Genomic DNA, 72,089 nt, shown 5'->3' with positions numbered 1-72,089 from the left:
AACACAAATTCAGGAAGAAGAAGAACAGAGTCGGGAAAAAGCATGTTATTAAAATCCTCTGCAATTCCATACTCTTTATCCAACTTGATCGGAAGAAGTCTGATCTTTGATGAAACCTATACTCAGGCCAAGTTCTTCATAATTGAATCCTTGGAGAGGAGCATAAGGAGGGGAATCATCGAGATAATGCATGATATCTGGATCCGGGGGCGGAGGATCAATCTTATCCTTGATCCAATCAGGAAAAGGAAGACCTAGCTTGGCAAACACTTCAGGATGACAAAGAACGCTGTAGGGAGTCGTATCGAAATGAGGATCTTTCCTTAATATCGATTCCCATACTTCGTTTTCGCCATCGCGGTAGGCCTGCAAGTTATAAGCATTCAGCATGTCAACAAAGGGCATATTGTGCAAATACTTGAAGATGAAAGCTCTGCGAACGTCAGTTGGAAGGGATTCGGGCAAGGGAATGTTAGCTTGCCTTTGGGGTAACGCTTCAGATCCTTTCGCCCCTGACTTTCCTACTTCTCGTTCTAGCCGCCGGATATTCTCCCTGGCATCATCCAAATCTGAATGGAGATGCTCAATCACATAGTTCTTCTCTCCTGCAACCTCCCAAGCTAATTTCCTAAGGCGAGCAATTTCAACGTCCTTAGCTTTGGAGTCTTCCCAAAGCCTAGAAACTTCATTACTCAGTTTACTGAGTCTAGAGGCTGCTTCCACTTGGTTGTGGAAGTTGCCAGTGAGACTCCTGCAAACAACTTTCGAGTTAGACAGGAGTAAAAGAATAATCTTTAGCATCCAAAGATAATGAAGAAAAACTTACATCACCAGTGACTTCATAAAGTCATCGTCTGGAAGTTTGGAAAGAACTCTGCTCTGGCTAGGCATTTGAGTAGCAGTGCACCACTCCAGCGCTTTGTCAAACTCGTTTGACACTAATTCAGACTTCCTCAGGGGAGGAGAAGGATGAGCTACATCAAGAGAAGGATGAGCTGCATCATCCACCAACCGATGACGCTTCCTAGTGGCAAAATCCTCCGGCTCCAAAGAAGGAGAGGAAGAGGATGCCAAACAAGCACTAAAGTTGGAAATAGAAGCGGCACCTTCTGGGACAACGCCTTCGTCAGATGCCAACATAGTTGCCTCGGATGTCTGAAGGGTCTCCTTCGAAGAATCCCCAATGGTTTCTCCAATAGTGACATCAACAGCACAGGCAGCGACGAAAGGATCAAGATCTTCCTGGGAAGATCGAACAGTCTCTTCAGGCGGAGGGAGCGTAGGAGAAACATCAGTCTCCTCACGTTTAGAAGATTCACCAGATGCAATCACCTCACTGGCAGCAACCTGTGTCGGTACTGGGACAGTCTTCTTGCACGAATTCACCCTAATAAAGCTCAAATCGATTCTGGGAGGCACTGCAAGTACAGAAAAGGCAGTATCAGTACGAAAATCCAACAACATTCAGAAAAAGGGAAAACCCTAATTCTCAAATACCCATTAAGTGAACCCCAAGTATTACTACTGTGAAGTTCACTCAGGGGGAAGGAGAAGAGATTCGTGACATGGGCAAAGTAAAAGCTTACTTGTTCAGATGTTGATCAAAAATATTGTTGGAATATGAAGAGTACAAACGCGGCAAAGGAAGACGGAATGTCGTTTTGTTTTGCAAATCTAACTTGCAGATAGCAGGATAAATGAAAAGTACCCTTGAGGAACTTAAATAGCCTCAGGGAGTGAGGCAAGGGTTGAGAGCCAAAGGCAACCAAAGGACCGGATCGAAGAAACGCTTTGAGTTCTTCAAAAAGTAAGATCGACGGTCAAAGGAAAGCCACGTGGAAATATGCACCTGGTACAAGAATACCTCCAACCGTCGCGCCACCACTTAAATGATATTTATATTTCCGACTCGTTGGGAGAAGTGAGTGGTACACAAAGGTAGGGAAACGTTTGGACTTCGTAATAAATGAAGGAGCAGTTGAGAATATGTAAAAGCTGGAAGCTGAAACATCTCTCCCGAATGCCTCTTCATGATATCCCAAGGGTCATCCCTCGTCAAGATACAAGGAGTTAAGTGATAAGTGATAATATATATCATTTATATTTTATTTCCAAGACAAGCTTTTGGATATAGGATGAGGAAATATTCAGGCAATCATTGGAAAAATTCTATTTTCATTGACTATGGAGGGTCAAGCTTTACAAAAAAAAAAAACCTTGGCTCCCTAAGACTCTTCCTCATTATCAACTGAGGAGTCTTTCTCAGGATCGTCTTCATCATTCTTCTTTTCAGTGACAGGCTGTGAAGTTTCTTCTTGAAGGGGCGGGGAATCAGCAAGATATTCCTCATAATTTTTGGTCAGCTGGAAAAGGATCATCCTCTCCCAAAGCCCAGTTTGGGAGGGCCAACTTAAGCTTCCCAAAGATTTCTTTGTGACACACCTCACGAAATGGAGTTGTGTCAAAGGAAGGGTCGGACACGAGGATCTTTTCCCAAAAATCATTTTGCCCCACGTGGTAAGCTTGAAGGTTGAAGGCGCCCAACAGTTTAGAGAAAGGAACAATGTTCAGATATTTTCGAACACAATCCTTTCGAAGCTCTTGTTTAACATGTTCGGTCTTGCTAGGAACTGCCATCTGCAGTATACGTTCGTTCTCTATGGCTTTAAACTCAAGACTATCACCGAATAATGTAGCAGCTTTCTTCTGTTTCCTAGCCTCACGCTCGGCAACAACAGCGCGGGCATTTGAGGAATCAAGGGCCTTTTTCAAGGAATTCATTTCCTCATCGTGCTTCACCTTCAGCTCTTCGGCTGCTGCCTTCAGCCGGTCTATTTCAGAATTGGCCTTCGCCAAATTCTCTTCACAGGTCTGCAGCAAGGAGCCATTGCGACCAACTAGGCTCAATGCCTCCATGTGTTGGTAAAAGCTCAACACAACATTCCTGGGGACGAGGAGATTATCAAAAGAACTCATAAGAAATTATGAAAAGCAATTAATGAAAGATCAGGAGGGACGGTACCTTGTGGATTGACTTACAAGGGCATCATCGTCCAGGGCTTCAAAGGCCTGACGATCAGCAGGCAGAAGACCGAGAGAACTCCATTCTGCAGCTTTCTCAGGGTCTTGTGTTGCCCTATCAGTCTGGTTCAGTGTCCACTAAGGCATGAAGATCTCCTCGCAATCTTCTTTCTTTTTGGATTTTTTCTGGGAGGAAGCATCAACCGAATCGTGCTTCCTTTTAGTTCAAGCGGCGGAGGGGATACCAGACTCTTCCACCATTGGTTTTTTCCCTTTTCCTGAAGCATCAACCACGAGCTTCAAGTTCCTAATACCCTTGTAGGAAGGGTCGGGAGAGGGAACATAAACTACTTGTTCAGCAGTCAAGGCTCGAGGCGACCGTTGCTCAGCTGTCACAATAGCCCTGGCAGCCTTTACCTGAAGATTTTCAGGGTTCATCCTTGGTGGCACTGCAAAGAAGGACAAAAATCAGGATTGCAAAAAGACATATTATTCTTAGAAAATTGAAGGATGATGGTTAAGAAGCTCACGATGAGCTAGTCCCCAGTACTGGAGGATGGAGTTGTATTCCATCTCATATCCATGTATCTCTTGATACCATGGAATTGATTTGATCTTCCTGACGGCCGTTTTGTCTTCTTTGGATAGGGGAAGGACCCGGTTACCCTCAGAGTATAAAGTATATTGTTTCCAGACGGTCGGGAAGTTGAGATCTGATTGAGGCGCTCGACAGAAAAAATATCGATGACGCCATCCTTTGTGATTGGAAGGGCAAGTTCCTTTAGCAAGAATGTTGCCCCTCCAGTTAAACTCAGTTTATTGCGCTTGGAAAGCACCACCCAATCGGGAGGATGGGAGATAGAAAGAAGATGAAAATGCACAAAAAGAGCAAGAGAAGGCGTAATGCCAAGTTCAGAACATAAACCCAAGAAGCCGACGATGAGACGCCAACTATTGGGAATGAGCATTCCATGACAAATATCCCAGTGATTCAGGATGGCTGCGAACAAAGGATTGAAGAAGGGAAAGTGAACCCCGCTTTCCAGTGCATCTATATATAGGGAAAATTCGCCTAGAAGGGTCGAATCAACCCTCTCATCAGGTTTGGAGCCCTAAGGTGGTAAGAGGAAAGAAAATCAAAAACCTGAATGGCTGAAAGAAGAGTTTCCTCCTTATACGAGGAGGAGGCAACAGAATCGGGTCTACCACTAGGTTTGGAAGTTTGTTTTGACCGCCCAGAAGACTCCGCGGTCACCCTAGGAGTCATGGATGGTCCAGACTCATGAAGGGCAGAGGAAGTTTCAGCTTTTCCTTCTAATCTCTTCTGGTTAACTTCTGTGAAGTCATGCTAGAGAGCAGTTAGGGTTTTATTATCACTATCCGACTGCTCAGAGGGAAGGGAAACAAAAGCCTCGTTACCATTATCACTATTACTGGCGTTGGGCACAAGGGAAGCTTTGGAAGAAACCGTACTGTCCTCCATTACTAAAATCTCAGTACGGTACAAAAAGAAAAAGAAAAACCTGGAGACAGGAAGTTAACTTTGCAAAGGGATCAGTAAACTTACTGATTCAATGAGGCAAAAATCTTGAGAACGAGAAGGCGCGAAGAAGACGATGAGGTTTCAAAATTCCAAGACAAGAATGAAACCTACGAAGACAACGAACCGCTTTTAAGCACCCGCACGAGTGTTCGAGGACATCAACGATCGAGATTTATTCAGCTTCGACGATCGAGATTTGAAGACGGTTTGAAAGTTTGAACTCACGAATCCAAAACAAGAGTTCAGAAACCGTCGCTTGGGTTACGTGAGCCACTATCGTTCCACTGCAAAAGGACGCGTGGCATTGCCCTCACAATGCTCGAGGAAAAAGTGACCACCGCATTAAATGTGATATGACATTTAGTGGGGTATGCAAAGACTATTGCTTGACGAAGAACCCAGTTAAAAACCAAGCCCTCGGGATCGACCGAACACTTGGTCTGGGGGGCTCGTGATGTGGAGAAAATATGATCGAACTTGGTTCATACTTGGTTTGACCTTCGACTCCGGTCGGACGAAAAGGAATTGACTCGCTTCCGAGTGAGTCGGGTCCAAGAGGTAGCTTGTTGAGGAAGAAAACTAAATCAGCAACAAGCACGCCCTAAACCAACTTATGGATTAGGTTAATTACCCTAATGATGGCAGACACAACTTGACGGCTGTCACTTATCACTGTTGAAGGGATAATCATCAGATAACCATGAGGTTATCTCAGGAGTCCTTTACTAGTTCAAACTAGTAGAAGTCTATCGCTCAACGGATCTTACTGTTAGAATCCAACGACTATCCGAAGAAGGCTCAAATACATCCAACGAAGAAGATTCAAAGGTACACTCTATATAAACATCACTTACCTACAAGGTAAAAGGAGGAGGAGGGATCTAGATCCATACACACACATTTGGACGTAAACACTCAGATGCTTATGATCTAAATCATATTCCAGTTATTCATTCCTTAGCTTTGCACTTCTAGCAGAGCCGTTTGTGATTAAGTTAATCGACTGACTTAGCCTTCGGAGGTGGACTCCCGACCCCAGTGGTCGGGCCACATCTGACGCTTTCGTTTTGCATGTCATTCTAAGGAGATCTAAGGGCTGAGCCGATTTTGGACGAATCACAACCTAACCCAAAACAACACATGGGGGAGGTTTTACCTTCATTCCGGACATCTCCAAACACCACTTGCCTTCTACCAGAGATCCAACTTTCCAGTAAGGCAGATTCTTCATCAAGAGAATTCAGATCCATGGGTTCTGGATATGGATCATGGACTTCCATCTGAACACTCCACAAAATTAATCCGATTAGACCTTCGGGTTCTCGGACCTGCAATACGGATTCCGGGTTAGAAATACGGGGGTTGTTACAAGGGCGTAGTCTTCATTTTTATTTTTTATTTTTATTTTAATGACCCTCACCAGTCACCAAAACCCGTAGATGTGGGGAGCCAGAGTAGGGTATGCCTTTTATTTCATACAAAGGTTTCTGAATTTCGTTGGAAACTTAATTTAGGAGAACTGGAGTAAAGAATCCCAAATTGGGAACGCTTTTAATATTTCAAACAACATACAATATATGTTGAACTTTCACCACACTTTAATAATAGTTTGAAGCTATTCTAGTGGTTGAAACCAACAACTCTTGAAGAGGTTGTGGTTCGACTCTCGCCGAGGCATATTAGTATCTCATCCACTACTTAATAAAGCCCCTTTGTAAAAAAAAGGGGGGGGGGGGTGGAGCACGTCTACCCTGGACCAGCTAAGTTGGTAATATCCTCATGCCATTATTTGCCTTTGATTGGGTGTCTGATTTGTGGCTTAAACAGTTGCTGCGGTTGCGGATGGGCTAAAGGCTTGGGATGTCCTGAAGGAGAAACACTACAATTTTGACCTTGTCTTAACTGAAGTGTAGATGCCTTCTCTCTCTGAGATTGGCCTCCTCTCCAAGATAATGAGTAACGAAATATGCAAAAATATTCCTGTAATCATTAAGTAAAACAATTCAAAGTAGAAATTTCTGACCCTTTCCTTGGCCGCCTTCTTGGTTTCGTAACTATTTGAGTTAATATTCATGTCTCAACAGTGATGTCTTCAAACGATTTCATTGGCGTAGTGTTTAAATGCATGCTCAAGGGTGCTGCAGACTTTCTGGTGAAGCCGGTTCGAAAAAATGAACTAAGAATCTTATGGCAGCATGTTTGGAGAAAGTATTGTGTGTATGTTCTGACACCCTCTCCCTTTACAGTGGGTGGGGCCCTGTATCCCCATGCATCTCAGACACAAAAACACAAATTAGCATCTCTTTTTGGCCGTTCAGTCATCTCTGTTCCTAGAAGCTTTTGCCCAATCAATGGATCCTGCTACTTGTCCATTGCTGCTTCTTTTAGTTGATTCTGTCCCCTACATGTCCAGCTGGGCTTGATTCCCTTGGCGGTAGGAATTGATTCACCGTGCCCCCTTCTATTCTTGCGAGTTTACATCCAACAAACTAGGGATCTATGACCATCATTCTACAATCTAATGTTTTTTTTTTTTTTTTTTTTTTTTTTTTTTTTTTTTGTTTTTTTTTTTTTTTTTCCAGTAGAGGATTTGGTTTTTTGGTTCCAGGGGCGGGTGCGGGGTTCTGTGTTTGTTTTTTCTCTCCCCACCACTTCCACACCACACACCCCTCTTTGTTTTTTTTTTTTTTTTTGTAAAAACACAACTAGTTTTTCTTCTTTTTTTTTTTTTTTTTTTTTTTTTTTCCTTCCCCTTTTTTTTTTTTTTTTTTTTTTTTTTTTTTTTTTTTTTTGCCCCACCGCGGGGGGGTATAAATTTTTTTTCCCCCTCCCCCCCCCCCCCGTTTTTTTTTTTTGGGGGTTTGCGGGGGCAGTATGGTCTTTTTATATGTAATAGGATAGCTTGTCTTATTATTATGTTTTGAGGGCAATAGGGTAATTGCATACCTTATTAGAGGATATGTATTTGGGGTTTTGTGGATCTCATCTCATTCGCACGATATCACTCTCTCTCCTCTCTATTTTGCTCTCTGGTTATTGCTCTCGGTCTCTGCTGGTTCTTCATCTGCTGTTGAGGGTTTCGGTTAGCCCTGATGTGTTCTTGGTGATGGTTCTTTGCTCTTGTACAAGGCTGAAGCAGTGTATACTGTTTGGTGCGTGTAAAGGCTTCGGTATTTGATGCTCTTGGATTCACGCAGGAGATACTTGAAGCTCTAGTTGCATCTTGATTCAGGTGTGGTTGTTCCATTGTTTCGGTTGTTATCTCTAGTCTTTGTATAGAGTTTTGTCACTGTCTAGGGCTGTAACCTTCCTCTGTTATTTGAAGATTGCATATGCTTGGTGAGAGCATATCTCATCCTTGGATGTAGGTCTCTGACCGAACCAAGTAAACCTTGTGTTGTGTGTGTGTGATTCCTTCTTCTCTTCTATTGTGATTGATTATTCCGCTGCGTTAGGTTAGTTTCCTTAACAGTTTTGGCATCAGAGCTTGTTTCGATTCTTGCCTGAGTTTGTTAACTTTTGGTTAACCTAGATTATATTGTTGATTAGTGTTTCTGTATCGTGTATGCTAATTATTTGATTGATTCTTGTATCTCTATTGCTTCAATTTTTTTTCCTGTTAAACCCTAATTCCTGACCGAAACCCTAATCTAGGGTTTTACTCAAATTAGGTTGGGGCTTTTGTTGTAATTGATTAATTGAAGTTGTTTGTGTGTAATCTCTCTTCTCAATTCATTGAAATCAATTTCTGATTTGGCAATTTGACCTGTGAAGTGGTTCGGCCATGGGGGTTTCTTGAAATTGAGTTAGGGCTTTGCATCTATTATCTGTTTGGATCAGTCTGTATATCATATCTCAAGTTTATTATTTGAAATAAGAATCTAATTTTGCTGATTGACTTGATAAGTGGTTCGGCTGCCTTGGTTCTTTGAAAATAAATTGGGACTTTATGCGAAATAGATTGCATATATGAAATTACTGTTTGAGTTTAGTTTATAATCTAAAATTCAATTTGATTTGTTATTCTGATTATAGTTGTATATAAATTCTGAAATCTGATTTTCTGTTAACTTGTTACAATTAACATTTCTTAGTAATTATTATTGAACTCTTGATTTAGATAAAACATTAGAACTCTATCCCTTGTTCTCTTGGTCTAAACCTAATATTATTATATATCATTATTTCAGTTTTTTGGATTATTTAAATTCTGAAACTTGATAGAATTAATAATATCTTGTGTTACTGTTTTAAGATATAATCTGATTGTATATTCTTCATTTGTTTGTCATGGCTCCTACCCGGTATGAGTTGGAGAAATTTGATGGTAAGGGGGACTATATGGTGTGGAAGAATAGGATGCATGCTATTCTTGTACAAAACAAATGTCATAAGGCATTGAAGACTGATAAAGAACTTCCCTTGTCCATGACTGATGAAGAGAAGGAAGATATGCAAGATATGTGCTATAGCACTATCATTTTGCATCTGAGTAACATCGTAATGAGAAGGGTAAGAGAGTGTAAGACGGCTGCCCAAGTTTGGCTTAAACTTGAACAACTATATATGGCTGCTTCTATACCTAGTGTTACATTATTAAAAGAACAATTGTTTAGTTTCAAGATGGATGCTTCTAAGTCTTTAACTGATAATGTAGAAGACTTTTATAAATTGTCATGTGATTTGGCTGATTTGGATGAAGAGTTATCTGATAATACCCTTGCTGTCCTATTGTTGAAATCTTTGCCTGATTCTCATGTTGGTGTCAAGAATGCTATTAAGTATGGTAGACAATCTATAACTCTTGATGATGTGATGGAAGCATTGAAAATTAGGGATATAGAATTGAAAACTGAGAGGAAGGTAAAGCATGTTAGTGATGGCTTGTATGTTAACTCTAATAATAAAACCATGCATGAAACTAAGAAGAAGTTCAATAATAATAATAAGAAAAAGAAGAAGTTTGTTACAAAGAACACTAATGTTAATACAAATCAGAATTTTAATGGAAAGTCTTATAATAACAAGAGGGTTTGTTATTATTGTAAGAAGGAAGGTCACATAAGAAAGTATTGTAGAGAGAGACTTCAAAAGTTGCAAAGTGAAAATGGAAATGAGAGAATAGAGGCCACACATGTGGCTGATGTTACTAGTGATGCACTAGTGGTTTCATCTTGTAGTGATCATGATGCTTGGATCTTAGATTCAGGCTGTACCTTTCATATGACTCCTAGAAGGGAGTGGTTTATCACTTTTGAGTCTATTAGAGGTGGTAAAGTATTAATGGGTAATGATCATGCTTGTGATGTTATGGGGATTGGATCAATAAGACTTAAATTGAATGATGGAACTGTTAGAGACTTAAAGGAGGTGAGACATGTACCTGGACTTAGGAGAAACCTGTTGTCCCTGAGTCAGCTTGATACTAGGGGATTTCATTATACCTCTAGGGATGGTTCTTTTAGGGTTATGAGGGGTAGTAGTGTAATTCTAACTGCTGATTTGAAGAATGGTTTATACTTCTTAAATGGAAGTGTGGTTTTAGGGGCTGCATCAGTCTCTAGTGGGGTTCTTAGTGAGGTGGAGCTATGGCATAAGAGATTGGGTCATATAAGTAGTAAGGGGCTTGGACACTTGTACAAAAGTGGCCAGATAAGTCTTAAGAAATTTAGCCCTTTGACTTTTTGTGATGTGTGTGCCATGGGTAAGCTCCATAAGACTAAATTCCCTCATTCTTCATATAAAACCTCTCATGTACTTGAATATATACATTCTGATTTGTGGGGAAGTCCACATGTACCTTTATCTCTTTCTGGTGCCCAATATTTCTTGTCTATTATTGATGATTACTCTAGAAAGACATGGCTGTATTTTCTTAGGGATAAATCAGCTGTCTTTGACAAGTTCCTAGAGTGGAAAGTATTGGTTGAAAATCAAACTGAAAAGAAAATCAAGAAACTTAGAACTGATAATGGTCTTGAATTTGTGAATGAAAAGTTTCTGATTTTTTGTAAGGAACATGGTATTACTAGACATAGAACATGCACCTATACTCCTCAGCAGAATGGAGTGGCTGAGAGGATAAATAGGACAATCATGGATAGGGTTAGATGCATGTTGATAGAATCTGGCCTAAGTAAGAAATTCTGGGCTGAAGCTACTAGTACAGCTTGTTATGTCATTAATAAATCTCCTTGTTCCTCTATTGATTTTGAAACACCTGATTTTAGGTGGAGTAAAGTGCATACTGATTACAATTTGTTGAAACCTTTTGGTTGTGTTTGTTTTGTTCATCAAAACAAGGGTAAACTTGAGCCTAGGGGTAGGAAGTGTATCTTCCTAGGGTATCCTTTAGGAGTTAAAGGATATAGGCTTTGGTGTTTACAAGATAAGAAAATTGTAATTAGTAGAGATGTTAAATTCAATGAACTTGAATTTCTGAAAATTGATTCATCAAGTGTTAGACCTAACTCCAATGATCTAGACAAGGCTATATTTGAGGTGGAGTTAGGGGATAAGTCTAAAACTGTTGTTGATGAATCTGATCCTATGATTGAGGATGATGATTTGGAAGTTGGAAGTGATTCTTTTGATGTTAAAGAAGAGCTTAAAGATGAGGATCCTTTAGATGGTTATTTGTTGGCAAGAGATAGGTCTAGAAGAGAGATAAAGAGACCTTCTAGATATGCTAATATGTGTGAATCTAATGGTGGTCCAAATCTGATTTCTTATGCTTTAAATGTAGCTGACCAACTTGAGGGAAGTGAGCCTAGAACCTATAAAGAGTCTCTTGGATGTGGGGACAACAAGCTTTGGCTTGTTGCCATGAAAGATGAGATGGAATCTTTAATGAAAAATCAGACTTGGACTCTTGTAGATAGACCCAAAGGAAAGAAACTAATTGGTTGTAAGTGGGTTTATAAATTTAAGGCTGGTATTCCTGGTGTTGAGCAACCTAGATATAAGGCAAGACTAGTAGCTAAGGGGTATTCCCAAGTTGAGGGAATTGATTATAATGAAGTGTTTTCACCTGTTGTGAAACATACTTCTATTAGAGTTCTTCTTGCCCTAGCTGCTCTCTTTGATCTTGAACTTGAACAATTAGATGTGAAAACTGCATTCTTGAATGGTAAGTTAGATGAGCATATTTATATGGTTCAGCCTGAGGGCTTTGTTATGAAGGGGAGTGAGACAAAGGTCTGTTTATTGTTAAGGTCATTGTATGGCTTGAAACAATCTCCTAGGCAATGGTATAAAAGGTTTGATGAATTCATGCTTAAGAATGGTTACAAGAGAAGCTCCTATGATAGTTGTATTTATTATTGTGAGTTTAGCACTAATTCTTTCATTTATCTTTTACTTTATGTTGATGACATGCTTATTGCATCAAAGGATAAATCTCAGATTTGTAAGCTTAAGTCTATGTTGAAATCTGAGTTTGAAATGAAAGATTTAGGGGCTGCTAAAAGGATTCTTGGCATTGATATTCATAGAGATAGGCCTAGTGGTGTTTTGACCTTGTCTCAGGTTGGATATATTCATAAACTTGTTAACAAGTTTGGACATGATAATATTAGGACTGTTAATACTCCTCTTGGTGCTCATTTTAAGCTTAGAATGGATTCTATTGCTGCTGTAACTAATAGACCATATCAAGAATGTGTTGGTAGTCTCATGTATTCTATGGTTTGTTGTAGGCCTGATATTGCTTATGCAGTTGGTCTTGTTTGTAGATACATGAGTAGGCCATGTGATTCACATTGGGATGCAGTTATGTGGTTGTTGAGATATCTGAAAAATTCTGCATCTTATAAAATTGTTCATGATAACTCTTGTGTTGATAAGTTAGACATTGTTGGATATTGTGACTCAGATTTTGCCTCTGATTTGGATAAGAGAAGGTCCATTACTGGATACTTGTTTACTCTTGGTGGGAATCTAGTGAGTTGGAAGTCCACCCTTCAACATGTGGTGGCTCTTTCAACCACTGAGGCTGAGTACATTGTTTTGTCTGAGGCTGTGAAGGAATGCATGTGGCTTAAGGGGCTTCTAGGGGAGCTTGGTTTTCATGACTTGCATTCTCTTGTTTATTGTGATTCTCAGAGTGCTTTGTGTCTTGCTAGGAACAGTGTGTTTCATGAAAGAACAAAGCATGTTGATGTAAAGTTACATTTTATTAGGGATATTATTGCTAAGGGTTTAGTTGATGTGTGTAAGATAGATACTTCCATTAACCCTGCAGATATCATGACTAAGGTTGTACTTGTTAATAAGTTTAAATCTGCCTTAAACTCATTGAAATTGTTATCCCTATAAATTGTTTTTTACATTGTTTTATATATTTTATTTGATGGGTTGTGTTCTCTCAGGTATATGCATCGGCAAAATGACATAGTCAAGGTGGAGAATGTAATATGTAACAGGGGTTAGCAGGGGCAGTATGGTCTTTTTATATGTAATAGGATAGCTTGTCTTATTATTATGTTTTGAGGGCAATAGGGTAATTGCATACCTTATTAGAGGATATGTATTTGGGGTTTTGTGGATCTCATCTCATTCGCACGATATCACTCTCTCTCCTCTCTATTTTGCTCTCTGGTTATTGCTCTCGGTCTCTGCTGATTCTTCATCTGCTGCTGAGGGTTTCGGTTAGCCCTGATGTGTTCTTGGTGATGGTTCTTTGCTCTTGTACAAGGCTGAAGCAGTGTATACTGTTTGGTGCGTGTAAAGGCTTCGGTATTTGATGCTCTTGGATTCACGCAGGAGATACTTGAAGCTTTGGTTGCATCTTGATTCAGGTGTGGTTGTTCCATTGTTTCGGTTGTTATCTCTAGTCTTTGTATAGAGTTTTGTCACTGTCTAGGGCTGTAACCTTCCTCTGTTATTTGAAGATTGCATATGCTTGGTGAGAGCATATCTCATCCTTGGATGTAGGTCTCTGACCGAACCAAGTAAACCTTGTGTTGTGTGTGTGTGATTCCTTCTTCTCTTCTATTGTGATTGATTATTCCGCTGCGTTAGGTTAGTTTCCTTAACAGGAGCTTCAACCAAAAGTGTATTTGAGGCCAATGGTTTCTATAATGGTTCTCCATGTAGAGAGGAAGACCTGGTTTCAGCCAGAAGTAAGGAGGGTGCCATTTTTGATTTCGAGCATCTCAATCAAATTGAGAGAAATATCAAACAGGCAAAAGAAATATTTGATTTCATTGGTGCAGCAAGTACTGAACAAAGCAAATTTCCCATTTCAGAGGACAAAGATCGGGCAGAAGATAAGTCACGTAAAAACAGCGAGATCCCAGATGTAAAGAGAAACACAAATTATGTTTCCACACAATTGTGGGAGCTTTCTTTGAGGGGACCACAACATAAATTTGAGGGTCATGACGTTTTCCAGGAGGAGCATGTGCTGAATCATTCTCACCCATCAGCATTTTCAAGGTGAGTGTCCTATTGTTGAATCTGTCTTTTGAGCTATTCTGTTTTGTTGATCTGAGTGACTAATGTGATTTTAGGACATCTTATTCTTGAATATTGATTGTAATTGTTATATGTATTTGAACTACTCGCTAAGTTATTTTGAGCTCACCCTTTGGGAACAATGTTTGCTTTAGATTTTGTTGCAGGTGTTGATGATATCGAGATCCACGAGTACGAGACCATGATGAGTGATTCGTACGGTATACAAAGTATTGACCATCACAAACATCACAATGAAGAATGTCCGTATGACAACTGCACAAAACAGGATTAGTCCAATTCTGGAGCTGAAGTATCTCGTACTGGATATTGTCACTATTCAACACTTTGATCATCAATACCAAGTAAGTCATGTTCAAACTCCCAAATGGCTATTGCTAAAGAATTTGCCACGGGAATGTCAACCTAAGGAACCTGACCGTTGGTCTTCATATGAATCCACAATATTAAATACCAATGGAGCAAAATCTCCTCGATTTGTTACTTCACTGAGTCTAGAACACTCAAAAACCTTAAGACCACTTAACCTTGTACAAAATACCTTCACACAAAATCCTGTGGAAACAACTTATACGGTACCAATTCTGTAATAAAAAACAACAAAATATCTTCTTCTTTTGTTTGTCTCTTCCTCCACCGATTCCTTCTTTCTTTTTTTTGTTGTTGTTTTTTTTTAACGGTTCTTCTTCTAACGTTCCACCCACTCAAATTCTTCAACTTGGCAAAAACTTTTTTTTTCAATCTACAATGTAACCATGCATGAAACAAAAAATTTCTAAAAAGCTTAAACGCTCTCCCGAACTTCCACGACAAAAAAAGAACCTAGATTTTTTTTTTCGATCAAATCCTTTTTTTCTTTTCTTCACCGATCCAATCCGATCAAAACACAAGAAAAAAAAAGCTTCACGATTCTAGATCTAGAATCGTACATTCAATTAAATAGTCAAAGTCTTCCCTGTTCTCTTGGCTCCTCATCTTCGCACACCTTCGACGATGATCCGCCAAACCTTGTTTTGATACCATGTTAAATTTATCATAAACATTCACACACAAGAACCCAATAATTAACGTGGTTCGACATTCATTGTGAAGCCTACATTTATGGCAAAAAAGACCCAATCAGCTTATTTCTGGGGTGAGGTTTTATTATTTGTAAATAGAAAATAGTAAGAGTTCTACAAGAATTTAAATTGTAATATGACTCCCCCTCTCTGCTAGTCTCCTTATAGAGTTGGGAGACTAGCAAGCTATATTCATAACACATGTAATACTAATTTTCAAATATTAGAGAGCCCTTTACATGAACAACCAGATTTACTAAAGTTAGGGTTTGATAACCAAAATGAAAAACAAAAAAAGGCGTAGCTCACACATTATCAATCTTCAAATCTGTAGATAGGATAGCAGAGGAAGAGGAGTTGAAGATGTCTTTCAAATTGGTAAATCCACAACAACCTTAATGCCTAGCAAGAGCCTTAAGCGTGGCAAGATCAATATCATAGACCTTAACCTTATCCAATCCCTGAGACTTCAAGAGCTGAACCACCTTCCCCGGTGGTGGAAGATCATTTGCTATTCGCCTGTAGTTTACTCCAAATGGAACCCACATCTGCAAATCATCAAATCGTTAAAAACCACAAAAGATAACATTGCATAGATAAACATAGTGACTGGTGAATAAACTAGGGACCATACTACTTGTTGCAAATGAGAAGATGTAGAGAAATAGGAACAAGAGGAAAGCAAAGACGTTCCATGATCTGATCTGTAAAGAATAAAGAGAAGAACTAATTATGGAGCACAGAAGCATTCGTTCCTCTGTAAAATCAGGGAGGTGGGGTAGTGGTTGCCTATAGGGGAAGGGGTGGTGGAATTTTTGGCGAGATGTAGGAAGAAGATGGCCCACCCAGGGGTTGGATATATAATGAGTGAGAGGGGCATTTTGGTCATTCACATGGGTGACTGGTATTTATGTCTTAACACATGAAAACTTAAGAGTCAAAGTTAAAAAACTAACTATTGATGGGGATGTAGCTCAGATGGTAGAGCACTTGCTTAGCATGCGAGAGGTACGGGGATCTATACCCCGCATCTCCATATGAAAATAATTAACCTTTTCTTTAGCGAAAGTATCCACAGGTGCATCGGAGCCTCCCATTGGGAGAGGATACGTCCTACATTTCATTTCTGATGAACTTAGGTACTAATTGCTGTATTTCTTTTCTTTTTTTTATTTTCGTTATAAAATGACCCTTTTAGCGAAAAAAAGGTTAAAAAACTAACGTTGGGTGTTTTGTAATACTTCAAGTTCACCAAAAATATTGACCACTAAAGTTTTAGCGAAAAAAAGGTTAAAAAACTAACGTTGGGTGTTTTGTAATATTTCAAGTTCACCAAAAATATTAACCACTAAAGTGGAAAAATGAAAAAAACTCAAAAGTTTACATTAGGTCAGAATTTTGTAATGCTAGTGTTATAATAATAACAAAAAGTCAAGGCAGAAATTTTCTTTGATGGTTTCTAGATATTCGGCTAGAGTGAAACTACCCAATATCTCGCCCAAGGCTGAGCCTAGTTCCTTTGATCTATTTTTTTTAGGGTAATTTTTATCTGGACCCCTGAGGTTTGGTCCAGGTCACTTTTAGTCCAGTTTAAGTTTTTTTTTTTTTTTTGCATATGGCTCCCCTGTGGTTTCAAAAATTATTAAATAAGGACAAGCTTAACAGAAACTGTTAGTTTAATAATTTTTGTGACAAAAATACTCTTGTGTCATTTGAATTTTTTATTATTTTAGTTTTAATTTATTAAAATAGATATTATAAAATAAATAATAATAAATAGTCGTTGGATTTGCCTTCAACAATTATCAGTCTGTCGGAATACGTTCGCTGTCGACGAGAAGGATTTGAGAGTGTGGGACATATGAAGATCAAAATCTTGCGTCGGAGGAGCATTAAGACTGGATTTCTCGTTCCACCTCCACTCTACACTTGCTAAATTGTTGCGCAGAGGCCAAAAACCCTTGTCAATATTCCCACTCTCCACTCACAAAAACTCTTTGCTTCACCGTCTCACTGTCCCCCAAGGCTGCAATTCAGTCTAGATCTGTTGACGTAACTTATAAACCCTATTTTTTCTTGGTGACTATATTGATTTCTCTACTGGTTTTCTCTGCTCCTCTTCTTCTTGTCATAGCAGACACGTTTCTTCCTTCTGCAATTCTCTCCACTTCACTTCCTCTTTCATTTGGGACTCTCTCTTCTATCTAACTATGATTTCAGATACTCTTTGATCGATATACCTCTCATCTCCATAGTTAGATCAGCCCTGATCATATGTAAGAACTAAATTAAGAAGCGGAAACTTCAATTTCTACTTATATTCTGCTTTGTGTGGGTATCATTTTTTAAAAAGTCGGGGATTTTGATTGTTGTTGGATGTTGCTGTAGGTGCTTATTATTTGTGTGATGGACCGATGCTATCTCGAGGGCCATGGGGGTTACAGGCCTGTGTTCGCTGCTTTCTTTGGTATTTGTTTTGTTCAAGGCCTCATATATACTCTTCGACGGATCAGGATCATCAAGCGCCAGCGCCGGCGAAGGTGAAAGCAGAGGAGGGAAAGGGTATAACAGAGTGATGGAATTGGAGTTGTTCATTTGTTTTTGGGTTTTGGCCGTCGCTCACACTGTTGTCGCCTACCAGATCAGTCTCCGTCAATGACAAAAACTCTTTGTTTACAACGTTGACATTGAAGCAGTAAGTTTTTTTTTTTTTTTAATTATTATTATTTTTTTATTTTTTATCTTAGACATTTTTCTGAGTTTCAGAATATGTTAAAATATTAGGGATATTCATGATGAACTGCATCCTATAAAACCGTCTTCTTGAATTTTGAGTTTCCTCTGACGCAACTTCTTACACTCTACTGAATGGAATGTCAGTCTTGTTTTGGGTTTGATCAGCAGTGAAGGAGGTGGAGGCGGTGGTGGCGCCGGCGCCTGGTGGCTGTCTTGGAGATGGTGGCAATGATGAAGAAGAAGCCTTCGTGGGAGGAAGCAAAAAAGTATCAACATTTATGGTTTTGATCTCTAAAATTAAAAAATAAAAAATCCAAGGGGCACAAGGGTAGTTTTGTCACAAAATTTATTAAACTAACATTTTCTATTACGTTTGTCCTTATTTAATCATTTCTTGAAACCACAGGGAGCCATATGCTAAAAAAGCTTAAATTGGACTAAAAGTGACCTGGACCAAACCTCAGGGTCCAGATGAAAATTACCCTTTTTTTTATCTAGTCAAATGGAAGATTAGATTAGTCCCTCTAGGAAAATGCAAGAAGAAAGCAAAAAGAAGTTTACAAATCATACTCAAGGAGACTGCTCCAGAGACACGATTAAGCTGAAATTTCTTGGAGCCATAGGTTAAGAAGTCAATGTGGATATTTCATCTAATGACTCTTTGGCCATCTTCCACTCTTTGGTTGCAGGATTTTAGTGCTGCTTCTTCAGTTTTGCGGCTTGAATAAATTTGATTTTATAAAAACAAAATAATCAGGCTGTCATGATCATGCTGAAAAAACTGTTGGACTTCTTTGCAGGGTGTTCAGCTACTTTGGTGGTTCTTAACATTTTTGCTGGTGTGGCCCCGCATGGCACCTAAACCGTGGCAAGGAGGAGGTTCTCTCTCCTGGACTTCTTTGCAATGTCTTCAGCTACTTTGGTGGCTCTTGACATTTTGGCTGGTGTGGTCCCGCATGGCAAAGTTGGACTTAAACCGTGGCAAGGAGGGAGCTTCTCTCTTTGGCCTCTCTGTTTCTCTCCCCCCCCCTCTCTCTCTCTCTCTTTCTCTTTTGCTAGTTTGCTTGCTTAAAATTTGTCCAAGGCCCTAAATGGATCGGATCGAGCACAAGTACGTTGATGTAAGAGGGTTAAAGCTTCATATCGCGGAGATTGGAACTGGTTGGTATTCAATGCTTTTGATTTCATTTTTCTCGATCCAAATTCTAATTTCTGGTGTGGAGATGGTTCACACTGAGCTAGAACTATACTGACTGAAAACTGAAACTTACAGGGCCGGCGGTGGTGGTGTTCTTACATGGGTTCCCAGAGATTTGGTATTCTTGGCGGCACCAGATGATAACCGTTGCTAATGCTGGATTCAGGGCACTAGCACCCGATTGGAGAGGCTATGGCCTCTCCCAGCAACCCCAGGAACCTGAGAAGGGCTCATTCAAGGATCTTATTGAAGATCTCCTTGCCATTCTCAACAGCCTCTCTATACCCAAGGTATCTCGTTTCAGTTGTGAACTAAAAATTCAATTCTGTTCAGTTTTCTTTTGGTATAATTTGGTTTCTACTGTAACCCTAATCCCAAATTATTTTGTCTTTCATGTTACATATCGTATCCTTCAAGTCCTTTTGTATTTTCAGCCTTCCAAATATACTCTGCTTGCCCTGTAATGAACTCGATTCCATATTTAATGTGGTTCGGCTAAGCTAAGTTCCAACTCTATTAAATGCTATTATGTGTCTAGAGCCACTGGCAGCTCATCATCTTATTGGTAACGTCAAGAGAAGTTTGAACCGAAGAAATAGTGCTAATCTGATTCTCACTAAAAAACAGGCTTAAGTAAATCAGTCTTTGTAGTGACTCATCTTGTAGAAGACAAGACCTAATCCAAGAACCGGATGATTAAACAAATCACCCAAATGAACAAAATAAACCAAGAATCTTGTGCAATATAAATTGAAAGACAATCACAAAGCAAACAAACAGCAAACCACCACAAGAATGAAAAAGGGAAATGCAAACAACACACAAGAATTTTACGTGGTTCACTAACCCGAAATATTCGAGATTAGCTACATCCACGGGTAGGGATTTCACTATTTTAATCTTCAAAATAGTACAAGATTTGAGTGTGATACAATGTTACCTCAACCGGTCACATAACCTCTCAAACCTCCTTGAAAATATCCTTCCACCTCAAGCTTTTGAAGAAAACCCTTCAATCCAAGCTCAATTTTCAATGGAGTTGCAATGGAGAGAATACAAGAGAGAAGAGAACCCTTTTCTTGCAAAACCACAAGAAGGAGAAGACTACTAAAGCTCAATCCCGTTTTTGGACAAAACCCCTTTAGAAGTCACTAGAAACTCTCTTTTTCTCACTCCATTTACCTCTCCCAAGGCCCTCTTAATGATACCAAACACTTACCCATGTTTAACACTAAGTAGGACCCACCAAATTCAAATTTGAATTCAAACAAAAAGATAAAGTGATTTTCATCACTAAACCCAACACATCTGATCCATTTGTGGTTTCTGAGATATATGATCAAAATAGACTTGAGGGCTTGACAAAGAAAAGTAGATGAATACAATTTTGGCTCTGCTATGAGATACACAAGTTGTGAGTTAATTACTGGATTGACATCCAGAGAATAATTGACAGTAAATGGTCTGGATCTTTTTTATTTGCTATCATTCATCAACGGTAACTGCTTGGCTTATGCAACTCTTCCATAATGATGACCTTTAGCTAATGTAGAGATAATGGTTATTGTAGGTTCTCTATCTAACATATGAGAGCATGATATTTCAGATCTATAATTCTACAGAAAGAAAGGATAGAAACTTACCTAGATACGCTAATCCCAAATAAAAAATGCAGCGGAAGAAAAAGAAAGGATCCACGTAGTCGTTCCTCCATGCAATCCATCACTAGTAAATCCTCAAATCTCGTGGAAAGATAATACAGTTTACAACCCAAATACCTTTGTGAATGGATGGTCAAAGATATGAGATCAAACAAGATCAAGAAGAGGATCCAAGTCTGTGTCTCTTCCCTTCAGTTTCTTTCTTGTGTTTTTTGGAGAGAAAGTGAGAGTCCAACAAATCCAGAAACTCACTTGTGAGAATGGGACGGCTGTTACCAATATACCCTCATATATTGTAACCGTCGAATTATGCAATTCCATAATTGCCCTTGAGCATAATTAAAATTCTTAATATCTCCCACTTGCACAAGGGCAAGTATTGATCTCTCTATCACAGTGTGTCATAGACACATGTATATCCCAGATATACATTTCGATATCTTTATTGAGTATCCTAGATACATGGACCACTTGTGTCCTGGACACCAACATCCACACGTCATACTGTAAATGGGTCATGTGACCAGTGATATACCTGCACTCTTGAGCCCAAACTAGAAACCTTCCTAGAAGGTCAAATGGCAACATCACTTAAGAAATACATCAAATAAGCATTAGTATACTACGAAGTCTTAGGTTTATTCAAACTTACCGAACAAAAAGTATCTCGACCCCTCTTAGAGATCACCTTCTTGTCCGTAAAATGTGTGCTACTATAACTAATATGGTTAACGCTAACAAACACTCTTAAGGTATAGTTAAATCAAACCTTTCTTTTTTCCCTTGACCATGACTACAGTTGGGATTGACTCCTTTCTCAGTAATGCTCCTTTAGGTCAAATAAATCATGACCATAGGTAACACCCCTAAAGACACTAATGGATTATAAAGTCTAGGACTCGCACAATGAATGGAGCAAGGGATCCATCCTCTCATTTCCAATGGTTGCTAAGCACACGTAATATGATATACATGCTATGGCGGAGCATTCTATACACAATAAAACGTACGTCTCTCCCAACACCATACAAGTCTTAGTCTAGTCGCACCAATTGTGCCTAACCCGAGTTTCTTTATCGTCTCTATCTTAGCGCCACATGAAGTTCTCACACTTGGCTTCTATAGACACCATGAATAGTGAGAACATTCATGTCGATTCTCTTCACCATAGAGAATCCTATCTTGGTTTCAAAATCAAGGCGACAATGATTATGAATCAACCTAGACAAGGTCATTCACAATCCATCTTATCTCCACTTGCTACCAAAGCACCAGAGGCGAATGCTCATGTGAGTGAGCCATTCTTATGCCTATTGACATATCCCATTTTATGTTAGAAGAACACAATTACACAGAAAGTAAAACGAAAGGCTGGAATGTACTCATATTACTAAATAATAAAAAAGTTATAGTACATAAATTAGTCACAATCTATGCATGCCCAAGGACTTTACATGAGAAATAAAAACATCCTTAGCTATAGGTTTGGTAAGAAGGTCAATTACCATCTGAATAGTAGATATGTGCTTGGGTACAACTTTTTCCTTGTTACAATGTCTAACAAAATGATATTTCACTTGTATATGTTTGGTCTCTTGACAAAACTAAGAGTTGTTGTACTATCATAGAAGACAAGGGCAGGCTCTTTGGATGTCAACCAACATCCAGTAAGTCGTAGGAACCTCCTCAAACAAATAACCTCCTGCATTGCAGGTTGAGCATGCCATGTAAAATCCCTCACAACCCTAACCTGAAAATCTATATTGTAGGTTTGAAGATCCCAAGCGAAGGAAGAAGACAGTTGTGGGCCATCCCATTTAAACCTATTAGATTTGTCTTGGAACTAATTGAAGTAGATGGTGATGATGCCCGTTAGAAACCTTGTTTGATTTTGGAAGAAGATGCAACTTAAATGATGACGGACTTGGTAGATGGGCTATGAGTACGGTGATGACATAATTAGAAGGTCCCATAAAACCAGGTAAGAGCAACCAAGGTAGGCTACAAACCTGTCTAGGGATAGATTTGGTACTTTTTGGAAATTAGGTTTCCAAAGCCCTGTATATTCAAACTTCGATCTAATTTGAGTCACTTTGTCATTAAGCTATTGGAGAATGTCAGAGGCACTCTAGAAGACTCTCTCCTAGACCAAGGAAGATCCCCAAGCATCCGTGAGATTTTCCACTCAACGAATCTTCTTCTTCAAGGTTAGTAAACACTCTTATTCTTTCTAGATCTATATTCTCCATTGAATCTACCCATTAATGAGATTATGAGGAAGGCCTTATGATACTGTTATGGCCTACCCCTTCAGTCTCATAGTCTTTGAGTGAATCCACATTCACTCTATTCTTTCGGTGAACATCACGGTGTGATTTCGGTAAAAGCCTAGCATGAATCGCCATAATTGTTTTCTCTTTAATTGTTTGATTTCTTCTAAGTTATTTTCAGACCTTGATCAATTGTTTTCTTAGTCCTAGAGTGAATCCTCATTCACTTTAGTCTATCCGTGAAATCTGCGGATTGATTTTGGATGAAGCCTATTATGTGATTCGTTAGATTTTTATTCCGTTGACCATGATTGAGGCCTAAATCATGCTAGATAGTTTCCTAATATTATTTTCGAGTTTTCCTATTAATTATGGAGTGTTTGAACTCAAACGATGAGTTTTCGATCAAATTTAGGTTTTAGTGTCCGTACACAGTAGGCTTGGTTGATTGCCTTGGTTGCCCTAAGCGACCAGGCCAAGTGACCAAAGGGTATAATGACAACAAGTTGCCTTGTTTTGACCCCGTTTCATCTTTGATCCTTTAGGGTTTACTCCAAAGGTTAAATCCTTATATGATTAGGGTTTCTTTGGTAACTTTAAACCTATCTTTCGATCTATTCTTCGGAGATTTCAAATCAAGTATAAGGTGAGTACGCTCACTTACAGTTAACATAGATTTCATTCTTAATTATATTAGAACTTGTATGCATGATCTAAGTACTGTTTTAGGACTTAATCATTATTGATATATCTCTGTGATTTCAGAATGTGATTAATTATGTTGTTATGCGTACTTATAAGTATGCCATTGTTTGTAATATGAATGGATTATGACATGATGTAATTTCGGAATCATATTGTAATGTGATTGCTTAAGTTGTGATTGTGGAATGGAGAATGCCCTTTTGGTATTTCTATCTCAGGACATCAGTGGAGATAGTTTGTGACGCTTTCCTATGGTGCCCGTTAGCACTTTCTATAAATGCTAGATGACATACCTAGGACTTGTCTAAAAGTGTTTGGCTAGGAAAACCTCGTAATATCTCACCCTATCAGCATGTGTATTGATGCCGAGTGACTCGTGGCGGTAATGGGGATTATGGATGCTCAAAATTGATACCCAATACTTGAGAGGACATAATCACAGTGTGGGGCCATTCATTGGTAGGGTCGCACATATTAAGCCCGGGCTTATGGGCGCTCAAGATCGATAGACAACCCATGAGAGGACATGTGAGCTTCCTGTTTATTATATGTGGATGACCAATAGGGTTAAAAGTCTGTAGTCCGAGTTGGTTGGAGCTATAGGATATGATGCCTCTAGGGGAAAGATACTGGAACGGACTGCTAGGGGCACGGAAGGGAAGTTTTTAACTTTGGGATTGATATGACTCTGTAGATGACGTGCATTGGGCTAGGTATAACCCTAACACGCACCAATACTCATACCAATGGTGGAGTGAGAGAGTGGTGACCGAAACCCTAGCCATGGTGAATGTCTGAGATGGATGCCTTGACCCAACTACTGTGGAGAACCCAAAACACGTGCTTAAGGGGCTATGGGAGAGTGACTGAGACTGCCCAGAGGAGTATGATGTTCTATTTTAATGTGTGTCTGCCATTAGAGAGTAGTATATGTTAGAGTTAGAAGCATACTTGCAACTGTCTCATATTATATTGCATCATGCTTTGTTCTGAATCGTTTGTAATTGTTATTTGTATTTGAACTACTTGCTGAGTTCTTTTGAGCTCACCCTTCGGGGACAACGTTTTAGACTTTGTTGTAGGTGTAGATGATGGCAAGATCCAAGACTATGAGACTACGATGAGTGATCCGTACATTCTGTAGAGTATTGGCGATCACGAACATCACTGTGAAGAATGTGTGTGTGATGACTGTGCGTACCAAGATTAGTCCTATTCTGGAGCTAAAGTACCCTGTATTGGACACATAAGTCTTTGAGTTTAAAAATATTCTTTTTGAGTTGGAGATGTTTTACAAATAGACTTAGATTAATTCTTAGACTTCTTTGATATATTCGGCTGTAATACTTTAGATTTTGATCTACCTTTCTGCATTTGATTTTATAGTTTATTTCCGCTATACTCTATACTCTAATTATGATGGTATCATTTTTTCTACACTCTGATATTCTTTTGAGTTCCTTCTGAGATCCATCATTGATTTTTGTGTAATTACATTTATACAGTGATTTATCCTTACTCTTGATTATACTATTGTGCTATATGGGAGGATGATTGTTAAGAATTGATCTTTGGGACTGTGGATCACAACTCCGGGTATTGAAGTTAAGGTATCAGTTGGGGGGATGTGAAATGCCACATACTCTGCTTCTATTGTTGAGAGTGCTATACAAGTCTGCTTCTTGTTACACCACGAAATGACCCCGCCATTCTACAGAAATCATATCCCAGAGGTTGATTTGTGCTCATCTGTCTCCAACGCAGTTGGCATCACTATAGCCAACCAATTGCAAATTTGATCCTTGGCAACACAACATATAATTACTCATTCCTTCGAGATATCTCAATATCCTCTTGACTGCTTTCCAGTACTCTATGCCTGGGTTTGATTGGTACCGACTAACCAAACCCATTGCATAACAAATTATCTGGCCTAGTACACATCATAGCGTACATAAGGCTACCACAACACTGGAATGGAACTTTACATTTTGGTTTTCTCCTATAGAGTCTGAAAACTAGTGTCAAGGCTCAAATGCAGACCCTTCTCCACTAGAGTATCTATTCATTTGTAGTTGTGCATATGGTATCTCTTCAGGACATTGTCAATATAGGTCTTTTGAGATAAACCCAGTAATCTTTTTTGCTTATTTTTGACAATCTTAACACCAAACACATAGCCTGGGTTTGGCTATTCGAAACCATTAAGAAATGGTTGTCCTCTATAGCTTCAGCCATTCTTTTAAGCTCGTTCCCACAAGAGCTTCCTGTACACTCTTCGGCTCTTGCACATCGACCAAAGTCATCTCAGTTGCCTCACAGCTAGTCTCTTTATGAGCTACCATGAAGGCTTCATCCTCTATGTCGAAATGTCGACGATGAACTAGCCTGCGCTTACTACGGCGCAAGTGCATGTTAGATTGCTCACCCTCTGAGGCAGCTATCGCATTTACACTCCAACTCCCACTAGGATCTTCAAGATGAACCTTAGGTTCACTATCCAGAATCTGAGTTCCTAGAGTGATAAGATCATATCTTGCATTTCAAAGAATTCCAATGACTTTTTGTTAACTCCTGCAAGAGATGGAAAATCATTTTCCAAGAATGTCACATCCCTAAACTCATGTTCTGTTCTCTCACTCCAATAGAGACATGGTCCTTTGAGTGTTCAGTATATATCTCCCAAGATATAATTTTTTCCTCTGGGTCTAAGCTTTCCATATTGGTGAGAGGTTAAGTGAACATATGTTGCACAAGCCTATATGCGCATGTGACTTAAATCCAGCTTCCTTCCAGTCCACAACTCATATGGTGTGGAAGGAACCGATTTAGTTGGAACTCTGTTGAGGATATAGGTTGCAACCAGCAAAACATCTATCCAAAAATAGATGGGTAGGTTTGCTTGCTCCATCATGGATCTAACCATGTTTAGCAACGGTTTATTTGTCCTCTCAGCAACTTCATTTTGTTGTGGAGTCCCTGGAATAGTAAGTTGCTTAGATATCCCCTTTTCATTACTCAACTCTTTGAACATATCGGAGAGATACTCTTGACCTTTATCCGTTCTAAAATTTTTAATTTTTTTATCTAACTAATTCTCAACTAAGCTTATGAATTTCTTAAAGCATTCTAGAGCTTCTGACTTGTGAGAAATTAGATGAATATGACCATACCGCATATAGTCATCTATTAATGTGATGAAATAGGTATGTCATTTCCTAGTACGCACATTTATGGGTCTATAAACATCTGAATGGATAAGTTCTAGAGGAAGAGAGGCTCTCAAAGCCTTTTTGAACATTTTCAAGTTGCTTTTCCTGCTAGATATGATTCATAGGTCAGCAATTCAGATAAGGAACCTTGGCCCAAAAGGCCTTCCCTTGTCAACCTGTTCATCCTATCAAGGCCAATATGCCCTAGTCTAGCATACCGCACAATAGAACCAATACACATTGTATTTTGGCATATAGAAACACTATTAAAATTAGATAAATTATCAATTGTATCAAATACAATAAAACCATTATGGAGAAAATCACTACGATAAACTGTATCACCTAGATACAAAAAATATAGAATTGTTCTCAAATACAACTTTAAAACCATGTTTCATAAGCAAAACAATAGAAACAAGACTCTGCTGAATATCCAAAGCATACTACACATCATGGAGTCAAAGCGTCCAACCACCTTGTAAAACTAATTTGCACGTGCCAATGCCATGGACCTCCACACTCTAGTTGTTACCCATTGTTATTCTTCTGCTTCCTCTTGGAATACAACAATATTCCACGAAGCTTGAATGTTCCCTTGTTATGTGTTCTATCACACCTAAATCAACAATTCATAAATGAATTAATTCAACAAGCATCGAAGTGCTTGTTACATGACATGATGATGTATAACACAAAGTACATATCTCTTGCTCAATGCAATCATGAACAAAGTGACTAGGCTTTTGGAAATTAAAGAAAGTCACAGGCGATTTCTTTTTTCCACCTCTAGTCCCCCTGGAACGCTTGGGGCCATTCTTCTTTCCATTCCCACCCTTATAGCCTTGCTACAATGTTGAGGTTGAGTTTTATCCTTCTTGCGCTTAAAGCATACACCCTTATTGGTGCTCACTTCAGCAGCACAAACCTCAGTGGGAAAGGCATCAGCCATCATCCGATCCTCCTCCAGCTCAAGGTGTTTGGCAGCTTGATCGAATGTCTTGACATCATCAGCATGTGTCAAGAAAATCTTCATGTGCTCCCAATACTTGAGTGATATCTGGGCATTAAGAGCCTAAGAGGGCTAAGTGGGAACTATTGGGGTAGAAACGTTCTGTGTGAACCACTTCATATTGAAGCATGACTTTGTGTTTTACTTTTTTAAGCAGTAAAGAAATTTTAATTTGGGTCATTTATTTAATGAATCATGTTTTTATCGTAGAATGAAACTAGTATATAAATTCTATGTGGATTTGCATGAGGATTTGATTGGATGTTTATTAGCATTTTTTTTGTTCAAATGCTTATCTCATAGGTTGACCATGCTAGTGCGAATTTGTTGTTGCTTGTGTTTTATACTAGAAATTTTTAACTCATCATTGCTTGTATTATCTCTACTTGATATGGCTGCAACTAAGAACATCGTTGTTGGCCTCACCAAGGGAGATAAGCTGAATAAGAGGAACTATAACCTCTGAAATTGAAAGGTACAATATCTCCTTGAAGAGCAGGACATGTTGGAAACCATAAACTAGACCAAGACCCCACCTAAAGAAGGTACCACTGCAGAACAACGCATGGACCTTGAGATGTACAATGCCTAGAAAAGGAAGGACAGGGTAGCTAGGATTACTATCTTGAGCTCCATGAGGGATGACCTGATGCTTCGATTTGAGAAGCACGGCTTAAAAGGCCCATATATGGCTTAAAGCAGACATCTAGATAGTGGAATGTGCACTTCCACCAAGTTATGATGGAAAATGGTTTTTCCATGCTTGAGGAAGACCACTATGTTTACACCAAGAGATCTGATGGTAATTTTCTCATTCTGACATTGTATGTAGATGACATACTCATGGCTAGCAATAGCAATTAGCTATTTGAAACCATTAAGAAATGGTTGCCCTCCATCTTTAATATGAAGGACATGGGTGAAGCAAGCTATGTTCTTGGTGTCAAGATTGTCAGAAATAAGCAAAAGAGATTACTGGGTTTATCTTAAGAGACCTATATTGACAATGTCTTGAAGAGATACCAAATGCATGACTGCAAACCATCAGATACTCTACTGGAGAAGGGTCTGCATTTGAGCCTTAACATGGTTCCTAAGACTCCAGAGGAGAAAACCAAAATGGAAAGAGTTCCATATTCCGATGTTGTGGGTAGCCTTATGTACTCTATAATGTGTACTAGGCAGGATATTTTTGTTTTGCAGTGGATTTGGTTGGTCGGTACTAATCAAATCCGGGCATAGAGAATTGGAAAGCAGTCAAGAGGATATTGAGATATCTCAGAGGAATGAATAACTACATGTTGTGTTACAAAGGATCGGATTTGCGATTGTTTGGCTATAGTGCTGCCAACTAGGTTTGAGACATTAATGAGAGCAAATCAACCTCTGGTTATGCTTTCTTGTTGAATGGCGGGGCCATTTAGTAGTGTAGTAAGAAGCAGAATTGTATAGCACTCTCGACCACGGAAGCAGAGCATGTGGCATGCTCAGCTACAGTGTAGGAGGTTGTTTGGTTAAGGAGGTTCCTACAACATACTAGATTTGTGTTAACATCTGAAGAGCTTGCCCTTGTCTTCTGTGATAGTACAATTCCTCTTAGTTATGTCAAGGACCCCAAGTATCATGGGAAGACCAAACATATACAAACGAGATGTCATTTTGTTAGAGAAACGATAGCAAAGAAGAAAGTTGTACTTAAAGCGCATATCTATTAGTCAGATGTTAGATGGCCCTCTTACCAAATCTATAGCCAATGATGTTTATATATCTCATGTAAACTCCTTGGGCTGGCGTAGATTAACTTATTTATGTAGAGAAACTTTCTTATTATTGAGTACTATGAGTTCATTCCAGCTTTTCGTTTCACTTTCTGTGTGATTGTGCTTTTCTAGCATAAAACGAGATATGTCAATAGGCATAAGAATGGCTCACTCATATGAGCATTCACCTCTGGTGCTTTGGTAGCAAGCGGAGATGAGATAGATTGTGAATGACCTTGTGTAGGTCGATTCATAATCATGTTGTCGCTTTGATTTTAAAATCAATATGAGATTCTTTATGGTGAAGAGAGTCAACATGAATGTTCCCATTATTTATGTTGCGTATAGAAGCCAACTGCAAGAACTTTATATGGCACTGAGGTTGCGACAATAAAGAAACTAGGTTTAGGTGCAAGTGGCGCAACTAGACTAAGACTTGTATGGTGTTGGGAGAGAGATGCATTCTATTGTGTATATAATGCTCCACCATAGCACGTATATTATACTACCCTGTACTTAGCGACCATTGGAAATGAGAGGATGGATCCTTGCTCCTTTCATTGTGTGAGTCCTGGACTTTAAGGTCCATTAGTGTCCTTATTGATTTTTGACGATGTCGTGAAACGAGGGTTGATGTGACTACTTTGGGGTGTTACCTATGGTCATGATTGAAGGGGCATTACTGGGAAAGAAGTCAATACCAAGTGTAGTGATGGTCGGGGGCAAAAGGAAATGTTTGATTCAACTGCACCTTAAGAGTGTTTGTTGGTGCCAGCTGTGTTAGTTATAGAAGCAAGCGTTTTAAGGACAAGAAGGTGATCTCTTAAAGGGATCGAGATACTTTTTGTCTGGTGAGTTTTAATAAACCTAGGACACTGGTATATTGATTATTATTTGATGTGTTTTTTTGAGTGATGGTGTCATTCTGGCCTTCTGGGAGGGTTTGTAGTTTGGGGCTCACGAGTGCAAGTATATCACTTGTCGCACGACCCATTTACTAATATGACTTGTGAATGTTGGTGTTTAGGACACAAGTGGTCCATTTATCTAGGATACATAGTAGAGAGATCGAAATTTGTATATCTGGTACACACTGTGATAGAGAGATCGATACTTTTCCTTGTGCAAGTGGTAGATGTTGAGAATTTTAATTATGCCCAAGGGAAATTATGGACTTGCATAATTGGGCAGCTACAATATATGAGGATATATTGGTAACCGCTGTCCCACTCTCACAAGTGAGTTACTGGATTCGTTGGATTCTCACTTCCTCTCCAAGAAATGCAAGAAGGAAACCAAAGGGAAGAGACGCAGATTTGGCTCCTCTTCTTGATCTTGCTTGATTTCATACTCTTGACCATCCATCCACAAAGGTATTTGGGTTAGGGACTGTATGTGACCAGATAAAAATTACCGTCTGGACAGAAAAAAAAAATCCATCCCTTAAAAAACTAATCCAAACGCCCACACAGGACTAGATTCCTGGATCTTATCATTCAATTCATCAAAAAATGCTTGAAAAATCCAAGAAAAAAAAAAAATCATGGATTAACATATTTATGCATATTAACACATGATTTTTCACTTGGATCAATCAAAATCAAATTATCTAGTTTTCCATCTAAGGTTCCAAATAAACCCTGGATCTTCCCTCTTGGATCCAATCCAAGATATCAACAATAAAATTCAAAAGGAAAACAGATCAACCATCCAAGGATTCGGAAGGAAACAAAAAACGTGGGAACTTGGCTTTGATGCCAATGTAGGTTCTTTGTCTAACATGGGAGAACATGATTTTCCATATTTATATTCTACAGAAGGAGAGGATAGAAACTTACTTGGATACGTTAATCCCAAATAAAAAATGCATCGGAAGAAAATAAAGGGATCCACGTAGTCGTTCCTCCATGCAATCCTTCGCCGGTAAATCCTCAATCTCGTGGAAAGAGAATACAGTCCACAACCCACATACCTTTGTGGATGGATGGTCAAAGATATGAGATCAAGCAAGATCAAGAAGAGGATCCATGTCTACGTCTCTTCCCTTACAGTTTCCTTCTTGCGTTTCTTGAAGAGAAAGTGAGAGTCCAATGAATCAAGTAACTCACTTGTGAGAGTGGGATGGCGGTTACCAATATATTCTCATATATTATAAGTTGTAACTGCCCAATTATGCAATTCCATAATTGCCCTTTGGCATAATTAATATTCCCAACAATTGTTGAAATACCCAGATCAAAGGTGAAATTTATGCTGCTTGGCAGGTATCCTCAATATGAAACTGGCCTTCTAAGCATATGAATAGATGTACTATATGCATAAGTTCTGGTAAAGCATGATCTTTTAATGGCATGGACTGTTGTATTTACTCTCTGTTAATGTTCTATTCTTTTTTCATTCATTTCTTGAGATCCCCCCCCCCCCGGGGGAAAAAATAAAATAAAATCTAATTAGTATGTAATTTATATCAAACATGATGCCAGGCTTTCCTCATTGGTAAAGATTTTGGAGTCTTTCCTGCCTATTTGTTTGCTGTTCTCTTTCCGGACAGGGTCTCAGGAGTATTGACAATGGGAATTCCTTATGTTCCGTCTTCACTGCCTTCAATATTTAACCAGCTTCCTGAAGGGTTCTATATTTTGAGATGGAAGGTAAGAAACCAGTTGTCATTCTCATTTGCTTTCTCTATGGATAATCAGTTCCAATTAAGTTTATCCAGAACAAACAGAGGGTAATGTGGTGAGGTCAGGACTCATGATTCAGGAAGAAAAAAAAAAGATTCTGATATCTTCTGGTTCAATAGCTAATTATGTATGAACAATTGGCATCTTATTGACTAAGCATTCAGAAGTACACCATCACCGTAAGTTCTTGACTTTAGCAAATTAGTTTCTTTCCTCAGTGATCCCCTTAAACCACTGAGAATGGTTGTCAAAATTTCGACTAGGCCTATCTTATATTACAAGCTTTCATCTCTAAGCCAAGTTTCAATGCACCTTTTGCAAATGTGCCTCAGTGGAACACTTCCAACAACCATTGTCTGCTTATCGTCAGACATCAAGACTACCTTAGCCTATTTAGTTTAGAAAAAGAAGAGGAACAAAAAGCAGGGGAAAAAAAATACTAATTCTTGTGTCTTACATTTTAGGAACCTGGAAGGGCCGAAGCAGATTTTGGTCGCTTCAGTGTTAAGACAGTGGTGCGAAACATTTACATTCTTTTCTCAGGAAGTGAACTACCAATAGCGGGTCAGAATCAAGAGGTCATGGACTTGGTGGATCCGTCTTCTCCCCTGCCTCCCTGGTTCACCGAGCAAGATCTTGAAGAGTATGCAACACTCTATGAAAAATCTGGATTCCGTTTTCCACTGCAAGTACCATATAGGTATTCTATTCTTCTTCTGTATTATCCTTTCATCCCCACATAAAAGTTGAGACCATGCTTATTCTTTTCTGACCTCTTTCATTGGATAAAGTTAGGTTTCTTATTAGAACACCACTTAAAAATAGAGTTCATTAAATTACAAATTTATGTGTTAAAAGAATCATAGTGAATCAGACTGTTAATGGGAGTATTATTTGTTCCAAGAAGAAATCTCTCTGAACCTAAGGCATCGTTTCCTAAGCCTATTCACATAAGCACTTTTTATTCTTTCTTTCAAGAAAATAAAAGAACAATGAAACAAAATATTATGTGTCACCTGAAAATTAGATTTAGAAAACCCTTTCCAGCTATTTGTATAATGAGCTGAACATTTCTGTAGGATCTCGCATGAGGACATGAGTTTGACTGATCCAAGAGTTAAAGTACCATCACTGCTGATCATGGGTGAAAAGGACTATTTCCTACAAGTACCTGGAATGGAGGAATACGTAAGGAGTGGAAAGGTGAAAGATTTTGTCCCTGATCTGGAGATCACATTCGTGCCCGAAGGAACACATTTCGTTCAGGAGCAATTTCCAGACAAGGTGAACCAGCTTATCACAAATTTTCTCAGCAAGCATTCTCACTGAATTTCTAGGTGATATTTGTCTTAAGAATATCCCACATTTCATGGGCTGCCTTAGGTAAATAATTCATCACATACAATTCAGTGAATGGTCTTTGAAGTTCCAGTATCTGTAGCACTTTTAAGTTACTTAAGCCGCTTGTCTGATTTGTATCTATATGCCTATTATAGGTTATGGGCAAAACTATCCTATCTTTAGCAAAACTATTAGTTGCAATTGAGTTGTATGATTTGGAGATCAAAAATGGAAATTGACTATGGAATAGGTAAGTCAACGTGCTTCTAGTATAGTGGTGGCAATTATAACAGGTTTAAAGGGGTTTTTTTTTTTTTTGGTAAACGGTTTAAAGGGTTTGGGTACTTATAATGGTTAGGTCCATTCGGCTTGGACTAACGGGCCACTAATAGATTAGACAGAACCAACTCGAAACCAATCGATTTTAAACCGTGAGTCCATACCTCGTCCAATAAGCCTTGGTTTGATTTGTTTGGGCCTTAACAAGGTGGTACTGCTTCTACCAAAAAAAAAAAAAAAAAAAAAAAAAAAAAAAAAGGTGGTACTGCTGGGTTCCAAAATTGACACCCTCCCCCTGTTGTCTTCCTATAACTTCAAATTTGTTTCATTATGACTTTCAAGGAAGAGAAGAAAATCCAAAAAGAGAAAAACCGTTCTGTCATCTATTGGTGGACTCAATGATTCACTTTTGGGGTTTTTTTTTTGTTTTTTTGTTTTTTTAATTATTTAATTGTTTATTTATTTATTTTAAATTTTATAAAAAGATTCAGCAGAAACAAATATGTCTCTTCTAATTTAAAACTAACTATGTTAGGCATAGAAGTGCCCACGTAATGTGAAAATTTTCAAGAGATATAAATGTAACAATTTGCAGATTTAGGTAATATGTATGTAATTTGCTATAAAATTAAAGGTCACCATAGGATTGTAGTAAGGTCTGCTAAGCTATATAAGGAAGCTTATTGGATTTCTATTTTTTGACTTCCCTTTTGTTTTGGGTAATCAGCATTTCATTGGGAAAAAGGGGAAGAACACAAGGCATTGGACTCACGTAAGTCCACCAACGAAGGAGTAGAAGTAGGTCAAATCGTGTTGCCTGATATTGCGTCTCAGATCTGACCCTGGTCCCGACTAAGGTGGTGTGACTCCTGAGTGAAGTCTTGAGCAAAAATATGAAACCTGCAAGAGAAGTTAGACGTGGGCTGGCTTGGATGCCGAGCAACTGCCTCCGACGGCTAAGTCAATCGGGGATCAAATTAAGGTCCCGAGCGAGTGCTAGTTAGGGATTAAGAAAATGTTCGTGTATTTACCTAAGGATCAAGTCCTTTTTAAATAGTGTATGGGTTACCTTATTCAGAACCGACAAGATCCTGATCACTAGCCCGCCCAACTATTTCTGGGGTAGACCTTCCGTTTATGTTGACGTTACCTTCTTTGCCTTGGCATGAATAGAGTCTTCCATATTAGTCAGACATGACCGGGGCATGTCCCGACCATACATGAACTGATCAATCAACCACGTGTGCGCACGTGTGTATCTTGTCTGTAACACTAGCCCCCTGGCCCGGGTGACGATAGTTGTCATTGGGTAGGGCAAAGTTTGTCGGGAAGTCGATCGTTCTCGATTTACTTACTGATCCTTCTTGGTGAATATATGACCGTTGAGCTTCCCAGGTGCCAACCCCAGTCTTGTGCTCACACGTCACCTGACAAGGCAATTGGTCATAATGACCCTTCCGGATATCTCAAACATCTTGCAATTTGAGCTGTTAATTGTGTTAATTCTTGACCGTTCGATTGAGATCGTTTCCACTTTGTCTGGAGGTATAAATACCCCCTTTTATTTTCATTTTCATTTGTAAAGGTACTTCGCTTTCACTGCTCTCGACCAAGCTCCCGACCAATCTTTGCTTTCAGTCGTCTTCGTACTTTCCAGATCAATAAGTTCAGTGAATGTCTGGTTCTGGTTTTTACAAAAGAAAAAATTGAGACAACAAGTAAAGGGTACAAAGGAGTCAGTGAACTTACTGATTCACCAAAGCAGAGAGACTAAAAGCGAGAAGAGTATTAAGCGCGAGGAAGACGACGAAGTTTCAAATTCCAAACAGAGAGAATGAAATATGTGAAGACAACGAATCGCTTTTAAGCATACAAATAATCGAGGACGTGTATGGTCAAGATGAATTCAGCATCAATGTTCACGATCGGAAGACGTTTCAAAAAAGTTTGAATCAGAACGGGCGTTTTGAGAAACTGTCGCTTCGATTTCGTGGGCAATGATAATTTCGGCTGCAGAGGATGCATGGCATCACCCCCGTAGAAAATGAAGAACGAAACTCGAGGAAAAAGAGATGCAGCCGCATTAAATGCGATACGACGTTTAATGAACAAAGGATTATGCAGAAACCTCGTTCGACAAACGGGTCTAGTTCAAACCAAGCCCTCGAAATTGCCCGAAGGCTTGGTCTGGGGGGCTCGTGATACGGGAGAAATCACAATCGAACCGGGTCCACCCATGGTTCGACCCTCGACCCCGGTCAGGAAGAAGTGAACCGACCTGCATCCATGTGGGCTGGGTTTACTTGATAACTTGCTGAGGAAGTAAACTGCTCAGTCAACAAGCACACTCGAATCCATGATACTCGGAGTGGACGAATCGTCAAGCAGACGGTTAGCGAAACTTGCGGGAGTAAAGGATCGTGTTTATTCAGATAACTGCCACGCTACGATCGTGTAGTTATCCATTATCCTACCACGAACGGATCTATTAACAACGGATCTAATCGTTAATATTGGACGGCCACCCGAAGAAGGCTCGAGTAAATCCAACGAAGGAGATTCGACGATAAACACTATATAAGACACAACCTACTTTCGAGAGAGGTATCTGGATCGTATTCCATCTATTTGTATTCATACTTTTGCTCTGTACTCAAGCAGAGGTTTTTTGTGATTAGTTCATTAGCTGACTTAGCCTTCGAAAGTGGACTCCCGACCCCCACGATTGGGCCACATTTGACGATTGTTTTTGCAGGTCATCCATCGGAGATCTAAGGGCTGAGCAAATTTTGGACGCATCACAAAGCGATTGGATGCAATTGGGTGTTTAAGAAAAAAGTTGGTGCAAATGGAGAGATAGAATGCTACAAAGTCGATTGGTTGCAAAGGGATACTCTCAGATAGAAGGGGTTGATTATGGTGATGTATTTTCACCTATTGCAAAATTAAATTCCATAAGACTTGTTCTATTTGTAGCAACTGCATATAATATGGAGGTGGAGCAACTAGATGTAAAGACTATGTTCCTCCATGGTGATTAGGATATTTACATGAAGCAGCTAAAGGAGTTTGTGGTAAGAGGATATGAAGACTTAGTGTGCAAGTTGAATAAGTCTTTGTATGGCTTGAAATAGTCTCCTAGGATGTGGTTCCATAAATTCAACTCATATGTCTTTAAGCTTGGGTTTGATCATTGTGATGCTAATCATTGTATCTATGTAAAAAGGTTAGAAGGTAACTTTGTTATTTTAACTTGTATGTAAATGATATGTTGCTTGTTGGGAACAGTATGAAGATGATCTCTATAGTTAAAGGACTGCTAGTAGAGCAGTTTGGAATGAAAGATTTAGGCCCAGCAAATCTAATCTCGGGGATGCAGATTAAGAGGGGCCATGAAAAAAGAAGGTTGAGGTTGAGTCAAAAGAAATATATTGGAAATGTTTTGAAGAAATTCGATATGTTAGATTGCAAGCCAATGAAGACTCCCATGCCTACAGTTGCAAGTTATCAACTCTCTAGTGCCCCAAGATTGAAGAGGAGGACGAAGACATGACATCAATTCCCCTATGCAAGTGCTACTGGGAGTTTGATGTACGCCATGATTTGTACTCGTCAAGATATTGCCCAAGCAGTGGAAGTATTGAGCATATATATCTCCAAGAAAGGGAAAGAACATTGGATGGCAGTGAAGCATGTGTTTCGCTATCTTCACAATACATCTGATTTTGAGTTGTGCTTTGAAGGCATGAAGAGCTCAAACGGACAACCACCATGATGAAGTCACAATTGCAAACGGTCAAGAGCATTAAATGCTCTTGATCGTTCAACCCCCCCTTCTCTCAACGGGTCTCTCTCTCTCTCTCCTCTAATATATTGGTAGTCTTCATGGAAAGGGATGATTTTGAGAACATAGACTTTGCTTGTACACACTTGTGTTAAAGAGTTGAGTGAATCCTCTAGGGTTTGAGTGAGTCCCCGCCTTGGGTTGAGAGAGTCCTCAAGTTTTTCTATTTCTTTGTATTATCATTCAAGATGAATAGTGAAGATCATCATTTGCATTAATTTCAATATTGGGTCCATTGGATACATCAATTAGCATCAGAGCAAGGTTCAATTCGGAAGCATCATGCTAAGAAGGGTGAATATTTGTATGTCAACAATACAAGAAATTGCAGTATGAGATGAGGTGAATCAATTGAAGGAAGAAAATCAAAACCTCCAACAAGTGATGCAAGAGGTTTTGCACCGACTTCCTACAATGGCTTCTAACACTCATCAAACAACTTCTACAATAGATTTGGACCAAACTTTTCACATTCTAAAGGAGCACCGAAATGAGGATCGTGATGGCTCTTCAAGTTCTACATCCACTCAATCACAACAAGCACATCCACAAACACTTTGGGCAATTGAGCGGCTAGCACAAGCCTTGGAGCAATCTGATAAAAGCATATGGGTAGACGTGAATGACTTTGATTGTAAACTGAAACCCGAATTTTATGTTGATTGGATTGCTTCTATTGAAACTATTTTTAAATGGAAAGAATTATTGGAAGAGAGAAAAGTTGATTTTGTAGCCACAAAACTTAAGGTTCATGCCTTGATTTGGTGGTGACAATTTCAACAAAGTCGAGAAAGGAGAGGACTCCGCCCAATTAACAATTGGGAGGATATGAAAGAAAGGTTAGATGAAAACTCTCTCCCTCTTGATTTCTCTCAAACATTATATAAAGAATTTCACCATCTTCGGCAAGAAAATGATCAAAGTGCGAATGATTACACCGAAGAATTTTTTAAATATTTATGTAGTTTTGATTTACAAGAAACAACAACAACAACAACAATAAGCCTTGTCCCAACTAAATGGGGTCGGCTACATGGATTCCTGCCCTCCAATCAGTTCTGTTAGAGGCCATGCTAGATACAAGGCCTAAACTATACATATCCTTTCTCACCACTTCTCCTAAGGTTATCTTAGGTCTACCCCTAGCTCTTTTAGTTCTTTCAATATGGATTATATCACTTCTCCGTGCAGGAGCATTTATAGGTCTCCGTTGAACGTGGCCGTGTCACCTCAAACGACTTTCTCTAAGTTTATCACTTATGGGAGCAACTCCCATACCAACTCTAATATGATCGTTTATTATCTTATCCATCCTAGTTTTGCCACTCATCCATCTTAGCATCCTCATTTCTGCTACACTGAGTTTATCTATATGATTCTTTTTAACAGCTCAACACTCTGCACCGTACATCATAGTTGGTCGAACAACGGTCCTATAAAATTTTCCTTTAAGCTTTAATGGAATACGCCAATCACATAAGACCCTAGACGCACCTCTCCACTTCATCCACCCTATTTTAATTCTTTGGGAAACCTCATCTTCTAAATCACCTCTTTTACTTATGATTGAACCTAGGTACATAAAACAATCACTCTGAGGAATCTCTTTATTGTCAAGTATCACCACCTCATCATCTGCCCGATCATGACTAAAGTTACAACCTAAATATTCTGTCTTCGATCTACTAAGTTTAAAGCTTTTTGATTCCAAAGCTACTCTCCGATTCTAATTTGGTATTAATCCCCACTTGGGTCTCATCAATCAACACAATATCATCCGCAAAAAGCATACACCAGGGGACCTCATCTTGAATGTCTTTGGTTAATTCATCCATTACCAATGCAAATAGATATGGGCTTAAAGTTGACCCTTGATGTAGCCCAACTGTTATTGAGAATTCATTACTTTGTCCCCCATTGTTCTAACACTAGTCACCGAATCATACATATCCTTAACTATATCTATATATTTACTTGCAACACTTCTTTTCTCTAATACTTGCCAAATTAACGCTCTAGGGACTCTATCATAAGCTTTTTCTAAGTCAATAAATACCATATGAAGATCTTTCCTACATTCTTTATACCTTTTCATAAGTCTCCTAATTAAGTAAATAGCCTCCGTTGTAGATCTTCCCGGCATAAACCCAAATTGGTTCTTCGTAACTGTAGTTAAGTGTCTCAAACGGGTTTCAATTATTCTCTCCCATAATTTCATCATATGGCTCATCAATTTAATGCCCCTATAATTATTACAACTTTGAATATCTCATTTATTTTTGTAAATTGAAACCACAACACTTCTCCTCCAATCATCTGGCATTTTCCCCATGCTCATAATCTTATTAAACAACTTAGTCAACCAATCTAGTCCATGGGTTCCTAAGCTCTTCCATACTTCAATTGGGATTTCTTCAGGACCTTGTGTCTTGCCAAGTTCCTAAGCTCTTGATTTACAAGAAAATGATGATCAATTGGTGGCTAGATATGTTAGTCTAAAGCTTTCTATTCAAGATGAGATTGCTTTACACCATTTGAATACCCTTGATGAAGCTCACCAATTATCCATCAAAGCCGAAGAAAAATTAAAGTAGGTGGTTTGAGAGGATCCCAATACAATTATGAGAGATAAAATTATTGCAAAGGACCATTCAAGGCCTAGAAGTGATGAAAAACCAAGACCCATGACCAAAGACCAAAGTAAGGGTAAAGAAAATTCTAATGTGTGTTATCGATGTGGGGATGTAGGTCATTTGTTATTTTCTTGTCTTACTAAAAAGAAAGAAAATCAAATCAATTTGATTGGGTGTGATGGTGATGAAATTACCTATGAAAATGACCAAGAAGACACAATCCCTCAAGAGTATTGTGATCCCAATAGTGAGGTTGAAAGCCTTATCATTAGACGTGTTTTGACCATACCTAAGTGTTTTGAAGATGACCAATGGCAAAGAAACAATATTTTTCACACTTATTGTACCGCTTATGTAATGAATTGTTTAGTATTAATTGATTCCGGGAGTTGTGAAAATATGGTTTCTAAAGAAATGGTTGAGAAATTAAATTTGATTTGTGATAAACATCCCAACCCTTATCGCATCTCTTGGTTTAAAAGGGGAGGTGAAGTCCCCGTTAGAGAAAGGTGTTTAATTAAATTCTCTATTGGTATTTATTTTGATGAAATTTGGTATGATGTATTGCCTATGGATGCTTGTCATGTTTTACTTGGTAGATCTTGGCAAATTGATAGGAAATTTAATCATAATGGGGAGAATAATACATATTCATTTGTCTTGAATGGTAAGAAATATTTGTTGATTTCATTGAAGAATGTTCCTCCTCGTGGTACCTCAAAAGATGAAAAACAAATTTTTTTTAATCTTTGAAATTCCTTGAACAAGCTTGAAAAGAAAGTAGTTTTATAACATATGCTTTTGTTGGACGACAAACATGTGAGATAAAGAAAAAAATAGACATTCCTATGTGTATAGAAGGGCTCTTAAATAAGTTCTCCGATGTAGCACCGGAAGAACTTCCGAACAAATTGCCACCAATGCGTGACATCCAACTCCGAATTAATTTGGTGTCAGGTGCTACCTTACCAAATTTGTCACATTATAGGATGAATCCAATCGAGTATGCTGAGTTACAAAGGCAAGTTGAAGAGCTATTAAAAAAAGGGTTTATTCAAGAAAGTTTAAGCCCATGTGTTGTTCCCGCTCTTCTTACTCTAGAGAAAGATGGATCTTGGAGGATGTGTGTTGATAGTCTAGCAATAAATAAAATTACAGTTAAGTATAGGTTTCCCATTCCCCAATTAGATGACATGCTTGATATAGTGCATGGTGCAAAAATATTTTCTAAACTTGATCTTAAAAGTGGTTTCATCAAATTCGCATCCTACCGGATGATGAATGGAAAACCGCTTTCAAGACTCGGGAAGGACTTTATGAATGGTTTGTGATGCCATTTGGCTTATCCAATTCCCCAAGTACCTTTATGAAATTGATGACTCAAGTGCTTAGACCTTTTATTGGAAAATTATTGGTTGTTTATTTTGATAACATTTTCATATTTAATTCTTCTTGTGATGAATATATTAGTGATGTGCGTCAAGAAAAATTATATTTAAACTTCAGTAAATGTTCTTTTGTAGTTGAAAGTGTTTATTTTTTAGGTTTTATTATCACTTTACCAGGGGTTAAAGTGGATGAAGCAAAGATTAAGACAATTATGGATTGGCCAATTCCTCAGTCTTTAACCAAAGTGAGGAACTTTCATGGTTTGGCTACATTCTACCGATGGTTTGCAAAAAAATTTAGTACCATTATTGCTCTGGTAACCGATTGTCTCAAATATAAACCTTTTATTTGAACCCAAGATGCTAATAAGAGTTTTGAATTGATTAAGCAAAAATTAACTGAGGCTCCAATTCTTGATTTGCCTAACTTTGGTGAAGTATTTGAAGTTGAATGTGATGCTTCACATATAGGCATTGGAGCCGTTTTAAGCCAAAAGGGTCACCCAAAAGCTTACTTTAGTGAAAAACTTAATAATGCCGAAAGACACTACTCTACTTATGACCTTGAATTTTATGCAATTGTGCAAGTTTTGTGTTTTGGCATCATTATTTGATTCACAAAGAATTTGTCTTGTATACCAACCATGAGGCTCTAAAGTTCTTGAATTCTCAAAAGAAATTGAATTCAAGGCATGTAAAATGGGTCTCATACATTTAAGAATTTAATTTCATAATTCACCATAAATCTGGTTGTAAGAATAAGGTTGTTGATGCTCTTAATTGAAAACATTGTCTTCTCAAGATATTGCCTTATGAAATCATTGGATTTGATATTGTACCGGAAAGTTACAAAAGTGATCCATATTTTGCAAAGGTTTGGGAAGAATGTGAAAATAATATGAGTGATAATTTTAACATTTTTTATGGATACTTGTTCAAGGTAAATCAACTTTGTCTACCAAATGGGTATTTGGAAGAGATAAAACTTAAGCATTAGTTAAAGACTGTTATTCTTTGCCCAAATTAAAGCATGATGTGGAAAAATATTTAAGCAATGTATAGTTTGTCAAAGTGCTAAAGGAAATGTTCAAAATCATGGGCTTTATAAACCATTACCTATACCGAATCACTATTTGGAAGACTTGAGCATGGACTTCATTGTAGGACTCCCAAGAACTCAAAGAGGTTTTGATTCTATTTTTGTCATGGTTGATAGGCTTTCAAAATGTCTCATTTTATTCCTTGCAAGAATATCTCCGGTGCCTCAAATGTAGCAAGACTATTTTTCAAAGAAATAATGAGGTTACATGGTATTCCTAAGACAATTACCTTGGATCGTGACACTCGGTTTGTGAGCCACTTTTGAATTACTTTGTGGAGACTTATGGGCACTAAACTACAATTTTCAAATGTTTATCATCCACAAACCGATGCTCAAACCAAGGTTGTGAATAGATCACTTGGTGATTTTCTTCGTTGTCTTGTAGGTGACCATCCTCGTCAACGGGACTTGATTCTACTGCAAGAGGAGTTTGCCTAAAATAGTTCGAAGTGTCAATCCACTCAAAAATGTAATAGTGTATGGAAGAAGCCCAAGTCACATCTTAGATTGTGTTCCGATTCCAAATCCTAAGAAGATAAATCTAGAAGCGGAAGTGCTTGCAAATCATATTCATGAAATTCAAGCACAAGGTCGAGCACCACTTCAAAGGGCCAATGAACGATACAAAGAAGATGCCGATATTCATCGACGCCGTGTGGAATTTGAAGAGGATGACTTGGTGATGGCATATTTGTCACATCCCCCCAGCCGGTACCCTAACTGGCATACCCGGGTGTGTGATCCACAGCCCAAAGATCAAGTATCGATGAAATCATCCTCCCACATATGCAATAACATAATCATGAACAGAAAATAATCAACGTTTTAATATTATAAACAAAAGATCTAAATCAGGAAATGAATCAGTATAATCAGAGTGCGGAAAAAGATACCAAATGTAAGCACATCAAAGAGAAGTAGAGTGAGGTGGAATCTCACTCCACAGTTACAGTGGAATGTAGCACGTAAGTCTATAAAAAATTACAATTGTTTCTAAAGGAAAGTAAGGGAAGAAAGTCAAACTGAACTACGAGTTTTATATTCTATAGATAACATCTTCAAAATAATGGACTTCATCAATCCAACACAGATGTTCTCATTCTACATTATGTCTAATCATAGTACGCAACTTGATCGCTTGAGGGATCATCAGTGTGATCTTCATTGTTGCCAGCACCTTGCGTGTAGTACGCTTCATTGGCTTGCGCTTCATCGTATTGTCCTTCATAGTGGTCAATACCTGTAGAATAATCTAACAAAAAGATTGCACAAAAAAGAGTGAGTTCGAATGAACTCAGCAAGGCAAGTTAACTCATAACAACATAAATAACATGCAGCAGAACATAACAAGATGCAATGCAATATGAAACAGATAATGTATGTATGCATCTAAACTCTATGTATGCTGGTCTCTATTGGCAGACATGCTTTAAGTCATAGCGCCATACTTATTTGGGAAGGTCTCAAATCACTCATCATCGGTTGGTAATGGGTCCGTCATCCCTCAGGACATTCCATGGCTGGGGGTTAGGTCACCGCTCTCTCACATCACCATTGGTCTAAGTATTGGCGCATGTCAGGGTTAAGCCTAGCCAAATGCAAGTCATCTACTCAGTCATATCAACTCAGTTCCAGATACGTCCATTCCTTGCCCCTGGAGATCCTTTTCGGTATCCTTCACACTAGAGTCCTCATAGTCCCTGACTACGGACTCATCAACCCTATTGGTTATCCACATATGGTAAATGAGAAGCTCTCATGTCCCCTCACGGGTTGGTTACCGGTCTTAAGCGCCCATGAGCCCAAGTTTAGCCATATGCAACCCTCCTCCCAATAAATGGCACCCACAATGTGATTCATGTCTTCTCACGGGTTTGTTACCGGTCTTGAGCGCCCATGAATCCCATTGCTACCACGGGTCTTTCGGTCTCAATACCCTTCCGACTAGGGTCTGATATAACGGAGACATCCTAGCCAAACACTACTAGACAACCCTAAGTATGACAACCAATGGTTCAGGAAGGTGTCAATGAGCAACCCCGAAAACATCCCATACTATTTTCGTTGATGTCCAAGGACATAAGTGTCAAAATGACACCTCTCAATCCCAAACCATACTTAATCAAACACATTCTCAGATCAGTCATGACATACAAAATTAACACCTCATCATACAAAAGAGAATGTAAAAGCATAATCCAATCATTAAACAATATGCAATAATAAGCATTTCATAAAAGCTTGAATAATGAAAAAGAAAACATAAGTGAAGTGCTACTGTACTTACAGTAGTACATCATAAGTATAAAATACAATAACAGTAGTTAAACTCATAGTTTCTTAAATTAGAAACCAAAGTATACGCGAAATATGTTATTATGAAATAATTGTCCTTAACCTTAATTATCGTCGAAGATAATCCAAATATCAAAGAGAGAGGTTCCAAACTTAGCAATTAAACCCCTAACAATCATAGATACAACATTAGGAAAAAAGCCTAAAAGATTAGAGAGCAAACGAATCCAACAGAGCGAAAGCAGAGCTTCTGACTTCATTGGTCGATTGATTGGTCTACTGACCCAGTCGACCAATAGAGTCAGTACGAAGCAAATACGGGAAATTTGATTTGAAACTCAATCTACAGGGTTCGGAACTTCACGAAACTTGGAGGAAAACCTTAGGATAGTATTCTAACACTAAGGGAGCAAAGATTGGGCACTAATAATGATTAAAAACGCTACCTTCCAATTTGAAATCATGGTTTCCTCAATTGGGTGAAAACCCTAGAATTTGATGAAAAATATACTATGAAATCACGGAAAAGACTAGGGATGATTTACTCATCCAAGAAAAAGGTAATCAGAATCAAATACAAGTATATCATGAAAATTAGATTTAGTCGGCTAAGAAATTAGATCCATAAGAAGGATTAGGGTTTTAAAAGAATTTTCAGGGTTAGGGTTGAGATCACTATGATGATCATAGACCCTAAAGAAAAGAATGAGATAATGAAAGAGATGGTTGCAAGAATGCAGCATCTTCTTCCCAATCTCAAACAAGAACAAGATTGAAGAAGGATAATTCACAACACTAAAGAGATTACTAACCTTATATTGGCAAATCCGAGATGAGAGACTTCAGATCTAGCGGAGAATTCTTTGAAATCATCGAAGAGAGTTTCAAACGAGTCTTCCCACATTTTCAGAGTGTTTTGGATGCAGAGGACACTAAGAAACACGAAATGTGTTGAAATAGAGAGTGAAAAACCCTAAAATTGGATTTTTTCGGATTTAACACACAGTTGGTCGACTGGCCCGGTCGACCAATCAATCGACCAATCAGGTCAGCAAAGTCCAAACAGGGAAATGGAGGATCAAATGAACACCAAACCTAAAAGGCTTTTACACACACATCAAGTGACATACATAGGGTGTAGAAATGCCTTTGAACCAAGTCAGATAATACTCCAAGTCTTTCAACTAATCTCATCTTTAGTCAAGTGTAGTTTCCTTTCTAGTTTAGAGCAAGTTTCCATAATTGGAACACCAACATCAACATCCATGGGTTCAGGGTCAAACTTCATATCTTCCACTGAGATGACCCATAATTGACTTCTTCCTTTACTCAGGGTCATCAGACCTACAAACAACAGGATTTTCGGGTCAAGGTTAGGGCTAGGTTTCACAATATTTGCAAAAAGAGGGGTTTCCAAGTGGAACATACAACAAACTCAAGAAAAAGAAGATTGGTCATTGTCGCATCCTTAAGAAAATAAGACATAATGCCTATTACATTGAGCCACATGAAGGCATGAATATTAGCCCTATTTTTAACGTCTCAGATCTCTACCCATATTATGACGATCCAAACTCAAGGACGAGTTCTTCTTAAGCAGGGGAGGATGATGAAGTCACAATTGCAAACGGTCAACCGTTCAACCTTCCCCCCCCCCTCTAACCCTCTCTCTCTCTCTCTCCTATATATATATATATATATATATATATATATATATATATATATATATATATATATATATATATATATATATATATATATATATATATATATATATATATATATATAGACTTTGGTTGAACACACTTGTGTTAAAGAGTTGAGCGAGTCCCCACCTTGGGTTGAGAGAGTCCTCAAGTTTTTCTAATTCTTTGTATTATCATTCAAGATTAATAGTGAAGATCATCATTTTCATTCTATTTCAATATTTGATCCATTAGCTATATCACAACACTAGAGCTACAGTGCTCTATATATGGATGCTGAATGGGGAGGTGACATTGATAGTAGAAGATCTACTAGTGGATATATTGTTTCCTTATTTGGCAGAACTGTTAGTTGAATGAGAAAGAGGGAAAGCACAATTACCTTATCAACTATAGAGGCAGAGTATATGGCATTGACACAAGCTATCAATGAAGCGATTTGGCTGCATAGCTTGTGTAAAGAGGTTGGTTTTACACTAGGTGGAGTGACAGTTGAGTGTGATAGCCAGAGTGCGATATTCTTGATAAAAAACCCAGGTTTTCATGCAACGACCAAGCACATCAGCATACAATACCATTTTATCAGAGAGAATATAGAATAAGAGGTTGTGATGTTGGAGAAAATTGACAAAAAAAATAAATAGTGCTAATTTTCTTACCAAGGCAGTGAGTTTAGAAAAGTTTGAATGGTGTACAACTGCTTTGGGTTTGAGGAAGCATGTGGAGCATTCACCATATGGGAGAATGTTGAGTATGGCTCATGCTTCACATTATGTTGCCGACGGAAACGGGGGTGGGGGGCAGAGCCCCAAAGCCTGTAGAGGACCCATGTCTCTTTGGGCCTTGGAGTTTCTTTACAGTTTGGGTTTAGGCCCATAAATAGCTATGGTTTAGGGTTTCTAAGCACACATATATATTTTCTTGTAACAGAACATCTGTAATAGTTGTTTGAGAAAATACCTAATGTTCGATATAGCATCACATTGAGGTGAACTAGGATAAAATCCGTGTCTCTTTCTTTCTTGTTTTCTAATCGATTTTGTGTGACTGATCACTCTAACCCTAACATCTTTTGATATTACTATCCACTTGAAGATCATGATTTAAATTTAAGTCCTTTCGAGGGACTAATCCAGATTGGCTGGCTTTGTAAATTACCATCTCCATAAGCATAACAACTCACCAAATTTTCGGAATACATCTGTGAGTATCTGTACAAACCCACAGAATTGAAAAATGAAGAATGGAAGAAAACATAAACTGAGAGAAATTTAAACGTAACCATGTACTACTATTAGAAGAACTCAGAAGCTGAAATCGTCTTGGTTTGGTTTTGGTGATGTCAACATAGCTGTATAGAGTCGAAGCCTGTCTTCCCCCAACGAAGAAGAACGTGATAAAGGCCTTCTGGGACGTATAAAAGACAAGGACGTGAGTGTCAACCGGTGCCTGTACCTTCTCCAGGCTAATTGAATAGCCACAGCTGCCCAGGTTCTCCATCCAGGTGAATAGTACCTGGCGCTTCTCCTCACTTTCTCATTAACAAAAGTGTATCTGAAATGCTGTGTCACGTATTTCACATCTTCTGCGTCCAGTCCAAATGCTTCTGTGGTTTCGAGTGTAACTAATGTGGATGACGAAGGAGGTAAACGTTCCACAAATGGTCTTCTGAGGCACCATGAAAGAAGCTCATCTCCACTGAAGTTTCCAGGTCCTAGCATGCAACAACTCTTCACACCATCTCTTAGAACTTGGCTGCTTTGTAGATGTCCCCTTACAACAAATATCATTCTTCGAACTGGGTCACCTTCTCTTGTTATCTGTATATATTCAGTTTGTGTTAATATAATTCAATTCAATTCATGTCAAAATCAGATGCCAACAATACTCACTGTTTCTCCCTTGGGGAAGATGAGAGACTTCACGCGATCACATATGTTCTCCAATACCAACTCATCCATGTGTTGAAATAATGGTACCTGATATTAGAACAAAAAGTTTACATGAATAGGTAATGGTTAACTGCTATGAGCATGTGCTTAAATCGGTAGTGAGGATTTAATAGATACACTTTGCAACATTCCTGCTGCTAGGAGCACAGGAAGCACAAATCCTCAGCCCGTGGAAGATTTGAATGCAGGATAAAATAGCTAGATTTTGGAAGTTTCACTTTGGTCTCTCCAAATTTGGGTTTTAATTCAAGACCTCTTCATTGACACCTTTGCCCGAAGCACATCCACATAAAACATTCTCAAACATTCCTGGGGAGAGGACGGGACAGGGCTACTTTTATGTATTGTGGAATCTGTTTAACAGAAATCCTGTATGTTCATGTATAGTAACGAGTGATCGGGTGGAAAATAAAGTCTTACCTGCCTCACTAGGTCAAGACAGAGATGATACTTGATGTCCCTCCTTAGGCCTTCAGGGAGGTTTCGGATCATTTCAGTTTCATCAACTCCTCTCATCGCGGCCCAGCATTGCCGCTCATATTGACGTACCCTTTGCCGGAATCCTTGGGGCAGTCGTCTCTTCTTCATCCACCACTCTATATTTCTCATCTTCATTTGCATTGCTTGTTTCTTCGATGTTGTTGCATGCAAGAAAACCTGTTTTCCACAATTTAACATAATGACCTAATTAATTAAGCACTTACATGACAATCACTCTTTAATTACTGATTAATTTTATTCTAATTATGGTTTGTCGAGCACAAAACCTCTAGAAAGAGATCATATATATCAAGAAGAGGTGGGGGGGGGGGGGGGGACGATAGAGCACAAAGATTACTCGTTCATAGCATTACCTTGATGTTTCCAATCAACATTGTCACTAGAAGGAGACCACTTGTTAAGATGATGATGTTGAAAAGAACTTCCAGCCATTCAGTTGTGCTCTCAAGGTTTCCAAACGTACTGATTTCAACACAGATGAATTTTGAATTATTCAGAGAACATCATACATTATTAAAGAAGTAACCCCACTTCAAATCATGGTTAGGTACTGACTTATCAATCATTCCTAGTGTATCAATTGTAACTTTATTGAACGAAAAAAAAGTAAAAAATTTGTTAACTTTATTTTTATTATTGTAATCGAGGTTAGGTATAATAAGTCAAGATTAGGTACTAATTCATTTCCGGCTGTCTATAATTAATGAGGTCATAGGATGAAATTCTCCTTTATGTAGGTAAAGATACGATCCTGTCTTATTCAATATAAAGAAAAGTTAGTTAGGTGCAGATGCCTTTCTTAAATCCCAATTGAATCATGGAAAACGTAAGAAAATAGATTTTAGAGAGACTAACCTGAGGGTCATAAGTCCCCAGAAAATGGGAAACAGTATCTTCTCCAAGCGACTATCATTTGTGACCAACTGAACAGTCCAACTATAAGCACCATAATCAAAATTTTCAGCGCTGTCTATGCACATAGACCTAACTTGTTTGTTCACTCCCCAAGCCAATCTCTGATGATCTCTCACCATTCCAGTTCCATAATAGATGGGTTCTTCACATGCTAGTATCCTTGGTCCACAGCGCGGAGTGATAGTGCACTGTTGTTTCAAGCACTGTGCAGATCTTTGGATGCCCAGCAAGTACCAACATGCACCTGCTGCCTGCAAACAATAAGAACAAGTTAAGTAAAGGGTGACGCTTGGTTAGTGAGAAGATAAAATAAGAAGTTCAAGTACTGACATGGGCTGCAACGAAGTAGGCCATGAGGTTCAGGGCAATGCTCCACCAAACTGTGCCAAAGATGTAACCAGAAAGGCTCTGCATTCGACGTAAGAGGCAAACGGAGTGCCAGATCTTGGGAAGGTATTGAAACAGAAATACTATCAGCATAACTGTCATCACCAGCGTCGTTGATCCTTTCTCTAACAGTGAAGGAATCGCAACCCATAGCACAACCTGCACCCGTCATATGAAGAAATAGCACATGAGAAGCTGATATAGCCTAAAACTTTTGAAGATCCTCTCCACCCAACCTGCCGGTGCTCCCACCGTCTCAAATTCACTTAAGATCTAATAACGTGTAACACCTAGTAAGCTTAACTGCCAAAAATACAATTGGAACCTAGACATATGGCATTAAATGTTAAAAGTCACCTTATATGGAAATTAGGGGATAATTCCACACCATGTGAATAGGGAGTTTAGTTCCAATATGTTTGAGAATAAAGAATTAACACTATTCTGGTCTCCTGACACCATACATCTTGGGAATTACAACTTGTTAGCATTCAGAGTTAGGCTTCCTAAATGTGTGATAGAGGAACGTAGGATAATAATCCGTGATCCTGGCTCATGAGTGAGAGCCTCATCTAACACTGAAACCATGAGCCCTAGGTTTCAAAGCAGGATCCCCACCCTCCATGTGATACATGCTAAAACTATCTCCCTCTCTCCTTGTTGATAATATATCAAGACTCAGCGTCTCATCAGTTAGATTTTTCTGTCCAGTCCTGCTATTCTACTGTATCATCCTAAGTTTTGTGCTTGGGCTTTTAATTCTTTTTCAGAGTCTTAGCTCATGCATCTTTTCGTTGGTTGAATCTTTTGGAAGTGTTAGGTGATTTAATTGGAATCATCGCTCCCTCGAGCTGGTGTGGCTGGTTTTTTTTCTTTGTTGTTTGGGAGAGGGGTTTTGTTCGGTACTATAAATAATAATAATAATAATAATAAATCAAAACAATACTGTTCGGTGACATTTGGTGACATAAAAAACTTTTCTGTTTTTTCAAGAAGTGGGGGCATAAAAAACAAATAATATGAAAATATAATCTTACACTATTTGTGTCTTTTCTCCCCAATTCAGCCTTCTGTCTGCTGGGCTTCACAGAATTGATTCCGACACTTCTCTTTCATGGGTAGTGTGTTTATTAAGAATCACTAAATTAATTAATTTCAGCATATATATACATAATTCATAGAAGAAAAAAAATGATCGAGGCCAATCTGAAGAATAGTCTGTCTTTAGCATGGACATAAGCAGAAAGGCTACCCTACAAACAAGATAAGGAAATCCATCCTCAAGGTTTTCAAAAAACTGCAAATTTTCATTAGTAAACTAGTTTGAAGAAAACTCTATTCAATCTGTATGGGAGACAAAAATGAATAGAACTATCAAACATGCAAAAGAAAAATCCTTAAAACATCATTGTTTGAAGATGAACCGCAAATCAGGATGAATTAATACACCAATTATTTGGTGTGTTTGATTTGATTTTGTCTTTATTCGGAACTTCCATCATATAAAGATCTAAATTCCAAATTTAGAAGTTGCTATGTAAACATCTCACTCACATCTAAAAACCATGTATAACTTGTAAAGTAATTTTGTAAATTTAAATTAAAAAAAGTTTTTCCCTAATCATGAGAAATAGTTTCATTACAGAAGAACTTTTGACAGTAAGCTTTTTCTAGAATTTAGGTAACGGATTCTTCTACCAAAAAAATAAAAGCAACGGATTCTCATTTCTTAGAATCACATTCAGCAACAGACCAAATATGCCTCTTAAATTTTATTTTATTTTATTTTATTTTTTTAATCCAGATAGGTTTGCTAGAGATAGGTATCAGTGGTCAAACTTTTTACGTAATTAGTCGCGTGAGTTCATAATTTTTACTTTTTCTTTATTTTTTGGTTAAAATCAAACCAATGGCGGACCTGGGTTCATAAATCAAGCGGATGGGAAGCAGGGAAAAAGTGTGAGGATCTAAGATGTTCGATCTTGAAATTTTCTTGATTTTACTCTCTACATATGAGACTACCATCCATGTACTATAAATTTATATTTCACCACTATACGGACTGAATCACACTAAAATGAATGAAATTCATTAAAAACAGTGAAAAACCTCAAAGTTCTCTAAGTGAAGATCCCTTGTTAGATAAATCATATTATATCTCATATTATCATGAATGATATAGTCAGAGATTAATAATCCATTACTTCTAGTTCCAAGCCATTGTAGCAAGCAATTTCAATCTCAGCTTGTAGGCCACAATCCCAGAATAGAATTTGTAAATTTTCTCTAAGCTTACTACACAGCGTTCTTGAATTTCTGTGGTTCAGATGTCACGAGTAGAAACTACCCAGCCTCAAGACCCACCATTTCTGTCACCACTCTCCAAAGGAATCTAAAAACTGTAAATCTTTTAGAACATTGTCACCAATTTTTCTGTATGTACAGTGTACTAATTTAAATTATATCGGCCACAGTTATGTCACATGTCTTTGCAGTGCAAACTGCAAATCACATTCAGGGCTTTAGAGGATTTTGGTCGAAGGATGGCCTCATGGTTGATGCAAACGTACAAAACCATACGGCCAAGTGTCATAATTGAGTTCTGTAAGTTATCATATCATGATGATCAAGAATGAACAAAGACGAAAGAATCATTAATGACGATAGAAACGAGGTTGTCATCGTCTTTGTCATTGCTTTAACAACGAAGACGATGATCACGTGGTGGATGATGGTGACAGAGCAGAAATGGTAACTGGAAAGGAAATTAAGGAAATATCACCTGAGGTAAGGGTAGAACGACGAAGAGATCGAAGAAGAAGCCTTTCTTGGCCTTGAGATATCTGAATGCTATGGAACGAGCCGGAGCTGTGGTGGTGGTGGAGCGGTGGTGTAGGTTTTGGCTTTCTTCTGAATCTCCTTCTCCTTCATCATCATATTCTCTGGTGGTGGTGTTGTAGTGAGAAGACGAAGAGGAGTGACGAAGCTTGGCCATCTTGAACTGAAGCCACAGGTTCCAGACATGTAAAGCATCCGTCATGCAGCGAAGAGCAGTGACAGTTATGGCAAACCATCCATCTATGAAGAGGCATAAGCAGGTGTCGCTTATGGAGATTGCGTAGAAAAACAGTGGGTCTACAAAGAGACCTGCAGCACAGACTAATAGGAAGATACGATTCCACTCTTGAACCCATTTGGCTTTTGGGTTCAACACTCGCCCCAGAAACCATCTTCTTCCACTCTCACTCCTCCTCGTTCTTCCAATTACAGGCCGTACGCAAGCGCTGAACATCAACGCGTCTGTACACCCATACAACCTTTTTTCTTCTTCCTCTTCTTCTTCTTCTTCTTCTTCTTCTTCTTCTCCTCCTAAATCTGATGCATGTGAGCTCTCGGAGTCACTAGCCATGGCGTCTCAGAACATCACCAAATTCCAGAGAGATGAGCTTGGACACGGCTTTAATTGAGTCTGCTTTGTGGGTGTATGTGTATGTGGAGTTTGGAAAATAAGGCTCAACGTGTCCTACGCAGAAGCAATAATTCGAGACCTGGAAAAGTTTTGTACGGAAAACTTAATTTTCAATTTCTGAAATTGGCTTCTCGACTTTCACAGTTATTATTATTATTTTTTTTTTTGGTAAAATTCTAAAAAACTTCAAGGAAGGAGAAAACCCGTAAACCCGTAATCGGTGAGAGTCACAACTTGGGAAGAATAGGATTATTGTAAAATATGAAGGAATATTAGGCGAATTCATGATTTTCTAGGGGATGGGAAGGTGAGAGGTGTATAGGGTCCGAAGTTTCAATTCAAGATTTTATTTACTATCTTTACATAGAAAGCTGTCACCATATGTCTGAAGTCTATTTAGGATTCTATTTGAATGTGATAGCACGTTCTTGAGAAAATAAAGCGAAAACACTTTACTCTTTTGGTAGAAAAAATGAGAATTAGATCTTACAAGAACTGACGATTAAAGTGACAATACATAATGTCTAGATTTATTCACACATTCTTTAATACTCGAGTCAAATGAATTTTCATGCCTATGATTGTATGTGAATTAATGAGAGACATTCAAATGAAATTAATCTATCATGTATAACCTATCTTTTAAGTCTCTAACAGGTTCTATCTGAATACCTCAGATACATTCATGTATGATCACCCGTATATTTGAAAAGTTCCTTCATTCAACATCCCTATAGACTTTCATTTGCACATTAAATGATTTTGTTCTTTCTTTCTCTACTAATGGGAATCTGGAAGATGGTGAGATCAAATCTCTTCTCACTAGAAGCTTCTTATTCAAAGAATCAATTAACTACTCCCACTAGTTGTCTTGAAAAGAAATCTTTAAAGAAAGTAACCATCTTCTTTCTCTTGTCCTTTCTCTAAATCTATATGAAAAAAACATGACAGTAAATTTTTGCTACCCTTGAGTTTTATTCCCTTTCGACAGAAAGTAGAAATTCTTGGAAAATCTTAGTAGAAAAATTAACTTCACTCCCATGGTAAATGTGAATTTGGTCCGGTGGCTCATACATAAAATAGATAAAACAATGTGAAGTGACTCAACCTATTACTTAATATATCTAGGAAGCAATAAATTTTTAGGTTTAAGGACAGGGCTCTTATTACACATTAAATCAATTGTCTTTACTACATATTGTCTTTTGGAATCCCAAGCTGATGAAGGACAATCAACCCCAGGGGCCTCTCATATATGTGTTGGTAATCTTTACTTGCTTTTCACTATTTTATTTACTAGTGATGCGTCCAAAAATTGATCAATCCCTTAATGTATGCCTGCAAAGCAAGATTAAATGTGGGCCGACTCCGCGGTTGGAAAGCCACAAAGATTCTCTGAAGTTTAAGTCAATAATGGATCACCACAAAGCTCTAGCTAAATGCAGAGCTTAATTGAAAACAATGATGGAGGGAAATGATTCAGATACCTTTAATTTGTGTAATACTTTAGTTTATATAGGATTCACCTCTATTCTCGATCTTTGGGTTCGTTCATAATCTTTTTTTGTAGTTGTTTGATCGTAGAGTTTTTCCCCCTTTCTATATGAGTAGGTTGTAGTTTTCATGTATGGCACAATCGTATATCCCGAATTTAATGGGGGGCATGTCTCTTTCCATAACCATCTAGTTCCTTCACGCATACAATACTCATTGGTTCAGCTCTCAAACCAGTCCCGACCGGAATCACTAACCTGATTGTGGTTGAACCCGGTTTGTTGTTATTTTATACTTATCATGAGCCCCCCAGGCCAAGTGATCGGGATGAAATGACCGATTGCTTCGTTTGCTTTTTCTTCATCATGAACCCCTAAAATGGTAGGTTGAAGTCCAAACGTCCTCCTGTTCTCTGAACATCGTATTTATTGCTCTCGCCTCTGCAACGATATGTTTCATCGAGCCACACTCATCTATCGTACTTCGTGCCATCAGTGCCACATGGCCCTAGGGAATAGCGTCATCATGATGGCCTCATGCTCAAACCGTCTTCTTCATTCCACTGTTGATTATGGATTAATTTTATTCGTTGGATCATATCTCGAACTGTCATTTGAACTCGACCATCGATCTAGATGCATCTCGTTTGTACAAACTGTTTTTGAAATAAAAATAACCGCAAGCGCATGGTATCGTGTAGCTAATGGGTCGATCTCAAGGAGATATGCCACTTTAGAATTAACCTCTTAATGACAATGCGAGAGTGCAATGATTCAAAGTTGTTAACTAATTAATTAAATTAAACGAGCAGTCCTAATCCATACATCTAATGCGATCAAATTGAGATGAAAAATAAAGCAAATATAAAGCAATAAAAGGAAAAGGGAAACCTTAACCAAAGAGAGGCACAACTATAGGCATCTTTGATCAAGGACAGAGGGGCAGGGAGAACAATAAATAAACGCTGAAAGTAAATTGCAGAAAGTAAATAATAAAGCAATAAAAAGAAAAGGGAAACCTTAACCAAAGAGAGGCACGACTGTAGGCATATTTGATCAAGGACCCAGGGGAAGGGAGAACAATAAATAAATGCTGAAAGTAAATCCTAAATTAAGAATATGGAGGGGTAGATAGAAGCAGGAATGAAGGGGAGAGAGAAGATTATTGAAGAAAATTATTTACTTGCATCTTTGAACTTCAAATAATTAAAAAAAAAAAAGAATTGAACAAACGATTCGAATCTCAACCAACCCTAACAACCAGATCTAGATCTAGAATGATCTAGATCTGCAATTGCTAGACCCAGAGAAAAGCGAATCCTCAAACTTGAAACTTGAAACTTGAACTTGAAATTGCATTATATAGAAAAATTAAACCTAAACATTCAATCTAGAAATTAGAATCTCACAAAAGCAAGCAAAGAAAACTAGAGAAGGCCTAAATAAACTGAAGAGAAAATAAAATGTGCTCTTCCTAAGCTCTAAAACACCGTTCTCCCTTGATGGAGTGCTCTCCTTTTATAAAGTTTACATGGGATATGAATATTGACAGAGTTTGAATCAAACTCAAAGTTCCTATCTGACTAAACCAATTAGGGTTTTGGCATACTAATCGGACTGACTTATAGAGATCAAATGGACAATTCCACCATTGGATATAAGGATCAAGAAGTCATGAAGCTCTCCTCCAAAATTCAGTTCGATCAGACACCATATGGCCGTTAGATGAAGGGTTTGATTGAAACTGGACAAAGACATTAACAAACGAGATTTTTCCTTCTTCCTTCTTTGAATATAATTCTTTTTCCTCTTTTTCTTTCTTTGACGAAGTCCCAAATTGGATAAGATATTGAAGTATGCAAGGACTCTTTTTCTCCATTAGGACTCTCAATAATACCTCTGTAGATTTGATTGATAAATTTTAATCTCAACCGTAGATTAAAATTTGTTTCTTTATTTCTAAAATATTTTGGAGTTGGCCCATAATCACATCTCTAGCCCGGCCATCATGCTCCAGATCAGGCACATTTTCGCACTTGAGAAGTTGAATGGACCTCTTGACGTGTAAAATTGCATGTTTCATATCCAAAACTTTAAATCTTTGCTTAAATCTTGAACAATCCTAAAATCTGCAAAAACAACATAAAACCCAAGGTATCTCAACTCTAAGTGTGTAAAATGCATGCTTTATGCCCTAAGGTTTCACACTTAAATGTGCTCATCACAAACCATTCTTCTAAATCTATTTAAACCTTTGCGCAATCTCATTTCTTCTCTACTTTGTCAAAATTACGAATTGCATGTGTTTGAAGAACCTCTACGCGCGTGCTTTGAACAATTTGTTGCCTTCAAGTCTTCAGTTCAAGCTTTAATTCCTTTAGACTTCTTAAAAGTAAGACCTCATTTCTCTTTCTACTTGATTCTCTCTTTTGTTTATTCTTCTACATCTCTGAGGCTAGCTTCTATCAGTTCCAGACCTTTGTTTTCTTTGTTCTCACCTTAGCCTACCTTAGATTATCTCTTGTGCTTTCCTAGCAATGGGTAGTGGTAAGACCTTCAATGATGATTCGTCGGCTGTTTGGTCAATGGTGATGATTCTGCTGACCAATCTACCCCTTCGATTTCTGTTGAATTGTTCGGGGATAGAAACATTAGGGTTAACATTCGGTAGTTTGGCCCTTCTTTTGAATCTACCTGTAGAGGCCTATCTGGGAACCCAATGGAGGGTACTTCAACCTCCGTTGGCAAAAAGTGTAAGGCTCTACCCAAGGCAGCCTCTACTGTAGGTGCCTTCCGATCGTCTAAAAGACCTTCGAATGGGCCCAACTTTTTCATTTCCCACGTTCATCTTCAAGAAGTTGATATCCTTTCCAACCACTTTGCCATTCCTTTTTCTTACCTTCTTCGGGTTCCAAACCCATATGAAACAGTCAATTTGAATCCTCCCGAAGAGTTCTCCATCTACACTGATACCCTAAAGAGTGGGGTTCAAATCCCCTTTTTTTCTTCTTTATTTTCTAAAATCCTCAACCACTGGGAGATATGCCCTGGGATGCTCCTCTTGAACAGCTGGCGTCACATCATTGGCTTTTTGGGCCTATGTTTTGAGTTAGACCTTGCTCCTCCTCTCCCTCTATTTTCTCATTTTTACTACCTCAGTAAATCCAACCCTCCCGGTTGGGTTTTCTTCTCAAAACGCCCCAAAAACAAGTTGGGGGTGGTCAGGTAGTATTCTTGCTGAGGGTACTTGCCCTTCTAACCATAAAGGGTAGTGCCATTGGTACCTATTTTTTCAAGTGCCCCCATCAGATCTTAGTTTCCCAATCTCCTGGAACCGTGTTGATTCCCACACCCAAGCGAATCGTCCATTGTCTCTATCTCCCGATGAAGAAAGCACCATCAAGAAGATTAAATCCATTCGTGCACGTTAGGAGATCCATGGTTTGGCCATGGAGTATGAAGCTGTCCTCCAAATGTAGGGTCTAGCCCCCAATGAGCTCTCAACCCCTCATTACCTCTGTTGTAATTATAGCTTTGTTTTTATTAACTTCTGTTATTTATTCTTGTTGTAGTGCCTCCCAAGTATAGCCAGAAGGCAGTGAAGGCTCTAGCCAATGAGGGGTTGGAAGCTGCTGAAGACAAAGCAGTAAGAATGAAAGAAAAGAGCTTGAGGCTTCTCATCCACCCCCAAAAGCCTCAAGCCAAGCCCCTAAAGGAGTTCTGAAGGTTCGCCAAGAACCATCAGGGAGAGATAAGGCCCCCATCGATGTGGATGAGTTCACGCACGATGATGTCCTCCTCACAAAGAGGAGGCTTGATTTACTGGATGACGCTGCCTCGAAGAAGGGGGCAAACTGAACAAGAGAAGGGAGAGGTCTACATTCCTCCCTAGAAACTAACAGCAACCGACCCTGTTGGAGTGGGCGACTTTCGCTCAAATTCCTGGTGATAGCAAAATCCTTGGCTCTGCCACCATCGAGGAGTTCGTCAACTCCTCGATCAAGTAAGCACTCTTCTCTTTTCCATTGAAATTTTGTGCTACTGTTATTATGATCTCGATCACTAATCTCTTACTTCTCTGCAGGGTGCTTGCGGACAACTTTCGTAGGCAGATGGAAGTTGTACTTCAGATCGGGCGCCTAAGCATTTGGACGAAGCACCTGGAAGGGGAGATTAAGGGCAAGGAGGTAGAGGTTAATTGGCTTCGAGAGGAGAACTTTAAGTTGAAAAGAGCTACCGAAGAGCTGGCAGTAGCCACTTGAAGGGTGGGAGAGCTTACTTGGGAGGTTAAGAGACTTCAAAGGGCTTTAAGAGATTCTAAGATCAAGGTGGAAGGCCTTATCAAGGAGAGGACAATCTTCAAGATCAGGTAGCTCCTTTGGAACCTGAACACATATCCTTTGACACTAGGAAGGCTTGCATTCAAAAATATCTAAATAGCAAGCCTTTCGATGATCTGATGATCCATTATAATGCAATGGCTTACTTACCGCAACGGCCAGAATGAGGTTTGGAAATCAATAGTAATTCAAAAGAATGAGACTATAGATCTCCAAGCCAAAAGCCTCCCTGATCAAGAACAACCCGAACACAATTGATCCAGCTCCAGAATCATAACTTTTCTTTTCTTATTTGTAACCTTTGCGACTACACTTGATATCTTCAATTTATTTTCTTTACCTTTTTCTTTTTGTTGTAAGGGTTGGCCCCCTTTGGCCTCTTATGAATATAAACTTGCCTTTGTACTTTGATACTCTGCAAACTAACTTATCTATACCGAATCCAAGCCTTTGCCTTCAGTATTTAGTAAATGCAGTAGGACTTTTTTTGGTCGGGTACACAATAAACCTTTACTTTAGAATAATTCCAAAAAAAAATTATAAGTGTTAGAAGGTCTTAGTCCGGCATATCTGAAGCCTTTCCCTAGAAAATTTATGAAAGTTTTTCTAAGTGTTAAAAGATCTTAGTCAGGCGTAACTGAAGCCTTTCCTTAGAAAATTTCTAAATTTTTTTCTAAGTATTGGAAGGTCTTAGTCAGGCGTAACCGAAGCCTTTTGAATTCATATTGTTGTTGTATACATATATGCTCCCCTTTCATATTGTTTGGTTCTGAAATTCATAACTTCATTGAAAACTTGGTCTGAGCTGCATTGCAAAATCTCGACCATGAATACATAAGATAGAGTAATTAAGGATAAACCTCTTTAGGTCTCTCGCATTCCACAATTGGTTTAACTCTCGATCAATTGTTGGATTCTTCAGCCTGTAAATGCCTGATCCTACTTGTTTGAAAATCATATACGGTCGTTCCCATGAACTTCTTTAGGTCTCTCGCATTCCACAATTGGTCTAACTCTTGATCAATTGTTGGATTCTTCAGCCTATAAACGCTTGATCCTACTTGTTTGACAATCATATATGGTCCTTCCCATGAAGGATCCAATTTCTTTTGGTGTCTAGGGTCTGAAGCTATTGTATTCCTCAAAACAAGATCTCCCGAACGATACCACTGGTACCTTACTCGAGCGTTGTAATATGATAATATACTTTTGTGATATTGTTGAATTCGGGCTATGGCTTTCATTTGAACTTCATCCAGAAATCCTAAGTTACCAAGACCTTACTCGTTGCTTTTTCTTCAAATTCTCCATCTCTAAGAGTCCAAAACCATTATTTCTACTGGAGCTAAAGCCTCTGATCCATAGACCAACTTAAATGGTGTTTCTCCTGTTGGTGTTCAAATCATTGTTCTATATGCCCAAAAGACGTTCGAGAACTCTTCAACCTTCAAGGCTTTCTTTGATTCCAATCTCTTCTTAATTCCATCCAGCAGGGTTCGGTTGGTTACCTCCACTTGTCCATTGCCTTGGGGGTATGCTACAGAGAACATTCGATGTTTGATCATGTAGGTTCCACAAAACTGGGTAAGTTGTGGGTTATCAAACTGCGTACCGTGATCGGTGACAACCACCTTCAAGATGCCAAATCGGTGTATTATTGACTCCAACACAAACTTCTCAACCTTTTTTTCAGTGATTGTAGCGAGCGGGAATGCTTCAACCCACTTAGTGAAGTAATCAATAGCCACGATCAAGTACTCCCAACCACCTAAAGCCTTAGTGAACTTTCCCATGATGTCAATTCCCCACATAGTGGTCTTTTTGACATTGTTGAATGTACTTGACAATTTATGCAACGACGCACGTACTCTGATGCATCCTCCTGTATTTTTGGCCAATACATCCTGAACTTGAGTATCTTATGCGCCAACGCTCGTCCACCCATATGAGCTCCACAAATGCCCACGTGTACTTCTGCCAATGCACTCTTCTATCCTTCTGGCCCCAAATACCTTAGCAATGGTCCAGCATAAGATCTTCTGTATAGTCTTCCCTTCTGCATGGTAAACCTTGCTGCTAGAATTCTGGTAAGTCGTGCTTCTTTTGAATCTTTAGGCAACTGATCATCTCGTATGTACTCCACGATCGGGTCCATCCAACAATGTTCATCTTCCACGTATATCACCTCTTTGCACCTCGTACTTGGGAAGTCTAGTTCTTCCATGTAAAACAAAGGTTCAAGGGTCTTTACTTTCACATTCGCCAATCTTGACAACTCGTCTGCCATTTCATTCTCCTGCCTCGAGATTTGGAAAACCCGTACTTCTTTAGGACTTGTATCATTTCCTGGTATTTATGTAATCGGGGCTCCTTGATCCCGTACTCTCCTTGGACTTGGTTGACCAAGAGTTAAAAATTGCTATAAACAATTATTTCTAGGATAGCAAGTGCTTTTGCCAGCCGAAGGCCAGCTAAGAAGGCTTCATACTCGGCCTCGTTGTTGATTGCATCGAATCCAAACTTTAATGCATACCGTATGATGAATCTCCCAGACTCTTTAGTAGAACTCCAGCTCCTCCACCTTGCTTGTTACTATAGCCATCAACATAGATATCCCACATCATTGGAGGAATTTGCTCAATAAATTCTTCTACAGGAGTTGTTGTCTCGACCAAAAAAGTCAAGCTTGAGCTTTTATGGCTGTTTGGGGCTTAGAGTCTACTTGGTATTCGCCCAATTCTACCCACCATGCTACCATCCTCCCCGATAGGTCTGGCTTATGAAGCACTTTCTTTAAGGGAAAAGTAGTTAATACCTTGATCGAGTGGGCCTAAAAGTAGTGCCTTAACTTTCTTGTTGCCATCATTAAGGCCAAGGCTTGTTTCTCTATCTCCGTATACCTGGTCTCCGCAGCAAGAAGTATGTGAATGATGTACTAGATTGGTCGTTGCTTCTTGTCTTCCTCCCTAACCATGACTGCACTCACTGTTGAGGCTGAAGAAGCAAAGTACAATTGTAATGTCTCACCTTTCTCTTGTCAGGATAACAATGGTGGTTTTCCCAACATCTCTTTCAGACTCTCGAATGTCTTTTGGTACTCCTCTATCCATCATCCCTCTTTACAGCCCTCTCGATCCTTTAACACTTTGAAAACCAGTAAGCATCACTCTCCCAACTATGCTGTGAATATGTTCAAAGCCGATACTCATCCCTTTAAGCATTGCACGTCTTGAACGGTTTTAAGTGGTTCCATATTGATCAATACCTGAATTTTAACTGAATTTGCTTCAATCCCTCTTTAAGAAACCATGAATCCCAAGAATTTTCCCAAGGATACTCCGAATGCGCATTTCTCTGGGTTGAGTTTCATTTGATATTTTCTTAGTACAGTGAAAACTTCTGCCAAGTCTTAAACATGACTCTAGCGTCGAAGGCTTTTCACGAGCATGTCATCTACATAAGCCTCTTTGTTTCTCCCGATCAAGTCTTTGAAAATTTTATTCACGGCTCTCTAGCATGTCACTCTAGCATTCTTTAACCCGAATGACATGACCTTGTAGTAGAAGCTTTCTCGGTCAATTATGAAAGTAGTGAACTTTTCATCTTCCTTGTTCATCAAAATTTGATTGTACCCCTAGTATAGATCCATTAAACTCATGATCTCATAACCAGTTGTTACATCAATTAGGAGATCAATTCAGGGCAAAGGATAACAATCCTTCAGGCATGCTTTGTTTAAGTCTATGTAGTCAATGCACATTGGCCACTTCTTGTTCGCCTTTTTCACCATTGCAACGTTGGCCAGCCAAGTTGGGCATTCGATTGGTTCGATGAACCTTGAACCTTTTAGTTTTTCAATTTCAGTTCTTATCGCCTCATGTTTCTCAATTGAGAAGTTCCTTCTTTTCTGAATAACTGGCTTAGCCTTCGGATCAATCCACAGCTTATGCTTTGGAATGCTACAATCTACTCCTTGCATATCAGCTGCCGACCGTGCAAATATATCTACATTTTCCCAAAGAACTCCTTCAGCTCTCTCTTAAAGTTTTCTGATTGCTCTGACCCAATAAAGGTTGCTTTTTCTTCCTTGGAAGGATCCAAAAGGATTCTTTCTAACTTCTTCACAGGTTCAGTTTTGCATAACCTCCTCGTCCTAATCATCACAAACCTCAATTGGCATGGTAGTAGCCTTCCTTGGTCCAGCTTTATCTTTTAAATAAGAAATATAACATTATCTAGAGGTTTTTTTTTTTATTTTTTTGTATTTTTTATTAGAAGTTACCTCTCCAAAACCATTGCTTGTAAGAAATTTGATCTTCATGTGTTTGGTTGACACTAGTGCTCTCAGCTTAGAGAGGGATGACCTCCCCAGGATGATGTTGTACGCAGGGAGTTCTCGAATGACCAAAAAGTTCACCCGAATGGTCATCTCCTTCGAAAAAGTACCAACTATCAAGTCTAGTTGTACGGATCCTTCCACCACAGTTGACGATCATAAAAGCCACACAAATGATTGAAGTTAGCTTCATCAAGTCTTCTTCCATCTTCAATTTATGATATGCCTAATAGGACAAGAGATCTACCGAAGATCCAATGTCAACCAGAACTTGGTGTACATCCTGACGACCAATTTCCACCTTTATCACAATTGTGTCGTCGTGTGGGGTGCATATTCCTCTCTCATCCTCCTCATTGAACACAATGGTTTCATCAAGACTTGGTCTTTTTCTTTTATTGATTACTTCTCCTGACCCTACAAACTTTAACTTTGCTTTTAACTTTCTAAGGGATTCGAGCTCTGATCCTCCAAATATTGTGAGGATCGGGGATCACTAGACCCTGCAATCTCCTTCCCTTTCTTGGAATTGGAAGCCTCCGGCCTATGGTCTTTGCTTCCGGTCGCTCTCTCCTTTTTTCGCTAGTTGTTCTTCTTTCCCGATCATCTTCTCTACACTTTATGTAATTTTCTAGATGCCCTTGGGATATTAGCCTTTCAGTATCTGCCTTTAGGTTCCTGCACTCATTAGTGTAATGCCTATAATCCCTATGGAATCAACAATATTTGTTCATGTTCCTTTCTTCAAGCTTAGATGCCATCTTTGGGTGATCATCTTAAAACATCTTGATCATTGATTTGCATCAAAATCTCCAAGCGTCGTGCATTCAATGGAATGTACTCAGCTTGATTAAGCGAGCGTTGTCTCCATCTCGGTCGTCCCTTATTTCCACGATCATTGTTTTGTGCTTTTAAACCTTGGCCTTTTTCTAAAGCTTTCTGCTCCTTATTTGTTGCCTTCACCTCCCCTTGCTGGGCGTCAAGGGTTTCTGTTACTTCTGCTTGCTTTCGGCATCTTTGAACAAGTTTGGCATATGTGGTCAACATGTCATGCAACAACAACTCTAAGAGTCATCTGTTGGAAAGACTAATAATGAGGGCTGTTTTAGCCACTTGCTCATCAAGGTTCTCTGTCACATCCACCCAGCCGGTACCCTATCTGGCATACCCGAGTGTGTGATCCACAGTCCACAAGATCCAGTAGTTAGAGAAATCAACCTCCCACATTCACAACAATATAATCAAGAACAAGACTAAATCAATGTTAACAATATTATTCAAATGAATCAAGGTAAAGTAACGAGATATTCATCAGAGTGCGGAAAAGATACCAATAGATATATAAATCAAAAGTAGAGTGAGGCGGAATCTCACTCCACGAGTACAGCGGAATGTAGTTCGAAAATCAAACGGGATTACAACCGATTCTAAAGACAAGAAAGAAAGATATAATCTAAACTAGAGTCTTTTCTACTTTATAAAGGATGTCCTCATAGACATAGACTTCATCGATGATGCTCAAACGCTCCCACTCCATAGTAGGGCTAATCCTGGTAACAAGAGAGACCACTCGAGGGATCCTCACAGTAATTTTCGTAGTCGCCAGCACTTTGCGTATGGTACGCTTCTTCATCTTGCGCTTCCTCATATTGCGCTTCATAGCCATCAAATCATGTAGAATAGTCTAACAAAAGATATTGTACAAAAAGGAATGAGTTTCAAAGAAACTTAGCAAGGCAAGTTATTCCATAATAGCATAAATAACATAGTATCACAAACAAAGCATAAGATGATATGATATGAGGCAACAATGTATGTATGAGTCTAACTCTATGTATGTTGGTCTCTATAGGCAGACATGCTTTAAGTCATAGCACCATACTTCTTTCGGTAGGTCTCATCACACAACGCCGGTTGGTAGTGGGTCCTTCATCCATCTCGGACAATCCATGGTTAGGGGTTAAGTCACCTCTCTCTCACATCACCGTTTGGTCTAAGTATTGGCGCATGTCAAGGTAAAGCCTAGCCCAATGCAAGTCTTCTACTTAGTCATATCAACTCAGATCCAGATACGTCCATTCCTCCCCTCTCGGGATCCTTTCTGGTATCCTTCACACTAGAGTCAGCGTATCCGACTCTCTCAAATACGAACTCATCAACCCTATAGGTCATCCACATATAGTAAACGGAAAGCTCTCATGTCCTCTCACGGGTTGGTTACCGGTCTTGAATGCCCATGAGCCCAAGTCTTTCCATATGCAACTCTACCCACAAATGGTCCCCACAATGTGATTCATGTCCCCTCACGGATATAACTCACCGGTCTTGAGCACCCATGAATCCCCATTGCTACCACGGGTCGTTCGGTCTCAATACCCTTCCGATTTGGGTCTGATATAACAGGGGTATAACCTAGCCAAACACTGCTAGACAAGTCTTAGGTATGAAAACCAATAATTTGGGAGAGCGTCAAAGGGCAACATTGGAAATATCCCATACTACTCCCAATGAGGTCCAAGGACAGAAATGTCAAAAGGACATTCCCCAATCCCAAATCATACATAAGCAATCACAATCATAATTCAGTCATATCATCCACGACAAATATCACATCATATGAAAGAGTATAATAAGACAAGATTAAATAAATAAGGAAACATATATGAGTAAGTATTCATACAAAATCAAGTACATAAAGTAAATAAAGAAATAAGATCCTAATGTACTTGCAGCATTCATATCATAATAGAAACTAACATAACAGTAGCAAATCTAAGTAGTTCCCAAATTAGAAACTAAATCTATGCAAATCTATGTTAATATGGTAACAACTTCCTTACCTTAAATAGATTCGAGAATATTCCGGACGAACAAGAGGATGAATCCAAAGTTAGCAAATAATCCCTAAAATAGCGTCACACAATCATTAGGAAGTAGTCCTAAAAGAATAAGCATGATTCGAATCAAATCGGACGAAGAAAACAGATTCTGATGTGGCGGGTTGATTGGCTGGGTAGCATTGGCAGTCGACCCAGGCAGTCTGCCCAAGGGCAAATCCGAAAGTAAAAAGGGTATCTTGGTCCGAAACCTATGCTACACAAACCGGAATGCGACGAAACTTGGAGGGATTGTCTAACAGAGTAGTCTAAGCCTAGAAAGCATAATTTAGACATCAAACCACCATTAAAACATTACTTCCTAATTTAGAACCATAGTTTCTATTTTGGTAAAAACATAATTTTCATTGGAAACATGCTATGAATGAAAGAGATGAACTAGAGATGATTAGATCTCATTCTAGTACAAGAACACAGTAGATCAGAGGTATGAATAATCATAGACAAGCATCTATAATGCTAGAATGAATCAAAATAGGAAATATTATCATAGTTTAAGAAGAAATCATAAGAATCATGTTAAGAATGAATGAGATGATCATAGTACAAGAGAATGAAAAGAGATTGTAAAGATATGACTACATGGTTGCAGCATCTTCATCATAATCTCAGTTCAGAGATGAGAGTGATCATAGAAAGAATAAATCATTAACATAAAAGATAGATTACTAACCTTTAATTGAAGAACAAGAGAGAGAGTTTGCAAGGTTGCAAGATTAGGTCTTCTTCTTCACTCTTGGAGGCTTGGAGATGGTTTCCCTTCGTTCTCTAGGTGTTATGGAGGCTAGGGATACTAAAATCACGAAGTCATGGGGTATATATAGCAAGATTCTCAAAACAGAAGATTCTGTTCGAGTTCAGCAACACTGGGTCGATTGGGTGGGTAGCATTGAGCACTCGACCCAAGCACTCGACCCAGGCTGACAGCAAAGCCAAAAATAGGGATTTGAGGGTCTTCCACTACTCGGAATCAAACGAAACTTTAAACACATATTCTATAACATACCTAGCATGGAAAAATGGCTTTAAATCATATTCCACCAAGCTCTAAGGTCATCAACTAATCTTCTCTTCATCAAGGTGCAGTCTCTTCTCTATATCCAACACTGACTTCAAGTATGGGGCATCATCTTCAATCTCCATAGGTTCGGAGTCGAACACTATATCATCTACCAATATGGCCCATAGTTGACTTTCACTTCTACTTCGGGTCTTCGGACCTACAATCAAAGAGTATCCGGGTTAAGGTTAGGGCCGGGTTTCACATTCTCGATCTCCATGGTTTCTTTATTGAATCTTTATAGATAGTCCCGAATAGACTCGTTCTTTGCTTGTTTGACGATGAACAGAGTGTCTTCAGTTTTCTTAGTATGTATTCCACTCTAGAATCAACTGATAAACTTCTGAGAGAGCTCATCGAAATCAACTATCTTTCCCGATGGTAGGTTTGAAAACTACTTCTAAGCTACTTCCGTTAGTGAGGACCCGAACACCCAGCACAAGATCTCATTCGAGTTGCCAACAACCGCCATTGTTTATTGGTAATAACTCATATGGGCCAATGGATCCAGACATCCATTGAACAAAGATAAGGTTGGAAGCCTGAAATTATAGGGGAATTCATATCTGGCTATGGCGTCAACAAAAGGGGTCTTTCTGATGATCGAGTATATATTATATGACTTCTTGCCCTTCGTGAGCTATCACAATTTCTTGTTTATATTTGTTAGTTTTCGATCAATTTGAACTGCTCTGATGTTTGGCGTCCAAACGCTATCCCTATCCGATCGTTGAGATGTTGTTGAGTGCGTTTGCACTCAGATTTTTATCCGCTCCCATTCCAACATCCTCCAGTTGCATCCAGTCCACCATTGGATGTTTGACAACTGTCTTATTCTTATCCTAAGGTCAATATTTCTCCTATCCTTAACCATGGTTTCATACTTCTAACCTATTCTCCATCTTCGACTTCGGCGGCAGTAGCACCGGCCTCACCAGCTATCTCATCTCCTACCCCTTTTAGCCTTTAGATATACATTATTTCATCTTCTCTTTTGTTCATAACAGTAGAAAACTGTTTTCAAAACTTTTCTCACTCCCCTTCTTCCAAGATCCCATCTCTACCACAATGACCCAAGTCTCCATTTCTGAGAAAATTTTATTCGGTTTCCAAAACCCATTTCCTAAACCAATTTTTCATTATTACAATGTTTGCAACATTAAAAGCAAGATTCTATCCCTTAAAGGGGCTACAAGTTCCAAGTGCGATAGAAAGTTTGACAAAGAGATTTAATTGGAAACTCAAGTTGATTGGAAGTTTGTACCTGAGGTGGAAAATATAAGGGAATGGATGAAAAGGAAGAAATTCCGATCTAAGAAGAAAACCCAAAATTATTTTCCTTTTTTGTTTGAAAAATGTAATCGAGGACAGGAGATAGATTACTTGAGGTTTTCACCATTTACAATTACTTGGATGCATAGAACAATCCATCAAAACTTGTGAAATTTCCACAGAGATTTCCCACTTTGGGAACCTCGAAACGAAAAACTAGGGTATGGGGAAAAAAATCCCAAGTTTCGATCGAAATTGTCAAAATTTTGTTGAAACCTCGAAACTTGGTTCAACCTAGCTAGACCAGCTGGTTCATGAGAAAAAAAAAATTCCCAAATTTTGTGGGAAACATGGGAAATTTTGTAGAAACTTAGAAAATTTCGTGGAAACCTAGGAAATTTCTTGGAAACCTGGGAAATTTTGTGGAAACTTGGGACTTTTTCCTGCATGTTTTATAGCTTTCCCATATTTTCAATTATTTTGTTTCTTTCATGTTTCCCCAAATACCCCCTCCATCAATACTTCCCTATCCAAATTGCGTATTCCCTCAGACTTGTTATCTTAGGCATGTTGATGACCAGACTTATAAAGTTACAGTTGTCGATTACCTTGACAACCATAGGCATAAAATGTCATGGGATATCTATGTTCGTTGGTTGGAAGGGATGTTATAGGCATAGTACTACTCAACTTATAGGATGGATCCAACAAGGCACTCCTCTTGGCACTGAGTTGTACTTTCTTTTTATTGTTAGTTACTTAGTATTTGATGTTTTGAAGTTAGAAATTATGTATTAGATGTTATGTACTTAAGTAGTTAATTTTATAGTGTATTTCTCGGACAACTGTACATTGATTTTATGTACATTAAATGACATATCTACATTGACTTCTTTAGCAAAATATAGCCAATGTGTTCTTTATACTCTAATTAGTTTAAATGCAAAGTCTCACCCTAAAATACTCCCTAAAACCTGTCAAAACTTGCACAAAAAAGTCCTAAGTTTCCTTGAAATTTCCCAGTTTCCCACCTAGGTGTCCCATTTTCATCAAGTCAAAACTTAAGTTTCCCTTGAATTTTTTTCTATGCTTGGATAAAATTGTAGAGATGGTAATGCGTGACGGCTGCTTCATCATTGAGATTTCTTAGTAGGAATTTGGTAAATCCAGACTCAGATTTATTCCTCTAAGTTTTCACTTTCCTATTCAGGAATTCTGAATCAACTCCTTCTATTCTTTGTCGTTCCATTTTTATTCGATCTACCCAAAATGCAAGAAGAAGAAGAAGAATACCACCACACTGGCGATGGAAGGCAATGGTCAGGTGGTGGTTGGGCTGGTTGTGCCAAAGTCAAAGAGGGAGATGGTAGGATAGGAGAGACAAGAGTCATTTAAGGAGAGGAGAGGTTAAAGGTTTGAGACGAAAAATCATGGTTAAGGATAGAAAAATGCTGGCCTTTGGATAAGAATACAACAGTTGTCAATCATCCAATGGTGGATTGTATGCCACTAGAGGATATTGGAACAGGAGTGGATAAAAATCCGTCTGTACTCCTCTCTCAATTCTAGTTAGAGTCCTTGTTCGGCTTCCTTTTGACCGATCCTGTACTTTAGGATTGTCTCTCCTTGGTAACTCGCACGTCCTTCTCATTCCTGAACGTTTTATCTTCTGCTTCTTACAACCTTAAGTTTCTTTCCAATGGCTAATGGAAGTTTTGGCCTTCGGTCGGGTTCCTCTCCCTTCACAGAGAGCCCCCTCTTACTGGGGAATTTCTCCTTTCAATCCTTCGGGCTTGCCTTCTCATCTCCTCACGATCATGGAGATTCGGGTTCCTTGGGGCTCTTAGACGCCTAGCCATCGTTGGGAGCATATCTTGTATCTCAAGAAACTAAATCCGCATTTGGGGAATTTCTCCTTTCAATCCTTCGGGCTTGCCTTCTCATCTCCTCACGATCATGGAGATTCGGGTTCCTTGGGGCTCTTAGACGCCTAGCCATCGTTGGGAGCATATCTTGTATCTCAAGAAACTAAATCCGCATTTGGTTCATCTGTTGCTGGCTTTGATTCATCTGCTCCTGAATGACTAGAATCATTTATATCTCTTCGTTTGGATCATTCAAATGGGCTCCTCCGACCACTTCCTCTTCTTTGTGCTGATCACCCTCATGAGTGTGATTCCCTTCTGGGAGAGCAAGATTTCCACCCAAAGGAGGTTGATTCTACGAAACGATTCGGATACCTCTGATTCATGTGATACTTTTTTTTTTTTTTTTTACAAAGGCGCTTTTTATATATGGGGATAGGGATATTACATATGCCGCCGGCAGGAGTTGAACCCATGACCTCTCGACTGAGAAGCGGGTTCCTAACCATCCTACTACTCCTCCATTGGCATTCATGTGATACTTTAGTTTATATAGGATTCACCTCTTATTCTCCATCGTTGGATTTGTTCATAATCTTTCTTTGTAGCCATTCGATCGTAATTTTTTCCCCTTTCTATTCGAGCTGGTTGTAGTTTCCATATATCCTGAATTT

The 72,089-nt window shown here is 38.8% G+C and overlaps 2 protein-coding genes across 2 annotated transcripts; one reads left to right on the top strand and one right to left on the bottom strand.

Annotated features, from left to right (window-relative positions):
- The first annotated feature begins 18,831 nt into the window (after positions 1–18,831).
- LOC149029016 (epoxide hydrolase 3-like) lies at positions 18,832–33,980 on the top strand. Its single transcript, XM_089140139.1, has 5 exons — positions 18,832–18,999; positions 19,112–19,326; positions 32,140–32,307; positions 32,805–33,040; positions 33,420–33,980. Exons 1-5 carry the CDS (start codon positions 18,930–18,932, stop codon positions 33,667–33,669), a joined length of 939 nt encoding a protein of 312 aa, XP_088996265.1. The 5' UTR covers positions 18,832–18,929; the 3' UTR covers positions 33,670–33,980.
- A 14,054-nt stretch (positions 33,981–48,034) lies between these two features.
- Positions 48,035–54,258, bottom strand: CNGC4 (cyclic nucleotide-gated cation channel 4). Its single transcript, XM_089140129.1, has 7 exons — positions 53,466–54,258; positions 50,627–50,842; positions 50,237–50,547; positions 49,735–49,843; positions 49,301–49,537; positions 48,821–48,907; positions 48,035–48,748 (listed from the first exon to the last, which is right to left on the bottom strand). The coding sequence occupies exons 1-7, from the start codon at positions 54,090–54,092 to the stop codon at positions 48,233–48,235; spliced, it is 2,103 nt and encodes a 700-aa protein (XP_088996255.1). The 5' UTR covers positions 54,093–54,258; the 3' UTR covers positions 48,035–48,232.
- Between the last annotated feature and the right edge of the window lie 17,831 nt (positions 54,259–72,089).

The sequence above is a fragment of the Hakea prostrata genome, chromosome 1 (genome assembly GCF_041222555.1).
Source record: "Hakea prostrata isolate BN-2017 chromosome 1, UWA_Hpros_2, whole genome shotgun sequence".
Taxonomy (NCBI): domain Eukaryota; kingdom Viridiplantae; phylum Streptophyta; class Magnoliopsida; order Proteales; family Proteaceae; genus Hakea; species Hakea prostrata.
The sequence above is the reverse complement of the archived record's forward strand: the minus strand, read 5'-3'. Positions and strand labels throughout refer to the sequence as shown.

Bases quoted from the DNA above. Each gene is read 5' to 3' on its own strand.
- CNGC4 (XM_089140129.1), bottom strand. From the start codon at position 54,092: ATGGCTAGTGACTCCGAGAGCTCACATGCATCAGATTTAGGAGGAGAA. The intron at 50,548-50,626 runs GTCAGTACTTGA...TATTGTTTGCAG, and splicing joins CCTACTTCGTTGCAGCCCAT to GCAGCAGGTGCATGTTGGTA. The intron at 49,538-49,734 runs GTAATGCTATGA...TGTGGAAAACAG, and splicing joins TGTTGATTGGAAACATCAAG to GTTTTCTTGCATGCAACAAC.
- LOC149029016 (XM_089140139.1), top strand. From the start codon at position 18,930: ATGGATCGGATCGAGCACAAGTACGTTGATGTAAGAGGGTTAAAGCTT. The intron at 19,327-32,139 runs GTATCTCGTTTC...ACATGATGCCAG, and splicing joins ACAGCCTCTCTATACCCAAG to GCTTTCCTCATTGGTAAAGA. The intron at 32,308-32,804 runs GTAAGAAACCAG...CTTACATTTTAG, and splicing joins TCTATATTTTGAGATGGAAG to GAACCTGGAAGGGCCGAAGC.